At 36.7% G+C, this 72,089-nt stretch overlaps 1 protein-coding gene across 2 annotated transcripts; it reads right to left on the bottom strand.

Annotated features, from left to right (window-relative positions):
• Positions 1–18,578: 18,578 nt before the first annotated feature.
• Positions 18,579–68,148, bottom strand: LOC149260720 (zinc finger CONSTANS-like protein (DUF3537)). 2 transcript variants are annotated; one of them, XM_089420975.1, is made up of 4 exons: positions 67,633–68,148; positions 21,196–21,627; positions 19,662–19,968; positions 18,579–19,312 (listed from the first exon to the last, which is right to left on the bottom strand). In XM_089420975.1, the coding sequence occupies exons 1-4, from the start codon at positions 68,098–68,100 to the stop codon at positions 19,167–19,169; spliced, it is 1,353 nt and encodes a 450-aa protein (XP_089277101.1). In that variant the 5' UTR covers positions 68,101–68,148; the 3' UTR covers positions 18,579–19,166. The 2 variants fall into 2 exon arrangements, with proteins under 2 accessions (XP_089277101.1, XP_089277097.1); XM_089420971.1 differs by lacking the exon at positions 67,633–68,148 and adding an exon at positions 41,556–42,330.
• Between the last annotated feature and the right edge of the window lie 3,941 nt (positions 68,149–72,089).

Raw genomic sequence — 72,089 nt, 5'->3', positions numbered from 1 at the left:
TCAAGGAGTATGGAAGAAATCCACCATAAGGTTTGTCAAGAAATACTAATCACCATTCTCCCTCTATTGTCTTGATTAGGAAGACATCTGTTATATCCTCAAGGAGTATCAAAGAAAGCCACCATAAGGTTTGTCAAAAAATAATGGTATGCCTTAAACTACAAAACATTGACTTCTTTATAGTAAATATTTATTCATTTGACAATCTATTACTAACATTGTTGTGTCTAGCTATATTGAATCATATTGATTCTTGTTCTGGGCGATTCATCAATTGATAAATCTACCCCACTCATATTCTTAAATGATTTTATATAACCCTAGACAGGGTCTCTGGAAAACCCTAACCTAAGGGTATGCTAATATGAATGTCTAAAACCCTAAACTGCTTAGGGTTATTGTGAAATTCTATTTGAAGTTCTTGTTGATGATGTCATGTTTGAGATTTCAGTATTATCATGAAATCTTAACTTGTTAGGGTTGAATGATTTTTGTCTAAGATCTCGAACCTTTGAAATTTTGGAATAGTATGGCTTGCTTTGCTAAGTTATGAAACCCTAGTTCTTTAGGGTTTGATTGAACCTATAAACAAAACCTTTGTTATGTGTTTAAAGTAAGACCCTAGGAATGAAGCCCTAGGTATATATATGTTCATTTGGTCGAAACCCTAGCTTGGTCTAGGTTAGTATATGTCTAATGTTGTCTAACATATGATATGCTTATGCATCATAACGAATTCCTAGATATGTGTGTTGACCTAGTTATTGATGGTCATAAGTCTTAGGATTTGATATAAGTCCTTGTCTGAGATTCTAACATGATGATATTTGGAAATCTAGGGTTTTTCAATTAAGCCCTAGTAGTAGTTAAATTCTCTAGTATGTGTGATACAACAATCTAGATCTCTTTATATAATGATTTTTGAGATTGTGAAAATGAAATTCTAGGGTTTTGAAGTTAAACCTTAGTAGAAGTAAAATATCTGATGTACGATGACAATGTGATAATTTGATATTTGTGTAAGATCGTTGAAATCTGAGTTTTAGTTGTACTTGATGATTGATTTAAAATCTAGTGGTTGGAACGAAACATAGTGGAAGCTGGTCATGTTGGTCACTAAGCTGTGATTGGTTTTGATTGATTTTGTATGAAATCTAGGATTTGTGTGAAACCCTAGTGGGAAGTCTAACATATGAATTATGAAAGTTGTTAGATTCCTTGTAGATCTATATTTGTTTGAATTGTTTCTAGGTTTTCTATATGTTGGAGTGGGGTATGTCATACCTTTGGAATAAACATTGAAACCCTAGATGTAATGAAAGTTGTTATGAAGTAGTCTAGGGTTTATGACGATGTCCCTAGAAAGATGTTGAAAAATGTGTCTCTGGCTTGGGTATTTGATATATATTAGGTTGAAATGATTCTGTAATTATGATATGGCTAACTTCATGCTTCTATAGATTTGGTTGTACTTGCTATCTAAGTTGTGCAGGTACACAATCTTCAATATGGTGAAGATGTTCGTTGATAAGCATGATGTGAATAATAATGACAATGATAACTCTGATGAAATAGTTGGAAGCCGCAAAATATTCTTCGATTTTGAAGTAAAGAAGTTGATCTCCCTGGGTTAAGAGGGAGCCCGAATAAGAAATATCTCCCTGAGATTAAGAGGGAGCGTGGTTAAAAGGGAAGCTCCCTGGTTGAGAGGGAGGGCATAGCATAGTTTTGATTGGAGAATGTTTTTGAAGATATGTTGTTGTATATGAAGTAGGAAAGGAAAGTGTATGATTGAGGAATATTCTATCAAAGATTTGGTTGATATTCCTACTATGTTGAGAAGCAACATCAGTTGTCTGGAAGACCCAGAAGGTTTGTACTTGATTGTGTACATATGAAAATATATTATTAATTGGGGTTGTGTTTGTACAGGTGAATCTCTCGAAGGTTTTCATAGCACGTTGGTTACCAATCAGTTTCATTGGGAGAGATAGGCTATACTTGATTTTTTGGATCAAGGAGTGTTGAGGCTTTGTGAGTGAAGCATTTCCTGGGAGGACATCTGGCCGACACTTTGTGTTGACGTCTAGGTCCTAAAGTTGGAAAAGGCGGTGTTGGTTATAGAGCTATGTTTTTGGATACACACCTGGATCTTTAGGTTGGTGGTTAGCAAGTAAGCCTTATGGTACCTAGAGATGCTGAAATCTTGAGTCCACCTTATTCCCACTTGGATAGATTTCTCTGGTCAGGAATCTAGTCCGTGGCATTGCGGTGCCTAAATTTTTGAGAGACCAATGGATAGATTTCCCTTGTCAAGAATCTAGTCCATGGCATTGCGGTGCCTAAAGTTCTTCATAGTTAATATAGTTGAGATCTTCCTTGTACTTTTATATGATGAATACCTCCCTAGTTAATAGGGAGTGTTGGAAAATGTAACTAGGTTCGGTATTCATTTAATGTATTTGAGTCATCTTGTAATGTACTTGTCAAAAGAATAGAGAAAATTATTATTATTATTATTATTGTGACTTATTAAAGCATGGGTTTCATGCTTGGGTCACCATTTTTTAGGTCAAAGTCCCCATTGAGGACTTCTAGGATTTATTCTGAATCAATATAGTCATTATAATTTTAAAGAGACCCTTCTTGGGCTTTTGAATCATGTAAAAAGGTTAAGTATTGAGTCAAATATGAATTATGTTGTCTCCACACCAAGTTGGCCTTAAGATGATCAAGCAGGCCTCAAGGAGGCTATTCGACCTCACAAAGGACTATAAATAGATCAATTCGAATTCCATTTGAAGCACACTCTCTCACACACAAGTTCGATACCACTTGAAGCCAGAAGAAGTTCGAAGTAGAATAAGGAAGAGAAGGAAGTGTGAGTTTGGTCTAGGAGAAGGAAAAAGGGAAAATCAAACCTTTGGTGAAACTATCTCTCTCTTTCATGCCCTAGTTTGGAAGATCGAAGTTCTCTTGTTGATGTCGTAGACAGTGGCAGTTGTCGTGTGATGTTGCTACTAGTAGAGGTCAAATTTGTTGGTGCTGGAAGTTGCCACCTCAAGAAGTTGTATTCGAACAAGATCGAAGGTTTTGAGTGAAGGTCGAAGTATTTCAGTAAAGATCGAAGTCTCTAAGGCAAGGTCGAAGTTGTTGGGTCAAAGAAAGTGTTGCCACTGTTGCTATTGTTGCTAGGTTAAGAAGGATCATATGTAAGTAAGGAAGAAGGCTGACTTGGTGTGGAGGATAATTTGTGTCAAGGTCAAGAGTCTTGGAATATCTCCGGAAAACTATAGAAGGAAGAATTATTGACTGGGTTTTCCCCTATAGAGGGGTTTTCCCCTGGCTGTGAGCCTACATCTGGTGTCCATTGTTTATGTGCTATTTCTTTGGTAATTGCTTGATGAACCAAAAGAAAGATATAAAAGAAACCTAATAAGAATTCAAGAACATCACAAGTATTATCAAGTATAAGAAAATATTTCTGCCTTTTTGATTTTCTAACAATATGATGGTTAATCTGAAGGACCCAAAGGAAAGGTTGTCACGATTGAGAGAGGATTCCAACATAGAGGAAACACAAGTACCACACCTTAACACAACATGAAACAAATTTGCAAACTATTCGATTACTGTGGAGGGGGTAAGGTACAATGGTGGTTTGCAATCCCAAGTGAAGGCTTCGCTGCCATTGCTAAACCTTGTGCATCAAGTACATGGGAGCTCTTATTGGAAACACAACCTTTAATGCGTTAATGGACCTTAATTTCCTCACCCTGACATAACAGTGGAGGATTCAACAAGATCATGGGGTTCTTCTATGGCAGATTTTCTTCAGAATGGCGCTTATAACGGAGACGAGAGTTTGATTTTTGTAAACACAAAACCATATAAGAGGATTTTAAGGCATAGGCAGATCCAAAAACTAAGGAAAACACCTAAGAAAAAATTTGCAATGATCCTGCCGAAAGTAAACAACATATCTAGCAAGGCCTCTCAAACTAGTGTAGGGAAAAGAGAAGCTATTAAGGGTCTCAAATCAAGTCTGAACAAAACAGAGGGTTTTGTAGCAAACAAAGAAGATAAAAAAGTAGATAAGCATGACAACAAAGGCCTATATAGTCCCACATCAACACCATTAATGTGGTCATTGGGACTATATGTGGAAGAGCTCATGAGCATGAAAAGGAGACTCGAAATTTTAGAAGCGAAAAGGTGGTATGAAGGCAACAAAGTAAATGAAATTGTGAAGTTCAAGGGCAGATTAAAGAGAGAAAATAAAGATTTTAAGGAACAAATCACAAACATGTAGGGTAAAATTGAAAAAGGGAAACAAGAAGTGGCTACTTTGAAACACGAATTAGAGCAGATAAGGGTAACCAACCTTGAGAAGTCAGAATTGGTAAAAGAAGAGGACACAACACAAATAAAGGAGATTCAATTAGCATTGGCCGAACTGGAAACTAAAGAAAATCAACTAAAAGATCGGATAGAAGAGGCTAAATCATGGTCACAAGTTGTAAGTGGGTCATCAAACAATCAAAAAGGAATCATTGAGAAGCAAATCAAAATTCAAATAAAAGAAGAACAAGACAAGCAAGGCAAGGCTACAAATATCATTATCAAAGGGTTGAGGGACTACGGGGAAAATGAAAGGACCGACATCTTAGCAAGGGACTTCCTTAAAGATCAATTGAAGTGGACAGGGTGTATTCATCAAGCAAGTAGGATTAGAAAGAAGGTAGAGGGAGGAAGAGATAGACATGTAAGAGTTATCTTGAGGAGTATAGAGGATAAGAATATGATCCTTAGAAATAGAGGATTGCTTAGAGGCACACACATCTACCTAGATGAGGACTTGACTCTTTCTCAACAAGATCAACAAAGAAAGGAGTGGGAAAAAGTGAAAGCAACAAGAAATGAGGGAAAATGGGCATGGTTGAAGAACGAGAAAGCTCAAATCAGTGACTAGTTCCCAAATAAGAAATAGGAAATAAGGGCCCCACTAGATTGCTTACAGGTAGTAAGTTGGAATTATAGAGGTTATCCATGGAGAAGAGGTTTAGGGTTGGGGCCCATAGCAGAGGGGAAGGATATTATCATTCTTGTAGAAACACATGAGCACGATGGATGCAAGGTTCCATATTTTGAGGGTTACAAGAAGATTTTAGTTTGGAACAAAGGGAATGACACAAGAAAATGACACAAGGGAGTCACAATGCTAATAAATGAAAAATGGGGTGGAATTGTAAAAGTAGAAAAAGAGGATCCAAATAAACAATACATTTGGCTGCAAATAACAAAGAAGGAGGTTAATTTTAGGTTGGCGGCTTGTTACTTTGCCCCAAAAAACTCAAAGATCTATAAAAGAAGAAATTTAGACAACGAAGACATGTATGCCTCATTGAAGAGAGATATATCTTTATTCAACCCTCTTGGGGAAATATTGTTAATAGGTGACTTTAACGCAAGGACAACTAACAACCAATCCCTCCAGTTGAGCAATGAAGAAAGAGGAGAAAACAATCCCCTATGGTTGGAAGAGGGGGGTGGTCAACCTTGGGAAAGGGATTCACAAGATGAAAATGGGGGTGTGACGCACTTTGGGGTAGAATTACTGGGGTCTGTGTTTTGTTTGGCATGGTTATTTGCAATGGAATGAGAAGGTGGCCAACTTCAAGAGGTATCACATGAAAAACTTACAATGGTCAAAGTGTGGTAGATTATGTAATTTTCTCTCAAAGTTTCACCTCTAGACTGTTGAAGTTCGATATTGGGGACTGTCCTATCAAAATGAAATCTGATCATGCCCCTCTATTTGTTAAGCTGGATTTTTCCCATAGTAGTCCACACAATAGGAAAACTCTTGGAATACAAAAGAAAGCTCTCTACAAAGGAAAAATCCTCATAAATCAGGAAAACAAGGAAAGGTTCAGTGCTGCTCTTAAGCAACAATTTCATACTATAGAGCATGGTGTGGCAGATAAGACAACCAATGAGGCGAGTTGTCATGTTCATTGCAATTTGTTGATACCAACAATTCATAGGGCCTTAAGTGCATGCAAAAGGTCCCGCCCCAAGAAGGGAATTGCAAATACTTTTCCAACAAATCCATGGTATGATGAAGAATGCAAGGCAGCCAAGAGATCTCTAAAAGAAAGAAAGTGGAGCAAAGAAAACAAGAAGAAATATGAAAAATTAGTACAAATATATATATATATATATATATGGAAGAAGAAAGGAGTTAATCTCTCTTGGAAAGCACAACCCCAAGGGATTTTGGAAAGAGCTACAACAAAGGAGAAAGCAGACTGAAAACAATATTACAGAGGGCCAATGGTTAGAGTATGTGAGGCTCCTCTATGAGCAAGTGCACAAGAAAGATACTCCCCCCGCAGTGAACACTTCAGTGGAACTATTCACAGAGGATGATATCAAGCAGGAATAATGAATTTAGCAAGCAGTAAAGCAGAGGACATAGACGAGCTTAAAGTCGAATTCCTAAAATTTGGAGCTGAGCTCCTTGCTCCTCATTTAAAAGGAATTTTCAATGGGATCATCCATGACGACTTTCCGAGAGAGTGGACTGCTAGTGTGGTCATTCCTATCTTTAAGAGTGGAGATATCAATAACCCCTCTAACTACCACACTATTATGGTCAACCCCCTCATGAGAAAGCTTTTTGGGAGCATGATAGAGCGAAGAACTAGCAGTTGGGTAGAAGTAATGGAAAAAGGGAAAAAGGACAAGCAACCTTTAGACCTAAACACTCTACCATTAACCATTGTGTCACCCTTAGACATTTGATAGAGAAAGTTTCGGACAAGCAAGGTGAAACGACCTATTGTTGTTTTGTGGACTTCAAGAAAGCCTTTGACACAATGCCTAGAGACAAACTATGGAACATGATGGAAGAGTTGGGTTTCCCGGATGAGTATAGAGAAACAATTCATAGGCTTTGTGAGAAGGTTAGAGCTAAAATCAAAACAAGTGAAGGAATGTTTGAATGTTTTGGTAAAGATATTGGTGTTAAACAAGGATGTCTTTTATCTCCCACTTTTTTCGATTTATATATTGATAATCTAGAAGCTTGGTTAAGCAAAGAGGATGGAGAAGAGGTTCATCTAGAAAGTTGTGGTAAAGTTGCTTCTATACGCAGATGATCTTATCCTAATCTCAAAAACAACGCATGGATTAAGAGAACACTTAAAGGCCTTAGAACACTTTTGTCAGGAGGTTGGGATGCAAGTGAACATTAACAAGACCAAAATCATGATTTTCTCTTTAAGTAGAAAAGACAAACCAAGCACTTTTCTTTTCAAAGGTATTCCTCTAGAGATAGTGAAAGAATACAAATATCTTGGGATTGAATTCCACTAGAAGCTTAGTTGGGAGACTTGTAGGACGAAAAGAATTCAGGGAGGATGGAGAGCCTCATACTTACTCCAAAATAGGTGCAGAAAAGTTGAAATTTGGGATTGGAAAACTAAGAAAACCCTTTTTGGTTTGTTGGTTACGTCGGTTGTTCTCTACGGTTGTGAAGTATGGGGAAGTAGCATGTCAACTTGCAACTGGAGACAGTTAGAAAGAATACAAAAACAACTAATTACTAGCAATCTCAAAGTTAAAACCACAATCCCATACAAAATCCTTTTGGCTGAAGCAAGGACTTTTCCATTCAACGCAACAATGATAATCAAGTTAACAAGCTATTTAAATAAGGCTAGAAACATGGATAACCAACATTGGCCCAAGATAGCTATGGAAGAGGGATTAGACCGTAGGAAGAAAACTTGGATGAAGAAAAAAAAAGTGGTTGAGTAAGTAGAATATCAAGTTGCATGAATGTCCTAGCACCAACGAAGAAATAAAAAAAAATTGTGATGGAAAAATCTAGGACTACCATGTGGACCAATCATAATGGTCGTAAAAAAGCATACTACATTAGAGTTCAACCCTACTTGTGACCATGGGGAGAAAAAATATTTAGGAGAAGTTATTAAAGGAAAAGCAAGGGTGTTAGTGGCATAGTTGAGGACAAGGTCACATCACCTTAGATGTGAGATTAGTAGGTGGAAGATCCCCAAGGAAGTTTGGGAAGAGAGAACTTGCATTTTCTGCGATAAGCATTTGTGGAGACATAATGTCACTTTGTCATTGAGTGTGCAGCATATAAGGATATCTGCATTCAGTATGAAAACAATCTAAAGGTTGACAACATGCACCAACTATTTGACAAAGATAAGATCAATCAAATTGCTAGACTTCTCGTCAAGACTCATATAAGAATATCTGACATCGAAAGGAATATGAAGATGAGTTAAGGTTGTTATTCTCTTGGTCCCTTAGGCTTATCAACCTCGTGGATGCCATTAAAATCATTCATTTCATTTCATAGCCAAGAAAACACTCCACCCTCCACACACTTCCATGTAGGTCTCCATGAACAACAACGCAACTCTCAATCAGGCTCCAATTAAAGAATACTCAATGCTCAAGCCCAAGCCATGCTGATACCATTCATTTGATATAATAGCCATTTAAGAACCCAGGGGAAAAATAATGTTCAAGAAAATTAAGCCTAACACTTAAGGAGAAAATATGTTATAATTAGATTTTTGGTTCAAACCATTTCTTGAGCTTTGTCTACAATATCTCCATGAATCTCTCCATAAATGTTTTAAGCAATTCTCATTCATTTCTCCTAATCTCTAGTTCTTCCCATAGACTTTTATGGCTGGTCTACATGATTATATTTTTCATCAAATAATTTAGATATTAAATATAATTCACAAGTAAGATTTATTGCATCAGGTCATCTAAGAGAATATACACAACCATTTTTGTAATCATGTGATTTCATTTACTATTTTAGGGGCATACTAATATGAATCACAAGCCAAGTTGGATGATTGAATGCTCTTGATTGTACCTTTGTTCCCATGCTTCACCTAGAAGGTCAACATTTTTCCCTAGTCCAGTGTAGCTCCCCTAAGGTCCTTCCTTCAAGAGGGACAATAATAGGAGGTGCTAATTGATACAGCATGTCCAAGATTCTCCATACCACTCTGTATGTTTCCCTTATTATCCACATCCATTCTTTGGGACGATTGTCATTGGTCATTGGGATCTGTATTCTATATCCTCATCTCTTATTCATATCCCAAAATTTTTCCCTAAGAGGTTGATGTAGCTAAAATAAAGATAAAATCATATGAAGTCATGCATAAAGAAAATGAAAAATGCAAAAGATGGTTAGGACATAAATAAGCACATGGGAAAAAACCTAGCATAAGCTTTATCCCCCTTATTAGCCATCACCTAATTCTTCAACATTTCATGCTCTATCTAAATAAAGGAACTCATGAATGTACCAACCTCAATGAGTGATAAACTGCTACAACTTTAAGGGGTATTGGAAAAGCATAAAGCAAGTTGGGTCTCTTTAGCTATGCAAGAAAGAAAATAAATTATTAAAGTAAAAGGCGCACCAAAGGGGTGGAAAAAGCAAGCTAAAAAATGGATAACTCATGCCTCCACGATTGCTTCCTTTTCTCACTATAGTACATAGAGATGTTGGACCTCCTTCAACTAGTACCATGGCTATGGTCATCATCCTTGAAGTCCTACCCATTCCATGTCCACCTATATCACATATATTTATGGATTGATGAATCTACCTATGAAATATCTTTCCCCATGTAAGTTGGAAGCACCTAATAGAGTTAATGGCATGATCATCCCTAACACCAGTGTGGTAACTTACTTACAAATACTGAGCTAGAAAGGCATTTGAAGGCAAGGTTCGTGTGAACTACTTTTGTGCCACTAACATTGAATATGGTTCACGATGATACTTGAATGGTTTTTGTCCTTAATGAAGTTGATCTCACTTGATATTGAGGGTATGTTTTAGGTGGTTTATTACATATGCAACAAAGATCCCTTGAGGGATGGCTTGACTCCTCTTTAGCACCACTAGGAGGACTTCTAACCTAATTCTGAGAGTACATATGACTTTTCAACCCCAACATTTCTCTCCTAAGATGAAATTTGGGACTTAAGGAGCTCCACATGGTTGCATGTTCCTTGCTACACCTCCAGATGTTGAAATGTTGAGCGAATAACCAAAGCATTGGCTTGATTGATGATGTACCTAAATGGACCTAGGGTGGTCCCCAAGCTAGACTTAACCCTTGTTTGATGTGTGTTGCCTTGTTTTAGAGCCCAAATGATGATGGAGAACACTAAGATGGTTTGGGAGGGATATCACACCATGCCTAGATGCCAACTCTTGCTTTTAGGGTTGTCACATCATCCCTACATGCCCTAGAATGGTGACATGATCCTTCTTGATGATGCTGTCATGGTGGAGGAGATGTTACTTGGAGATGTACCATGCACTTTGATGATGAACCTTGGAGTGAGGAGCACTCTTGGACCTATTTTCCACCTGCTTGATGGAGATGTCTATTTTTGGAGGGTGACATCATGTTGGATATTTTTCCTCCCACATGTGTGGAGGATTTATGATGTATTTCTCATGCTTTATCATTTTGTAAATGTATCTTAAGGTCGACTTGTAAGCTTTAGGCTTAGTTGAACGCTCCAATCAAAATTTTAGGAATTTTGTTGTAAATTTGTGAAAAGTGGCTTGGTTTCTGTCATATAAATAGAGGGAAGTCACTTTCACATTATCATCATCACATTTCACTCACTTCTTCTCTCTAAAAAGAGTGCATGATAGTTTTCATGTGCTTTTCTCTTGGATGCAATGGATATTTAGTGGAGTGAATTGTCTTGGGATAAAGTTTTTTTTCATAGAGAGACCCTTTTGGGATTGATAAAGTGATTCTTGATGGAATGGTAAAAGTGTATTGTCATTTTCTTCCATTTTGCATGTTATTTTTCTAAAATTAGGGTTTTTATTGTTCCATATTAAAAGTGCAATATATTTCTTGAAATCTTGATTCTTTATGGTATGCAAAATTTGTCTTTCAAGAATCCATCAAAGGAACTTGGTGCATGCATCCTTTGACCTTAAATCTCCCACATAAAGAAGTTGCTAGGGTTATTAAGAGAAGAATTTTGATCTTCCACCCTCTTCATCCAATGCCCTTTATCATTGACCTTGCCCTAATTGACTCTATTTCCCAATTGAGTAAACGCACTAGTCTAGTAGTGGTGATCATCTTAATTTCATACTTCTTTTCCTAATTTCTTGGTAACTAGGGTTATGCATTTTATGGTAATTTGCATTGATGTCATCCTATTGATAGAAGTTGCATTTAATAAATTAAAAAGGCAAAATCTAGCAATAATTGCGTTCTTATCCCCAAAAGTAGGGCTTATATTTAAATATTTATTGTTGATTTATGCATAGAAAACAATTAAAGGCATTAAATTTTCCTTATCCCTTGGGTCCCTCTTGGTAGCCTTTGATCCTTTGTTGAATCTATCACGTATAGGCTATTTATTGGCTATTATATGCTATTACATGATGTAAATATGCATATTATAAAAACCCTAGTTTGTAACAACATTCTTCTAGTCCAATTGGGTTGGTGGAAAGTGTGCTTGATTATTTGTAATTCTTAGCATGGCTATCAAGGCCTTGTCGATACCTTCCTCTATAACCATTAGGCCTTTGACACCCTTGAGCTCATGTTTATTGAAGATTTTGTTGAGTGATTTTATTCACGTCCCTTAGAAATTCATTTGCCTTACGTAAAAACCCTCTAAGCCTTGTTAGGGAAGCCTCCCTTGTGGGGATAACTTGCACCACTAAATAGTGGGAGAGAGGTCATTGAGGTGACAATGGTGGTTAATCTCATTGTTACCATAAGACATAGGTTCCTAGTGGGAATTTTCACTAGGTCTGCTAGATTTTACGATAACAATGCCTACGAATAATTATAAAAAGAAGTTTTGTGGTTTTCTCCCGAAAGGGTTTTCACATAAAACTTGAGATCCATGTTCTACAATCAATAGATATCATATGTGATTAGTTTCTTATATTTCATGAATGTTTAAATAAGTAAAAATTGTCTTATATTGATTCAACCCCCCTAATAAGTATATGTGTGTGTTCAACGGATACATAGGTCAACTTACATAAAAATATAAACTACAATTGTGATTTGGGTGAGATCCAAAAGGGTTTTTTATAAGTGGGCTCCAACATAGCTTTTCTTCTAGTGTTACAAATTCATATGTCCCACTTGCCAAACTCTTTTAAACATTTATCCACTGGGAAATATTTCGCTACTCCTTCTGTTTGTGCATTTCCTCACAATAGATTCAAAGGATTTGGCTAATACTTGGATGTCACCAAATCATTGTATTCTAATGTTATAACTTCCAACTACTTAAATATGAAGAAGAATCCTTTTCAAAGTTCTAATGCTTGTTGAAAATCATATCCATCCATACCACGCAGATTCCTTCAACATGTCAATGTGTATTAACATCATAAGTGAACAAGAACATGTCCAAATAGAATGAGAATCTTTAAACTTGGTTTGTTGGCACCATTGTTTCAAAGTACTATGGTGACTTATTATTCAAACATTCATGTCATTTAAAACTTGCATGTTGGGAGCCTCCAATTTTTTTATAATGCACAGAGGCACCATCATTGACTACGGTAAGACCTCAAACTGGGTTGAGTATCTACCAGCCTAAAACATAGCTTGTTCTCTATAAATACACGAGATCATCTAAATCATTTATTTGCGTATAAAGTCAATTGATATATTTTTTTATACTTTTACACAATCATTGGCTTCCAAGTGCTAAATAAATCATCCACTTCACCTCATTATCAAACTTCTTATTGACGACCTACACAATGATTTCTAACACACAGAACTTGGCCAATTAAACTCCTTGTCAAATCAAACTTCCTTTTTCCTACACCCAAAGGCTTCCTCATACAACTTTGTTCCAATAACAATCTCTCTAATGATTATGTTGTGTGATTGTGAGGAGAAAATAGGGTTATGTGTAGCCTAGTAAAGGATTCTTGCAAATGATTGCCCAGTCCATAGAAGTGTTCTAGCCCTGCTACTTGTATCATAACCAAGGTAGTTCAACTTCATTATCCAAGTCCATCATAATATTACCCTTGTTTAACAACATGGTGGGTAATAGGACATAAGGTGCAACATTGTTTAACACCAACTTTGTTGTAAATTCCAATAATAGATAAGCTTATGCAAAATTGCATATAAATAAACACAAATCATTGTAATGTTTTAAAATTAAAGATGATCAATATTTTTAGAGTAAAACCTTATAGCACCTTTTTCATAGGGGAATGAATCAAATTTCCACCCAGATATTATGGCCCTTTCCGATTTTGAAAAAAAAAAAAAAAAAAAACCTTTATCACCTCGTGAAGATGCATCCACTTATCCATACTAAACTTTTGAAGAAGGCACTTTCATATTTCAATAATGTCTTGTTAATGTTTGGGTTTCCTTAAAAGATAGAACAAGGAGTGAGCCAAGAATGAAATATATTCAAAGAAATTAATTGAAGAGGCTACAAGGGAATTAATGCCACAAGGCGTATTGAGGTCAATTTGCATGGTAGGAATATACGTCAAGGATATTATAAACCAACAAATACAACTAAAGGAAGGATATACAATTGATTAGGCTAAACCTAGGTATTTTTGTGACATCCCCAAGGTTGTATAGACCATCGTAAGAGGCATAAACTAATCTAAACGTCAATCGCAAGTCTTAATATGTCGAAATTGAATGACGTGGCAATATGTTAGCTAGCAATGGAACAAGGTACTATACAACTAACACATCTATCTTGTGTTAGAAATCCATGCACCCCAGGCCTAGTCTATGTCTTAGCTAGGAAAAATAAACACACTAGTAGGTCATAACTTTAAACAATTTGCACAATAGAATATATCAACAATTGGATCAATGTATAGTACACAAGATATATGCCCAAAACTTGCTTCTTAATTGTCCATCAACAAGAAAAATCATAAGGCTCTCGTACTAGGGATAATGACTCTTTATATCCTAGTACAATGCCAAATACAAAGTTAATTCCTTTTTACCAATACCCTAGGGTTGAGGCTTTGTCCTCTAAGCCTTTTTTGCCCAATACTTAGACACTTACAACACTTAAACCAAACATTTGTAGCAGTACTAGAGCTTAACCAATCCATCTTAAATTGCCAAAACAACATTTTACTCACCTAGTCATAATCCTTTAGCCTACGGTCCTCCATAGTTGACTTGCTATCCCTTGCAACCAGCGCTTTAGCCTTCTTTACAAGTCCTTTGGTCTGTTGTTCCAACCTTTTGCCAACCCCATCTGCCTTGTTGTAGCCTTGTATCAACTCCTTTCCACCTCAGCCTCCCTGTTTTTACCTTACACACGCCAACATATGCCTCCCTAAGCCCAGTGAGCTACTACAGCAGCCCTGCGGCCTCTCGCATCCCTCCTCCTAGCTTACTATCATTAGTTTGTTTAGGTCTACGACCTATTCCTTAGTTGCGACCTCACTTAAAGTTGGCAGTGGTCTACTGAAAACTTTTGTCCAGCCCTTCCCAACTAGCAAAACCTTGAGAAAACATGACCTTGTCCAAAAATCTATCCTTCTTTAGTTGTGGTTCCTTTTGTTGCCTTAGCTAAGTCACTTTTTCCTCACACAAGAAGAAATTGTCCTTAATCTTCTTCTATTTATACTTTTCCAAGGGGTGTGAAACCACAAACGGTGTGCCTCTTGGCCTTGGTGGATGACCTGAGCTAACTTACAATTAAATTAAATATTAAATACTTTTCTTTGGGTGCAAAACCCCAACAAACGAACTAGAAAACCCCGAGGGATTTTCCAATCAGAAATACCTTCCGAGCTACCAAATTTCAACACTCCTTAGTGAGGAAGGTATTTCCACCTGCGTCCAAATTTGATCCACAACCACATCCTTCTAGAAGACCTAGATCTTCGAAGACACCATGCTTCTAGAAACCTCCCGCTTCAAAGCATCTTGCATGGCCATCCAAACCACAACTTTTCTTGTTCCTAGAAATCTCCAACTCCATGACTTTTCCATACATGGCCATGACTTCCTTGCATGGTCTACAACTTTCCTTGCATGCACCACGACTTCCTTGCACGATATGTCACTTTTCTCACATGGCCTAGAAGACTACACTCTTTTGCTTGAACTTGAAGGTTAGACTTCCACTAAGTGGTTGACTCTCCCTCACAGTCTCCCTTCGAAGCCAAACTCCCTCTGAGCCTACATAATCTTCCCTTGGCTCACTCTACTTTCCCTCCCGGAAAGTGTTGCAAGTGAACTTGTGTCCTTTCAAGGTCAATCTTGTGTTGCAATTGAACACTTGGCATAGTCCACTCTAGACCACCACAACTCAACTTTGCAAGTGTCATCATCCTCTTGGGTCAAACAACTCATACGCACATGGATCCACTGTCAGATGTGCAACTCTACAACCCAATGAACACTCCATCTCACAATCAACCTGCCACCCACATGAAGCTACTTCGTCCATGCCAAAGCACTCCCTACCAAGGTACTTTGAGTTGTCACAACTTACTTTAACAAGTCAATGAAAATCCATCAACGATGTCGACAACCTGCCACTCAACATACTATTGTGCACCGAGTTATCCACCAAAACTCCCATCTTGCCACTGCATGCTACAATAATCCACAACTCCTTATATGAACATTTTGCTCCATGTCTAGCCAACTCACTTGGCAATACTACAACTTTCTGCAGCAATCTCACAACTCCCTCAAAGAGTTGCCACTTGTGCACAAATCTAACCCAACTTCTCTTCAAGATAGCTTTGAAACCATGTTACAAATTGGTACACCCCAACTCTGGTCTATGCCTTTACTAGGAAACATAAACACACTAACATTGCCTAACTTGAATATACCATCAATTAGACCAATGTATAGTACACAAGATATATGCCCAAAACTTGTTTCTTATCTGTCCATCAACAAGAAAATCCAGGGCTCTCGTACCAAGGATAATGACCCTTTATATCCTAGTACAATGTCAAATACAAAGTCAATTCCTTTTGACTAATACCCTAGGGATGAGGCATTGTCCTCTAAGCCTTTCTTGCACAATACTTAGACACCTACAACACTTAAATCACATAGTTGTAGCACTACTAGGGCTTAACCAACCCACCTTTAATTAACAAAACAATGGTTTACTCACTTGGTCATAATCCTTTAGCCCACAATCCTCCACAGCTAGCCTATTATCCCTTGCAATCAACGCTTTAGCCTTGTTTACCAATCCTTAGGCTTCTTGTTCCAACCTTTTGCCAACCCTATCTTCCTTGTCGTAGCCTTCTATCATCTCTTTTCTACCTCGACCTCGCTATTTTTACCTTACACAAGCCAACAAATGCCTCCCTTAGCCTAGCACATTGTTATAGTGACCCTGCAACCTCCTACAACAGTCCTACGACCCTCCTCCTTGCTTGATATGGCTGGCCTGTTTAGGGTTGCGGCCTCACTTAAAGTTGCCAATGGTCTACTCAAAACTTTTTTCCAACTCTTCCCAACCAGCAAAACCTTAAGCAAACTCAGCCTTGTCCATAGATCTATCCTTCTTTAGCTGCAACTCTTTTTGTTGCCTTAGCTAAGTCACTTTTCCTCACACAAGAAGAAATTGTCCTTCACCTTCTTGTATTTATAATTTTCCGAGTGTGAAACCCCAAGCAGTCTCTCTTGCCTCACTAGCTGACCTGAGCCAACTTGACCCTTAAGCCGACTTACAATTAAGTTAAATATTAAATACTTTTCTTTGGGTACAAAACCCCAACAAACAAACTACAAATCCCAAGGGCTTTTCCAATCGGAAATACCTTCTGAACTACTAAATTTCAACATCTTGTGGGGAAATTGGTGGCAAAAAATGATAATACGTAAGTTTCCTTTGTCCATTTTTGCTTGCCTCAAACATTCTGTCAAAATTTTGTCATTGTGAATACATACAATTTTGTTCACTTATAATAAAAACTTATTGAACTCACTTAAAGGAAGGAAAGTTGTTATAGATTTGCAATTAGCATACCCACAACATGCCAAGAAACTAAACATTTTGCTTTCTAGAGATAGAGTACACCTTTTCGAGGCCTTTGCTTTGGCATTTAAGAGGCTCATAACAATGGTAATCTTGAAGGCCTGGTTTGAGTATGGTTTCAACCTAAAATTTGGTTTGAGTATGGTTTCAACCTAAAATTTGATGTTACAATAGTTGTACTCAACTCATTCTTGCTGAAGTAGGTCACACGGCACACTAAACATATTGAGATTTGACATACTTGGCACTATTTAAAAAGCAAAAGAAAAAAAAATATTGCAGGAAAATTACTGACGTGTATGACAAATATTCACTTGATATCCTTCACTCTCTCATCTACATAGTCGTGAGTACGGCAAGTATTCACCAGCCAATACTAGGTCAAAGCAAGTTGGTCAAAAGTCAGGCCGAACACTCTTCTTAGGGCAAGTCTCGTGAGTATCGCAACTACAAAAACTTGCATTTGAAATACTCCACTATTAAGTTACTAGATTTTACTTTAGAATCATCATTTGTTATGATTATACTTTCTTAAATAAACTATTCAAAGCAAAGCAGATACGAATATACCACTGATTTGGCAGATCTCATACCTTATCATAGTGACCACAAGAAGTAGACTGGGGATGAGACATGTCATGAACGCAATGGAGACTGTTTAAAAGCTATAATTGTGATCAACCTTGACGAAGAATGCATGAAGGGGATTCACAGTTGAAATCCAATGCATGGTAACTATTGTTCCTTTCTGACTAAAGACCTCCTAAACATCCCACACCTTTACTTAATATGTGTTTTTATAAACCCCACTTTGCATGCCCCAATGAATGGTTATTTTCACCCACCTCACTCCTATCATACTTCTCATGCCAATATCACTTTCATATCTGTTTATGTTATATAGGACCCAGCTCTGTTGGAGAAAGTACCTGTTTTGGAAGACCAGGACCTTGTCAACAGAGTACAATACATCTAGATCTATTCTATGAAGCTTACCTGCACAAACCCTAATATAGGAATATAGAAAATAAAAGACAAAGTCTATGCACGTGGTCTTTACAAAAGCCTGGCAATCACTCTCGCACAGTGCAATTATTTGATTAGCTTACCATCCTATAATTGTTTGTTGTTTAAAATGACTGATATGCCTAGTTCTCTTTTCCAAACAAAGAATTTCATATCACTGATATAAAGCTGACAAAGTTACTGCACAAGTAGAAAGACGATTGCAAAGATTTGATTAACTGTCCATTGGCATGTAACTCATTCCTTTCCATTATGCCAAATTAACGTTTGTGCAACACACCTCATCTTTAGTTAATCAACAGGCCTACTAGGTTGAATTGTACAAGATAGGCTGCTGTACAGTTAATAGGTAACTTGGTAAGTAATAACTCTCACTTTTATTACAATGAAATATAGGTCTGTAATTTGAAACATGCCATAATCAGGCACTCATGGAAACAGGGGAATACAAATGGGCAATATTGGCTTGCAATAAAACATTTACATGATTGATATTACAGAGATCAGTTGTGCAGTTTCTTTTTCAAACTTAAGTATACAGGCTCCAACTGAGAACAAGAGAAAAGCGTTGACAAAATGTTAAAAGTAAAATGAGACATTAAGATATTATCACATTTAACCTGGATTCACTGGGGCCTCTTTTCCACAGCCATTAGGGTTCCACATTCTCTGAATAAGTGGAACCTCAAGACTCCAAAATACTTCACTCAAAATTGATATGGATCTTACTCGCTTTATCCTCTAAAAAAATAGCAGATAACAACATAATTGGTCTTACAATACATCACGCATTACACTATTGCATAAACTACACTTGAATCAAACTTGATTATTCACAAGTACCCCAACTTCCAAGCCAACCTGTATTCCTTGTGAATTTTCTTCTCCGTGATTGATTCCTCAATGACATCCTGTACTCGGCAACAAAAATGCCACTGATGCTTCTCCTATCAGACTATCAATTACCATGAAAAGAGCACACACAGTGGTGTGCTACCATCTCGATATCAGCCATAACAGTGGAATGTCTTTTACTTTGTTGAACTTACAATGATAGTTTTTCCCAAAACCCAAGTTATCAGGGATAGCTCCACAAATAATAATGTAGTCATCAAGCCACGGTCCACTTGCCATCCAAAAATGGAGATTCCAGTGGGGTTGAACTGAAAGTACATCACTGCAAAAGGCCAACAACATAATTAATCATGAGACAGCACAATAAAGATTACAAATGAAAGGTACTTATATACACCTGCAAAAAATTCAAGGAATTCATGCCAATCTTCCAAGCTACAAAGCACAGCAATTGTTGGAGAAAAGGAGTGCACGTTAAGAAGATGTTAATTCCTTGAAACTTTCTTTCATGTTAATTGAAGAATAAAACATGTCTTGTGTTCCAAAAAAGCTTCCCGTATCTCTTGGTCCATAATTCCTCTCTGTTTCTAAGTCACCTTAAACAAAATCTAATGATTTACGTCAATGAGTGCATTATCTAATATCATCAGAGTTGAGCAGATAATTTTTACCAAGGGCTTGTCTCTTGTGGTAAGAAGCCACATGGGAAGCAAACTGAGCTTCATTAGGCAAATTTAAAGCTTCAGACTCTATATCACTCTCATACTCAGCTGCAAATAGAGAATATATCGGAAATACATCTTCGGCAGTGCCAACCCCATTAACCTCATCCTTTGATTCAATCGCATCAGATGAATTGCATGTTGCCCAAGCATGCCATTGACTTGCAGCTGAGGCTATTCCTCGTGCTCTATTGGTAGTTTTTGCTGCTGCACGCAAACAAAGGATAACACCAACCACCTGGACAATGGAGGACACCTGCCAATAATAACACAATTTGTAAGTGTGCTGAACAACAATCTACAAATTTTGATGTATGGCCAATGGCAAGCAGATCTACTGAGAGTCAAGACATCACCATGCATATATATATGATATTAACTTTTTGATTGACCTTAAATGACAAAATAAAATTTGCATTATTTGGTTCAAGAACTAATGAATGAAATTTTCGATGTCAGTGCATGATGTTCATTCTTGACACACATTGCCAATGTGTTGCAAGTGAACATACCACAGTGGAATAGGTTTCTGGATGTGACCATTGCACTTCAGTAAAGACACACAAGCACAGGATTAATCCACCACTACCAGTGAACTAATTACAAGTTAGAGAGATCACTTAACACTGTAGAACCATGAAGTAAAGCTTAATGGCAGTCCCTGTGATACACAGTTTGGAAAAAAACCTACAAATATTTACCATTATAGAACATTTCATTGGGCAATTCAAGTATAGGAACTCATCTGACTTAAAAGGATATAATCGTTCCAACCATAAGCTCTATAACAGAGACTTGTCAAGTCGTCAACTGATTTAATATCTGTTTTGCAGTTTCACAAGAAAGGATGTAAAATCATAATATCTAGATGATGGGACAGCAAAGGCTACTGCGAAAAAATTAACCAAGATTTAATATGATTCCACATTTGACTTAATTCCACTCTATTGAGCAACCCTAGAGTCTCAATGACTCAGTGCCTGTACAAGTAGGACCGGCCTTTTCTTTAGGGTAAACAGAGGCAAACTAGTGGACTTTCTTGTCCACCCCACATTAGGGGGATGGGATTAGGAGAGTATCATGGGTCAGAAGAACCGTTATGACTCATGATGAAACATGGGCAGCTGAACCATAACGATAAAAAATTATAGTTGCTGCAGACCTCCCAAGCCATGGTGAGAAGTTAGAACATGTGTTCCTAATAAGCACAGTGTTAACTTTGAGCTATGAGCTTCACCAGCTAAAAATCCAGATAATATATAACACCTTTTTTCAAAAATACACAACCACAAGTTGAATTTGTTCTACTTGATGATTGTCAAATAGAAGATAAATGAAATAAAAAACCAGATCATTTATGAACGATTCATTGTTACAAGCACCTTTTATGTCTATTATGTCTAATATTCAAACTGTAAACTTTCAAAAGGAGTAATCTCACACAGAAAAAATGTACTGAAAGATGAGTTATTGTCAAAATTACCAGAAAATCACCTGCATTGATAAAGTTGATTGTTCCACTGTAATACGTGGTCTCAAAAAGAGTCATAAACTGGCTTCCAGTCACTACCAAGAAAGCAAGAAGAAGAAATATACGAAATCTATGACTTATTTTATACAATTGGTAGCGAAGCTGCATGTGCTCCTTTAAGAATAGTGAAACATCAGATGTTCCTTCCAAAAGCCTCACATAATCTTCAACATGAACAATTTGCATACTGCATACCAGGTTGAACAGAACACAGCCAAAGAGGAAAATGCCAGTCACATAAAGCCATGATATAATAATGGCTATAAGAATGAGTGTATTTTCCCACCAAGGTCCTTGATGGACATATACAGTCCGCCAAACTTCTCGAGTTATCTTCATCACAAGGCATGGAAAGATAATCCATTTAACTAGCTTAAAGCTTTCCTGCAAAAAAGCAGTCCATAAAAGTTAGTCCAAATTCCAAAAACAAATGAGTTTTGCGGAAATATATAGCAATTGACCATCCATATCCCAATATAAAATCTTCAAAAGCTGTCTTGCATGGCAACACTTATTTTCCCCCATGCAGCTTCTACATATATAATAATTGGAGAGAGATACAAACTAGAAATAAACCTATGCAAAATATTTGTACTCGTTTGTTTGAAAATCATAATTAAGATGCCAATTCACCCAAAAAAATATGAATAGCCTTACATAAAATCTAAGGCGTTGTTAAAGATCTCAATAATGAAATTTGAATATAGTAGAAGATTCTTTCATGTATGAAGGGCAGGAAAAATCCTTCCTCTTTGCAAACATGAACCCGAATTAGAGAACAATATTCTTCATCTTCGTGAACAGGGCTTATAAGTTGTCACCAATAACATAATAACGACAAAGATGTATGGATAGCCCATAGCAAACAACTGGCTTGTTGATGCCATAGTAAAATGTTTTTTGTCTGGTCATCTTGTCATGTCCTACAAGAAAAAATACACATACAAACATGGCCTGGCTCAGTCATCATACATGTTCTTACAATGGTCACTACATCCTCTCCATATCCTGTTTCATCCTCGAAAGTCTGAGGCAACACTAGGATTATCTTTAGAGTTTCCTGCTTGAATTAGAAATTGCCTATTGGGCTGAACAATGCAATCAGCAATCCAATGCCAAACAGCAAGCACTTCATCCAGGATACACAAGTTAAACCATAGGATTCACAGCCCTCCTGTCTTGTGGTACACAATAATAGTCATACAGTCCAACTATCTAAAATATGTGAAGATAAAATAAATTATATCGGTAAAATTATGTGTTGTTTTGATGGAGGAGAATTTTGATAAAGAATGGCCAATTTTTTTATGGGCATCCAAATTTGCATTTTTAAGAGAACTAAAATATATTTTGTTACTTTTAGTGGTTTTATAACACTGTTATTTTTAGGGCTCGTGTAAAAACTAAATTTTGTTACGTAGTCTAGTCCAGGCTAATTATATGAAAATCTGAATATCTATTTTGTCTTCAGTCTCCAAGTTTGTTATTAACCTGTATTACGAAAGTATTTCATTTAGTAATGCAATGACACAGCATTCAAGGTTCAATTCTCCCTCTCTTATTTTGCTGTTAAAGATGTGCTTTATGCCAAGAATCATGTTAGAAATGCTACTCATTTAAATACTTATCTTTACCAAAAAAAGAAGAAAGATTGAAACTACTCCACAATGAAATGGCTATTTGGGTACTCTGCACCAGATATGGCAATTCTAGCTGGCCAAGAAACCTCAAAAAAATCTATTAAGGAAATAAAAGAATAGTCAAGTTGTTGCAAGCCAAAATTACAGCAGATACATTCCATATTGATATAACATAATCAACAAATGATGCATCTGTCACTATGTCTAAAGATTATATTATTATTCCCAACTAAGACGAAATGACAACTTTCATGCTTAAATAAAAAAGAAAATGAGTAAAGGAAACCCCTTTTGAAGTTAAAAGGCCTAGCATATGGTTTAGGAGGAAAAGCAGGCTGTATAGCAGCATGAAAAGTAAAAGAACTTAAAGAGACGTTGAGTAAAAGTTTATTATGTAAAATAATTTGTCCTACATGCAAAAGAAAAATGGGCAAAAGTGGAATTAAAAGCCTTTAAATGGGCTTTTAAGCCTTACAGCAAAGTACCTTTTTGGCATGTTTGTTGTAGCTAATATGTAAAAGAAAGAATCCTTGGCTAAGTGCAGTTTTTCATCTTATGTTATGTCCCCGGCTAATTTAATATCAATAAAAGGTTCTGTTTAAGGATAGTCCACTTATCTTTCAGTTTTGGTCTTCTTTGTTGTCAAGTATTCTAGATATCATTATGAAATTCTGACTTCCATTTCAGAGTAGAGATATTTCAAAATATTTAACTGTATCTATTCTGGCTATAATATATTTCTTGCTCGTTTGTAAACCATGAGGTCTTATAACTGATTCAGACAATAGATTTCCTGCATAACAGCATATCTCAACAGTGTTTATCAATTGTTATCCACTTAGGAACATAATGGTCATAATAATCAATAATCAGAGTCGCTATATTGGCCTAGAGAACAGAAACCAATAATGGCTTCATTCTCACACTCAAGAAGATAATCATTGGAAGTTTGGAATTTCAGTGTTAGTGGAGAAGCCTTAAGAAGTCACTTGAAGGGGTGTTGCCCCTTAGGGGTAATGCTTCCACAGCCACCTTCAGTTGTGTGGTGTTCCATCCTACATGAACTCTCTTGCTCATCTCATCCAGGCTGAGACTTGCTCTTCCAGTTCTTCTTGGGACATATGATGATCTCACCTCACATCAGCTCCCCTCAGTTCTTTCAGACGCCTCACCCATGATATATCAGCTCTTATCTCATACACCTCATATGACACATGCACTGACAGATGGCACACGATATGCTTTCAGACACATAGTGGTATACCCTTTTGGTTTAGCTTGGGATAGAGAGCTCCTCTTTATTGATTGAGTCTTTCTCTCATACAATAAAGAGTTATTATCCTTCTAAACTCCGTGACAGGTCAAACAAATATTATAGTATTGGAGTAGTTAGATCTCTCCTCAATCCATGGTTGACCATGTCACATCATGTGCACAAAAAACTCTTGTTACCTCCTAAGTTCTCACTTGGTGCAAAAGTCCCCGGAGCACAAGTTGTGACACCCCAAGGACATCTTAGGAAAACTACCCATTGTCACCTTAGTAGTCTTACTTTCTCTCTTTAGACTAGTCGAAATCTAGCCTAGGGTGTTGAAATTGTAACTAGGTTCGGTCTTCATAATGTATATTTATCATTAATGTGTTTATTATAATTTGTCAAGCATGTTCTTCATTCTAGAGTCAAAAGGAAAATTATTAGTGTCATGTCCCATTTGGACATTTAAAAGAAAGAGAATTTGAATTTTTATTATGGGTCATAAGTCCACAAGATGACCAAGTTGGACCTCCTTGGACAAGTCGGCCTAACCCTCCAAGTGGCACCTATTCGACCCTCCTGGACAGTTATATATTTGAGACCTATTCGACTTACTTGGAGCTCATTCGTACATCACACAAGAAGCATTTTCTGAACCTAGCGAAGGAGAAAGGAAGCCGAGTTAAGGGAGAGAGAAGACAAGTCAAAAATAAGAAGAATATTCCCTTTGTTGACCAAATCTTTGACTGCTACAGCTCGCACATGTGAAGGACTATCTCTTTGTGGAAGAGGCCAAAATTTTCTAAGGTAATTACAGGCCGAAATTTGGCCCTAATTGCAGGTCAGAAATTCTGAAGTTTAACCAGTTTTCAAGCAAGTTTGACCAGTGTTGACTTTGACTTTTGGAGGTGACTTGGAAGAGGGTTTGACTTGGTATCTTAGTGGCAGTTTGGTATTGGTTCTTGGCTTGGATATCTCTCATTTTGATCTGATTCTATAAGGAAAGGATTGTTGGGTTTTCCCCTTGTGGGTTTTGCCATGGTCATTGACCTAAATTTTGGTGTTTCTTGTCTCATTGCGATCTCTATTTCCTGGAATGATTGAGCAAATGTATAATTGTTTGATGAACAGAACATAAGAAGTAATAAGAAAACATCTAATTTTCACAAGTAATTATCAAGAAAGAGAAATGAAGTGCTTGTTTCTATTACACTTGGTTTCTCAACATAGGGGTGCTTCCCTATGGTTAACTAAGTGTTGTGTGTTGTCGTATAGAGTGAGAAGGAGAGAGAGCTTAGACAACATAAATGATTTTTGGATATTTTATGGGTGGTGGATGAAAGGAAAGATCAATGCCTTACTTTAGTTGGGCTATGGGGTCGAGTGTTATGAAACCAGCTCAAGAAAATATAGAAAAGACAGATCAACGCCTTAGAATTCAGCCTCTTCGAGGGGGCAACCTCCTTTACATTACATAAATGAACAATTCTTGGATGATACAAATGACAAAACCTCCTTTCTATATATAGGAGTCTAAGGAGTCACAATATAATCCAGCCGACCTAACAATAATAATATAAAGCCACAAAAATAACAATAGAGGGATTCTATGGGGCACAAAAATAACAACATGGGGGTAATAGGGCCACAACAATATAAATAAGGGGTATAACTACAATAGTAATGGGGTAATCACTAGTATTATAGGGACCCAACATGCCCCTCTCCTTCAAAAAAGTGTTGTCCTCAACGCTTGAGTAGTTCTGGATACTTCTGCATAAAATTCTCATCCTCCCATGTGGAATCTTCAGCGCATAAGTTCTTCCACTTGATAAGATACTCTGAAATTGATCGATTTCGTAGCTGTCGAGTTCTTGTTTCTGTGACTGCTTCCAGTTCCAATATAATTTTTCCTTCCTCGATAAGTTCTCGCAATATTGTTTGAACTGGGAGCTTGTCGCCTATAACCTTCTTTAAACATGAAACATGGAAAACTGGGTGCAATCGAGAAGCTGCAGGAAGCTCCAATTTGTATGCCATAGTACCAATCTTTTGCAACACCTTGTACGGACCATAATACTTTGGTGATAATTTATTATCCTTCTTTGCTTGCTTTAGGGACATTTGCTTATATGGTTGTAGCCGTAGGAATACCCAATCACCTACATCAAAACTTCTTTCACTGCGATGTTGATTTGCCTGTTGTTTCATTCTATTTTGTGCCAACACGAGGTTATCCTTTAAGAGTTGGAGGACTTGCTGTTGATGTTCAATGTGATGTTCCACTCCCTGAACCTTAGAATTTTCTCTTAAATATGATGTGATGGATGGTGGTTGATACCCATAAAGTGCCATAAATGGGGTCATTTTTGTTGCTGTATGGAAGGAAGTGTTATACCACCATTCAGCCAGAGGCAACCATTTGACCCATTGTGTCTGTTTATTAGATACAAAGCAACGAAGATATCCTTCCAAACATTTGTTTACTATCTCAGTTTGCCCATCAGATTGAGGATGATAAGATGAGCTATGAGCTAACTGAGTACCAAGACAAGAAAATAATTTTGTCCAAAAATTTCCAGTGAAAATGGGATCTCTGTCACTTACAATAATCTTTGGGTTTCCATGTAACTTTTGAATTGTTTCCATAAATGCAGTAGAAACTGTACTGGCTTTAAATGGATGTGATAATGCACAAAAGTGTGCATACTTGGTAAGTCTGTCAACTACCACCATGATGACACTCTTTCCCTCAGACTTGGGTAAACCTGTGATAAAATCAATTGAAACCTCCTCCCAACGTTGGCTTGGAATGGATGAAGGTTGTAATAGACCCGGTGTCTTAATTGTTTCAACTTTATTTTGTTGGCAAACCAAACATTCCGCCACAAACTTTTGAATATCTTATTTAAGGCCATCCCAAAAAAATTCCTTCTTAACCCTGTGGTAAGTTTTTAAAAATCCTGAGTGCCCTCCTAAGGGAGAAGTGTGCAATTCCATAAGAATCTTTTGTTTTAGCTGGGAATTCTTACAGAGGTATAAGCGATCTTTGTACCATAATGAATCATTTTGCCAGCTAAATGTATCAGACGTACTGGAATCTTGTTGTAGCTTTCGAATAAGTGCCCACACTTCTTCATCATTCTTCCATTCCTCCCTTGCTTCGTTTATCCAATCTGGTTGGATAATAGAAATGGCACACAACAATGCTTCCACATCCTCATCCTTTCTTGAGAGTGCATCTGCCACCACATTTTGCTTCCCTTTTTTGTAGATGATTTCAAAGTCATAACCCAACATCTTTGTGACCCACTTTTGTTGCTCTTCAGAGGATAATCTTTGTTCTAAAAAGTATTTAAGGCTATCATGATCCGTTTTTACTTTGAAGTGTCTACCCATTAGGTAGGGTCGCCATTTCTTAAGTGCATGGAGTATTGCCAACATTTCCTTCTCATAAATAGCTTTGCTTAAAAACTTTCCCTTGATTGGACGACTTTCAAAAGCAATGGGTCTTTCATCTTGCATTAGAACAGCACCAATTCCATTTCCTGAAGCATCACATTCCACAATAAAGGTTTTTGTGAAGTCCGGTGTAGCTAAGACCGGTGCTTGGCACACTGCCTCTTTAAGATGTTCAAAGGCCTTTGTTGCTTCCGAAGTCCATGAAAATGCATCTTTCTTCAATAATGTTGTTAGAGGTGCTGCTATTCTCCCATAGTTCTTAACAAACTTGCGATAATACCCTGTCAACCCAAGAAATCTTCGCAGATGCTTTATGGATGTGGGGATTTTCCATTCCTTAATGGCTTTAATTTTGCTAGGGTCTACCTTAACTCCTTCATGAGATACAATATGACCCAAATATTCCGCCTCCTGGACTCCAAAGAAACATTTGGATCTTTTTGCATACAATTGTTTCTCCTCCAATAGTTGTAGCACCTTGTCAACATGTTCAACATGATCCTTCCAAGATTTATTGTAGATTAGTAACACAATACCCCTTAATTCAAATTCCCTGCAAGATTGGTTTCCCTGCAATACCCCTTAATTCAAATTCCTTTCCTTCTGTAGAAAATTTGATGAAAAGTTCTTGAAAATTAAAAGCTATTATACCCAAGGATTGTAGCCATTGGACTCCTAGTACAACATCAGCACCTCCCATTGGAATGGAAAGCATTGGGCTAGTCAATACATATTCTCCCATGGATAGCTTGATATTATGGCACTTTCCAGAGCAATTTATTGTTCCTCCATTTGCAATCATCACTTGACACTCTGGTGCTGGATATAGGAAGCAATTCAATTCTTTTGCTACCCTACAATGAATAAAATTGTGGGTGCTTCCTGAATCAATCAACACTATTACCTTTTTCTTCTTGATTTGTCCTTTTATCTTGATGGTTTGAGGAGTGGTAATTCCGCCAATGCATTACAAGATATGGTTGGATTTATTTGTTCTTCATCTAGGCTTTGTTCCTGGAGTATATCTTCTTCTTTTGACCTTTCTTGCTCCTTTTCTTCTTTCTCTTCACAATCTATGTAGAATAATTTCTTCTCGGCACACTTATGACCTTTAGTGTATTTGCTATCACAACTGTAACAAAGCCCTTTTGCTCTTTTTTCTTCCAATTGTGGTGGTGTCAACCTTATAGGTTGTGAAAGACTAGGGGCAACAACACTTCCGTCTTTATAGTTGTGAGTGGTATGCTTCCTGGTTGCCATAATTTTGCTTTCCATTTTTCTTGCTAACCTGAATGCCTTCTCTAATGAATCAGGTTCCCAAAGGCGAACATCATGTTGGATATTATCCTTTAAAGACCCTATGAACACATCAATCCTATGCTCCTCTGGAATATCTTTTACCCTTATGTTCAATTTTTGGAACTCCTCAATGTGCTCCATTACTGAACCCTTTTGTTTGAGACTTATCAATTGGCTAAAAAAAGTGTTGCTTTTTGTATCTTCATAATGTGCTATCAATTCTCCTGTAAAAATTGCCCAAGTGATAAATTTTTTACGAGAGCAAAGCCATTGATACCATACAAACTGATTTGGTTCCAAATATATAGTTTCCATACGTACCTTTTGTATGTTTTGCACATTATTGAGATCGAAGAACTGCTCCATCTGTAATATCCATGTGGCGGGATCCTTGCCATCAAACTTCCTCATATCGACTTTTGGAATGTGGTGGGTCTTCGATCCAACATTAAAGTCTATGGAATCATGATTAACATTACTTTTGTTCACATCATGAGTTTCCTTTACAACCTTTTCACCATTAGTAAGTATTTCTTGTAGAAAATTTGTCAAATCTGTCTTCAAATCTGCCATGTCTGTCTTCAAATCTATCTTCAAATCTGCCATGTCTCTCTTCAAATCTGTCTTCGAATCATCCATCTTAGCTTCCATGCCCTTTATCTTAGATTCCACGCCATTTATCTTAGATTCCACGCCATTTATCTTAGCTTGTGTTAGCTTTTGTGAGCGTGACATTTGTTGCACTTGTTCTTGTAATTTTGATATATCATGTAGCATTTCTTCCTCTTCTTCATGAGTCATGCTAGAGCTTTCAGGTTCCTTACTAAGTGTTTGCATTTTCTTTCCTCGGGGCATCAGTTACCGATAATAATGCTCTACTATGCCCTTTGAATTCCGTTAAACCAAGCTTACACAAAAATTTAAAAAAAACTACACACCTTTTTTCACTTTATAGAAACCTGATATTGAATCTGATGTATCTCTGTAATTTCAGATCATCCAGTTCTGAAATTGCGACCTGTAGTAGCCTTCTGCGTCCTCTTTCCAATGCCACAAGTCTGACCCAAATTGGATTCTTCAAGGAAGAGTTATGTGAAATCTCCCACAGTGACTTGCTTTTAAACTAGTTCAGTAGAGCAAACTTGTACGACGTGCCACGAGTCACTGTTTCAACCTTTGGATCTGAAACATGCATACAAGAAACTACAGTCTGTCCTCTTTCTGTACCTTCTTACAAAATTTCAATCCAATCTCCAGAGAGAAAGTTATGACGATTTTCCCCAGGTCACCTATTTTGAATGTAATTCAGGAGTCTGCAAAAAGACCAACTTCCTCAAATCATATCTCCGCAAATATCGCGCGAAAAGCTCTGAAATTCAGAGCCAAGGTTCAGCGCGATTTCTTCTCAAATGGGTTTTTTTTGCGACTTCTGAAACGTCACAGAAAAAAGTTATAGCGAAAATGCCACGATGACCTGTTTGGAGCAGCGAAACCCTAGAATCCAAAGCTCTGATACCAAATGTTATGAAACCAGCTCAAGAAAAGATAGAAAAGACAGATCAACGCCTTAGAATTCAGCCTCTTCGAGGGGGCAACCTCCTTTACATTACATAAATGAACAATTCTTGGATGATACAAATGACAAAACCTCCTTTCTATATATAGGAGTCTAAGGAGTCACAATATAATCCAGCCAACCTAACAATAATAATATAAAGCCACAAAAATAACAATAGAGGGATTCTATGGGGCACAGAAATAACAACATGGGGGTAATAGGGTCACAACAATATAAATAAGGGGTATAACTACAATAGTAATGGGGTAATCACTAGTATTATAGGGACCCAACATCGAGATGCAACCTCAATGGGACAATTCTTCAAAAGATCTAAAGAGCAAATTGGGCTGCCAAAACAAGATCCAAAGAGTCATAAATTTAGAAAGCCAAATATCATAGATTTTATGAAGGGAATGGTTTTCAAGAATTGCACCACTTGCAAATCAATTTGAGAGTGTTATTTGTGTAAAGAGATCAAACCATGCTTTTGTTCTCAAGGAATAATCGAGCAAAATCCATTCTCTCTAAAAATAAAAGTAACAAAGGGTTTACCTCCTTCAACATAACAATACCACTCCTCTATGGCACCCAAATCAACTTTGACAATCCAAACCTGCGATAAAAAGCTTACTAATATGCACCAAGAATATTTTTCACATTTCAACAAAGTTGAACATCCATTACATAAAGCTTAGATAAAAGACAGTTTTATTCAAAAGCTTGAGGGCTCTTTCATGCACACCTTACAAATGGAAGAGTAATCCCATATATAGGTTTCAAGTTTCAATTTCTATCTTCCTTTACAATAAACAAGTATTTGTTTTCCTAGATCCATTTATTCTCCAAGGAATAACAATAAAATAACCCTCTCAACAACTTCCTTATTAAAAGTAGCAATGAGTTGTTGAGATCCACGATTTCCTCCAATAGGTTACAATAAAAATATCCAAGAAACCAATACAATAAAGCTTTCAAGTAACTAATTCCAATAGACAAGTCAAACAATAGTAAAATAATAGAGTTAGTTACAACCACCTCCAAGAATAGATCTAGAGAAAAGGGTACCTACTTTGGATGAAGGATGGATCATAACAACCTCCAAAAAAATCTCTCTCCACGTGTGCCCTACAAGAGATATGTTCCAATGTGAACCAAGTTTCAGAAGAGTGGAATGTCCTCAAATGAGTGGTCAAAATGTGGCCAAAATTTTCCCATGACAGATTCTAAAAGCACCATAACTACTTCATTTTTTGTTAGAATTTCTATTATGACCACATTTTTAAGAAATCCACAACCATTCTATATCTAATGGCATTGATTTGGCAAAATTTTAGGTCTTGTTGAAAGCTAACTTCTCCTGAAGTTAGGCCACCTTCAAAATATGTGCAAAAAATCCTCCAAGTGGCATATTTGGCTCCAAAGTGTAACAACTATCCATAGATCAGGGCAAGGGAAGTGTATCCAATAAAAGGATATTGACTAGTATAGAATAGACACAATAAACCAACGCCCAAGTCATCAAAAGACCTCGATATCCTTCACATGTGTGCAACAACATCTATCCAATGGTAAAATCGCCTTGATCCATGAGAAATGCTTCCACGTGTGTGCAGGAATGGGAGCGCTCCATGAGAATGAAGTGTATTTCCATCATAAAATGCAATCTGATCATCAAAATATAACAAAGAAGCCAAGCGCTTTAGCAATGGAGCCTAATTGTGCAACAAGGAGTGGGTTGGCCCATCCAACCATTGAATGCAAGCATGAAGAATCGAGAAAAAGTAGGGAACTCCACAAAATTACTCTCTATCCCATCAAATACCACCATAAGGTTATGATAGACACATCAAACCCTAGGGTGCCCTCACCGAGAAGTACAATGCCATCAATCCTCATCCATAGGCTTAAGTTGCTTAAATCATGTGCCTAAATGTTGGTATCCACTAAATAAAGAGAGATCATCATCCAAGAAATCGATGACAAAGCTCCTGCAACATTCTAGGTATTTTACAATTCCCAGTGCATGTCACAATGCCCCATAGGCAACATCACAACGCCTTAGGCAATGTCACAACTCCCAATGCATGGTTCACAATGCCCTAGGCAAAATCTATCACAATTCTTAAGGCTGCTATCATGATTCACAAGGCTAGTAACTTTTTCAAAATCTACGAAGTGTGTCATAAATCCATCAATAAGAGAGCACTCCTATAAGATCATACTCAAGTGCCAAAACCCTGCCAAGTTAGCCTTAAAACCCTAGGGTGCTCCATGACATCATTAAAACATATGCATTAAATCCAAATGTGCAATATTTTGAGAGCCTCTAAAATTGGTTGTCTAATGCATCAAGCATCATTGTAGAAGCATAAATGACACTCAAGAGTTAGGGTGATCTTCCACAAAAGCTAGACTCATCACATAATATCAATGCCATGACCAAGCCTCCATACTAATATGCAAACACCATGACGACAATGTTGATCATGTGAGAAAAATGTGCAAGCATCAACAAATAAGTTGATCCATGAAGAAAAGGAATGTAGCTACAAAAAGGGCACCAATAGATGGGCCTTCCACCAATATAAAAGCACTAAAGAGCATGTTGTCACTATCCGTATGAGAATCAAGTGCAACCATGAAGAGAGAAATGAACATTGAGATAATCCAACATATAAACCGCCAAACCAATGTGTCTTGTGCATCATGATGAAATATGATGATCCACGCGCCATCAAATAGGTATATGTCACCCACGATAAACCCTATCATGTGATGAAAATCACAAGTTTACCTCTCGTGCAATATGAGGGGTAACACCTCTCAAGGACAACTCAGCCCATCTAAAAGTAGTAGTGAAATAACAATATAATGGTCATGAGAGGGGGGGATACTGCTAAAAATAAGCACCAAACCAAGTCGAATGCTAAGTGTCCACATAGAATGTGCCCACCAAGAATGCATGCATGCAATACATAATAAAATAAGTCTCCACATAGGAGGATGTGCTCCGAGGTCCACAGAGGAGAATCACTAAGTGCGCCCTCCAGGATGAATGAAAGAAATAACAATATAATAATCCTCCTAGGAGAATGTTGAACAACAGCCTCCTCGAAAAATAGAAAGAGGTCCACAAGTTGCATGCAACTAATCCACATGTGTGAATCCCAAGGAAACCAACTCGATGGATGAGTGTGCAATATGCCAAGTAAATCGAGTGCTCCGCAAGAAATAAACTAGTCAAAACCCCAAAGTAGCAAGAGAATCATCTCCACAAGACAAATCCAAGGAGACAAGGCGAATTAGGGTTTTGACCATGCTAGCACTCCATAAAATAATAAAAATATATATCTCCAAGAATAGCAAGAAGTGTCTCCACAAGTGCAACATCTAAGGATATGCTCAAAAATAGTAATAGGAAAAAGTAAATGCATGCAAAATCCACACATGTGGCCATCCATGCATGCCATGCACCCCTCCATAACCACCTCCAATAAAATAATATATAATACCAAGTCAAAGAGATAAGAGCATTCGCCAATGAAGGTCAAATGGTTACAAGTGTAGCTGAAATATCCATGCAATAAAGATATGAAAGAACGTAGGAGAAGTGCACCCTAAAAAAGTGTGCAATTTAACTATCTCAACCACCCACAAATAATAAAATACTCTCCAATGAAATGTGCCCTACAAGAAAGTGCTAAGAATGGTTATACCACAATGATAAAATATTACTCCATATACCATGTCATAAAGATGTCTAACAAACCCAAGACAGTGTGCCCCAAAGAAGTGTGTAAACCCCTCTAAGAAATAATAAAATAAGCATGTTTTAGTAACTATGGCCAAAAGAGCCCACTGAGGCTTTGAATAGATGGTGATTTGTTGTACTGTTAATCCACTCCTTGATGTTAAGATCACTGGTTCAAAACCCACCTGCCTAACCAACAAAAAAAATGTGGCCAAAATGGGTGGGGTTAGAGGGGTGCACACTGCTAGAAAGCCTCAAGCTACTCGAACTAACCCGTGCGTAGTCCCACTTGCCTAACCAACAAAAAAATGTGGCCAAAAAGGATGGGGTTAGGGGGTGTGCACAGTGCTAGAAAGCCTCAACCTACTCGAACTAACACCCTCAAATGTGAAAATGAGGCTAATGAGGTAGGGTGCCTAAGATATTAACCTTTGGATAAATTAGATTGATTTAACCATTGAATAGCTAAACTGACCTCAACATATGCGCACAAAGGTTAATGCTCAGATATAACCATAATCCCAAACCCAATTTACCATCACCAAGTTAAAATGCCCTGAACCTGTGTGCTAATGAGGGGTGCACTTGCCCCCAGGGGTGTAGATTAGTTGGCAATAGAGCGTACTATTAAGGCACTCCTTGCAACATCGTTGGCTCAAACCTCACCTAGCCTGTGTCCTATGCTTAGGAGGTGTACAGTTCACCTAGAGATTATAGTGGTAGTGGTCAAAATCAACCTCATGTCATGCGATAATGAGCTAGGCCTAGTTGTCGATTCCTCTAGACACCAAAAAAAAGGAGGGGTGCACTCATAAATTTTTGTACCATGTAAATAAAGGATGTTTCCCCTAGAAAAACTCCACCATAATAACAACCAAACATAAATTCCAACTTAAGGTGCACCACCACCAAGGGATTATTACATAAAAAAAATCACCATTTGACCTTAGGAAAATATTATATCACCATGAAACAATATGTAATAACCTCCTCACCCCACCACCCTTTCTAACTCAAACTTAAGAAATAGCATGTTGAGGGTACCAACATCATGAAACACATTCCTCCCTAGCTAATGTCTAACAAATGTTAGATCATAAAGTTTAAACACCTAGGAAAATCCTAAGAAGGCAACACGAATCATCCCACCACAACAAAATCATAAGAGAAGGGGGCATAAAGAAATGCTAATACCATCCAATCACCAAATGTGTCCCCCATCACATGAAGACCATGTAGAACACCCCATTGTAGTGGCACCAACATCATACATCAACAAACCATGTCACAAGGAACATCAACAACATCTTGAAACATCTACCTCCTAACATCATCATCCAACCTCTTGGGGGGCTAGAACCATCGTCCATATCGAAGATAAACAAATATACCAAATCACACCATAATGAAACAATATGCTCCACAGCCATAAAAAATTGTAACCAAGGGGGTGATCAACAAGGCAAGGATATGTGAGAAAACAATTCAGCTCCTTCCCAATTCCCTCCTTGGCACAAAAGTCCTAGGAGCTCCCACTTGCTCCTGAGCCTCTACGATCACCTAATCAGCCCATCTCGTCCTCCTTCTCCTTGTGCTAGGAGTCATGGGATGAGAGGGTTGTTCTCACTCCTCCTCATATGTGTCCAACTCAACTTCATGCTGCTTGACTTACCCATGATCCTATTTTACTATTGTCTGAGGAACTAGTTGAGGTTCTTGCTCCTCCTCTTGCATTGAAAACTGCTTACTGTCAAAAGACTTCCTCATAGCCCTTTCCTCTTCAAACTTCATGTCCTTGCAGATGACTATCTTCTTAAGTGTTGGTACTTATATTTTGTATGCTTTAGAAGTCTCATTGTAGCCCACAAAGATGTCATTCTTTGCAGTGGGATCCAATTGTGACCTCTTCTTCGTTAGTATATGACAATACATCAAACTGTCACATATCCTGAAATAAGATACATCTAGTCTTTTGCCTGTGAAGGCCTCCTCTGGTGTGACTCGCCCCAACACTGGATGTGGACTCCAGTTTTGCAAGTAAACTACAGTGTTGCATACTTTTGCCCATAGAAACATGGGTAGCTCCTAATCATACAACATGGCTTTGGCCGCTCCAATTATAGCCCTGTTTTTGAGGTGTAGTGAGCTCCCTCCTAATGCCCTCTTTCGCAAAAAAGTCCTTGAAGACATTAGAGGTGTACTCCCCTCCATTATTTGATCTCAACACCTTGATTTTCTTTCCGGTCTAGTTCTCCACTAAGGCTCTAAACTCCTGGAATTTTGAGAAGGCCTCGTCCCTGTTCTTCATGAAGAATATGAGGTATTTCTCGAAAAATCATCAATAAAGGTGACATAATACTTGTACCCATTGTCAACTGAGGGATACAAAAGATATAGGCCCACACACATCTAAATACATAAGGTCCAAGATGCCCTTGGCCCTATGGTCACTGCTGGGAAATGAGCTTTTGCCATACTTGCCAAGTGTGCACCCCTTTCACATGTCATGATGATCAACACTACATTCTAGCAGCCTCGTTGCTATCTCTTTGAGCACCTTCAACACTCCATCGTGCAAATGCCCCATATGCCTATGCCACCACTCACCTAGCTCTCGCCTTTAGTCACAACCACCTCTGCTCATAGGCGTTATGGTTCTCTCAAACTGCAATCTAAATAGTCTCTTTTGTCTATCCAAATCTTCTTGGCAATTTTTGGAATATTTTTCCCTCTCTAAAGGTTACTTCATACCCCTTATCTTCAAGTGTTGAAACTGAAATAAGGTTTTCTTGAGGCCTGGAACATAAAGAACACCTCTAAGACATAAGGGTTTTCCCGACTCCCTCTTGAATCTGACTATACCAAGCCCTTCGGCTCAATACCTCCCATCATCTACTAGTTCAATGTAAAACTTCATGTCTTTCTCTATCAATTTGCAGAAGAACTCCTTGTTTCCCATCATGTTACAGGATGCTCCACTATCAATGTACCAAACACTAGTACCAATAGAACTCCCCATACAAGCAATGAGGGAAAAGTCCCTCTCAAATTTGGCTAAGAACTCGTCAATCTCTATGGAGGCTATGACATGGTCCTTCTTGAAACCTTTCTTCTAGTTAGGACATTTACTAGCATAATGCCCTAGCTGATGGCATGAGAAACATTTGATTTTACTGAGGTCCTTCTTCTTCTTCTTCTCTCCCTTGGAGCTCAACTCACCACCCTTCTTGCCCTTCAATTTGCCCCCTTTACCAACTAGGGAAAAAATTTCTTCATCTTTGGTCTTGGAATGAAACCCTGGCAAAGACCCTCTCCGGATCTCCTCTTGGACAAAATCACTCCACAATCTCTCCCAATCTGGGAGCTTCTCCCTAGCCACAACCCGTTGACAAAATTCTCCCAGGGTTTGGTGAAGCCCATCAAGGCTAAGCGCACCAACTCAGAGTCTAGGGTAGTCTCTCCCACTCCTGCCAGCGCATCCCTCACTTGGGTAAATTTGGTGAGGCAAGTCACCACGGAATCTGACTTTGGCATCCTGATGCTCCTCAACTTGTCTTTGAGCATCATTATCCTGGTCTCGTTATTGCTCTGGTATAAATCCACAATGGCTGTCCACATTTTCTTGGTTGTCTTCCTGGACAAGTGAGGTATTATGTGGTCTTTGACACCTTCAAGCAGAATCCTCCTTGCCTTAGCATCCTTTTTGTTATGAGCAACTAGTAGTTGAGGGTCAGTGTGTAATGCCAAAACTTTGTCCACAAAGTCCCATACGCCCTGCTCCTCCAAAACTACACCAATTTATTCTCTCCCCAGACAATAGTTTGAGGCACCCTCAAGCCTGTCTTCAAAACGAAGCCCTTGTATTGCCATTTCTTTCTGAAAGCCTAGTTGTCAAGTCGACTTGGTCTTTTATGCTCCCCCTAAATGTTGAACTTGCTTTTGTGAGAAGAAACACTGATATTTTGGCTTCTAAAAAGAAGCTAATGTTCTAATAGCATGTTATTTTTGGAAACTCAGCAATCTGATTTGCAGTGTACTAAACTTTTATACCCAGAAATGCAAAACTGAAATTTAAAACTGTAAACACTAATGAGTTTCTAACCATAGCATGCACAGCAGAAAATTAAAAACTAAAGACAAACTCACAATAAAATTATAGACACCAGAAATACCCAAGAAACCCCAACTCCAGGGAAAACCTGCAAACTTGTGTTCTTATTCGCTTCAGCAAAGTCTGAGATAAAATAACAGTTGGGTAAAACCCCTTTCAACAAATTCTTCTTGTTGTATAGCACCCTCACTCAGTTTGACTTGACCCTGAGAGACTGCGGCTTGTATAACTGAGACTGTACGGCATACGACTGGCTGTGTTGGTCGTATGATACAGCTGAGATGAACTCGGCCTCCCTCTTGCGCCCTTTCAGAGTGACTCGGACTTGCTGATTAGCTCAGATTCAGGCCGTACATCCCTCTTCCTTGCCCTCTTGAACGCTGAAATACTCCAAGTGACTGCTGATTTACTGAATCAACCTCTTCTTGTTGAGCGCTCTGAACACAAGTGGTGTCACTTGATTTGATTTTCAACTTAGCCTTATTTCCTCTTTATAGAGTGACTTTGTCCTTCCAAAAGGATCCAAGGGCTGAGATTTACCCTTGTTCCTTGAAGATCAATGGCCACAATCTAATCTTAAGTTGATTTTGCAGTTTTTAATTTTTACAAAATCTAACATTAGAAAATAATTAAATTTTTAATTAATTCTGGCTAAGTGAACTGATCTGAAATTTCTGCATGCTCTGACACCTGGGCAAGTGCAGAATCACCTCCTACTCTACTCCGTTCAACACCAACACAACGTGTCTGTAGTTCTGAAATACTTCTAGTGGTTCACCTCAAATGCTTATTTGGATTTGCTTTGGCTTCCTCTTAAGAGAAAATAATACCACCTTGATCTTACTTGTGTTCATGTTCATCCCCACTTCATCACAACAGCTTTCTAAAGCTTGCAAGTGGTCTTGTGCACTATAAATTGTTCAAGTTGCTAGAATGGCATCATCTACATATAATAAAAAATTTATGATGATTTATGCTACATTCATTCTGCCTTATTCTTTCTAGTTTATCCACTCCTCGAGTCTGTCAATATAAAGTTCCAACAAAGTTGGGGAGAGCATGCAACCTTGCTTCACCCCAATGTTGCCAAAAAAACTTTGGGAAACCCTCCTTAGTTATGATTTTGGCCTTCATGTATTCATACAAGTTGTGGATCACTACCTTCGCTTGTTTGGGACCCCATGTCTATTAACCTCTCCCAAAGCTTCTTGTGTCAAACACTTTTTTGAAGTCGAAAGAAGCAACACTATAATGCGTCCTCCTTCTTGTCCTATGTTTTCTATATAACGTGCCTTGATGTGAGGCAATGGTCTATGGTAGAGTGCTTTGGCCAAAAGTTAGTCTAGAACTTGGCTCTTTCTTTCTCCTCTTTTGTCCATTTGTTGATATTCCTTTCCACTATCCATCCAATGAAGTTAGCGAATATTGGGTTGATCATGAGGGTCCTATAGTTTCCAGCCCCTTGGGCCATTCCTTCTACACCCTTTGAAGATGGGCAAAGAGAGAGAAGTTTGGGTGAATTCAACCATAGAAATGACACAATCATTAAGAGGAGAAAGGTTGCAACATTATAATAGTTTAAGATAATTGCACACTTCATTCACAAAACTATCAAAATTGCTGACAGGAGCAACAGTTGACAAAAAAATTGTAATCAAAAGACTTAAATAAGTCCCAGAAGAAGCACCAATTGTTGGACATGAGCCTGTGGTATACCGGTGAAGTGGAGAATTTCTTCAACATCAACACATTTGTAATAGCCAAAAACAGGGTTGGCTATTATTTTTGATTTCACGTTTTGGAGGATGATAGTGATTATTTAGGCTAGTGGCTGTTGGGATTCTTATACTTGGACAATAGTGATTATCTACGTTAGCTACTATTGTGATTCTTCTAGCTAGGGGCCTTTTATTAATTACTACATCGTAAGTATGGATGACTGATTATTTAGGTTTGCTAATATTGGGCTGCCATATTGAGATTCTTGTACCTGAAGGGATGAAATAGACTATCAAGTACTGGCATAGCACTAGGTGTTTCCAACCCCATGTGATAACTAAAAATAAAAATAAAACCATTTGCTATAAGACAACTCACACAACCACACAACTGGAGTTGCATTAATTATATGGCCTACTTGTAAATAACAGATCCCTGAGCTGCATTAATTATAGGGTCTACTTATAATTGAGAGATTCATACGTAGCTGTACATTGACCCTTTCATCTGTAAGGTCTAAGGCAACCTCTTACAATGGTCAATAGTAATGACTTGCAAGCTAGGACTGTTAGAACCTCTTCCCATGACTTGCAAGCACAAAATATATCAATTTTAAGTTTGCATAAAAAATAAATATACTTAAAGCTACAAGACGCAACTCACGTAACCCAAGTTGCAGTGATTATAAGCACTACCTGTAGATGAGAGATCCATACCTAGCTGTGCATTGGCAATGAAAACCTTTCATCACCTCTTACATTGATCAGTTACTTGCAGTTGCAAGCTAGGAAGAAAGGATTGTGATGACTAACCAACCATTGAAACTTAGAGAGATTAATACTCTGTAGGCTCCGAGATCAATGGGGCAAATAGAGAAATCAAACACGAAAGGAAGCGTTAGCCCAATAATTGCCGCTTGGCAACCCACCATAACAGCAATAGTGACCTTTGCCATCAATCTTGGGCAGGGAATAAAACTGGACAACCATTGAGCCCATGTCTTTTAGCCTTTTTGGGTTCCTCAGGTTGAGATTTATACTGCAAGTCGGAGTGCTTGCAGCAATGATGACTCAGGTTCAAATCTTGGCAGACTTGCCCTCTGTGATGTTATGGTTAATTAAAGTCTTTTGTGACGTGGGTTGAAGGTGGGAACATTAAATGCAGAGGAACAGTTCTTAATGCAGGCTTTCATAGAGATGGAAACAAATACAAGGTTTGTGTAACTTTGATGGAAGAAATACTCTCCAATTTACAATTGTACAAGTTTTAAGTCATATTGATGTAAGAGATACTCCTCAATCGTACAAGTTTAAGTAATTTTGATGGAATAGATACACCTCAATCCTACTATTATAAGCCAGATCATTTTACCTTCGGAATCAAAAGGAGCTTAATTAGCCGTATGCAAACACTGTAATTCAATTTGCCCATCTCAGTTAAAAGCATTACCTAACACTCTCAAAGCTAAAGCAACTTCAAACAACAGCAAAATATTACGGAAAAGGGATAAATACCTGGAGCTGACTCGGGAAGTCGAGGCGAAACCGCACTTGAGGATGGCCAGTTTGGTCCAGGAAAAGCAACCTGCGGAGCCCATATTTCCTAATATTGTAAGCCATGCACAGCATAGAAACTGCAGCTAAACCGGAGTCGGAGATCTGTATCATCACTTCAAACTTAAGCACCTGAACTTTATGACAGTCTGTGCAGCTGGTTGCCCACAGGGTGACCGCAGGCACCACTGCTCCCAGCCCCACGAAGGCAAGCCAAGCCAACAACGTATTGAGCAAGGCCGAGTGATCGAGTCCCAGCAACACCAGAACGGTTTGCAGGCGTGCGAGCGTGGGATCAAAATCGGCCTGGTCGGATTCCGGTGCGTCTGGGATGCTGTTCGAGAGAAGCGGTTTCTGGAGTTCGGGTACCGAAGCAGTCTCGGAATTGATCTCCAGATCCCGACCTGTGTCCGCCATGGAATTAGCCATGCAAATAGGTATTCAAAAAAGACAGTTGCTGCGACAGAATCAGTGTGTGAAACATCGGACAGCAGGCGCACCTGACGCCATTATTTATTATGAGCGGAACCTCGATTTTCCATTTGTTTAAACAGAAAGCCCGCAATTTCGGTCCTGCCCCGGATCGAAAGTCGTGTGCCGATAACTTTCGGGATTGCATCTCCTACATTAAAAATTTCCCAATTTGAAAGCGAATTTTGGGCAGCGAAATTCAAAGCTTGTGACAACTTAGACGTGGATGCGAATAATTTGACCCCGATCTTGCTGATGAAATTCTTACAAATGAGTTGGGTTGTGATTGTCATTCAAGTTCAGTGAGTGTATTAATTAATTATTTTTCTAAAAAATTTAACACCGAGGATGGTTATCTTAATCAAGGTGATCTAGGATCAAATTTTACAGAGGGGTTGAGGAGACAGGTTAAAAAATTTAGTTTGTTAAGGGTTGGTGTGGTCAAGGATAAAAAAGTCTAATCACCTAAAGACAAATGTGGCGGGTGTGGCCCACACTAAGTACATCTGGGTGTGGTGTGGCCTATACTAGATATAATCCCCATATGACTAGTGACTTAAATGCCCTTAAGTCGCTACAACTTAAATACACTATAACAACTACTCAACTCTAAAAAAATCACACAAAATAAAATATTATTTTAAATTATTTTAAAATGAATTAAAAATTGTTATTTTAAAATAAATTAAAAATTTTAAGAGAAAATATTGTTTTAAATAATTAAAATTTAAAATGAATTAAAAAATTTAAGAAAAAAAAAGGTATGATCAAAATTTTCCATGCCCTAATATATTATAATTTTAACCAAAAAAAACCCTTATTAAATTTAATTAAACAAATTTTATCATTTATCTTTTAACATTTTATAAAACATTTTCTCTAATCAATCAATATTGTTATTCTAACCAAAATTATTTTGACAATATGATTGTTAGTACTGGTTGCCATTTGTTTAATTAACTTTTACTATATAATGGATAAAAACACTTAAAATACCTCCGGATGCAGGTGTCTAGCGCTGCTTTCATTACGATGGGACTGGAGTGGGCGCAGCCGAGACGCCACTTGTCAGCCTTGTACAGCGGACTGGAAGCCATGTGGAGGGAGGATCATACGCAGGTGGGTTTAATAGGGTGTAAGGGAATGTTTGATGTTAAAATTAAATTGTCGTCCATCTTCGCACGCGCTGGCTGGTATCGGCTCTCGACTCCCATGAATGCCATAGTTATGGCGAGAGGGTCTCGAGGCAGGGGAAAATGCTTATTCACCAGTTTCCGCCATGGTTACACTCTGTTGTTCCTTGTGTTGTGTTGGATAGGCGTGGGCGCTGCTAGCTCGAAGCCTCCGTGTTGGTTGGGCTCTTGCTCCACTCTACTGTCTCCCGCTACGGCTTTGGGCTCCCGTCCGTTGGCTTGTGTGTTTGGACTGCGATATACCTCTCCGGTGGTTTGTTCTGTAATCCATTACGGTGTTGTCATGCCTCGGCTCCGCCAAAGAATGCTCAATCGCAGAGGCATCGCGCGAGGCGCTCCTTCTCGCCCTTCCTCCAGTGATGCCACCTCGAGTCAGCACCCACGCTCTCGCAGCGGAAGAGGGAACATTCTGAGGCCCAACCAATTTCTCGAACCCAGCTCCCCAGGCTCCTCGTCTTCGCCCTCCTTCGCTTCAGCAATCTTCACTTTCAACTGTTCCCTTAATCGCCCTCGGATCACTGCCCATGTTTCAGTCCTCTTTCTAGAGGAAGCATAAGAAGAGGGCGAATCCAGTGTTCCGATGCCAATTGCAGGCTCACCGCGAGATATGGAACCATCGGCTAGCATTGTCAACGACACTACAATGGCGCATGTGCCTCCGGTTTCGAACGAGAATGAGGAGACCCAAGCCCAGGACCTAGCTGACGGAGGATGGTGCAGAATCGTGGAGGAGATTCCGGAAGTTTAATCAAGCTTTGCAGCTTCTTAACAGGTTTTGCAGCCCAGTAGCGAGGGCATTTTGTCAAATCTGTCGGTCTTAGTATCTGCTATTGTGTCGAGGTCAATCTTTTGTTTCTGTTGTTTGTTTTTGTTGTTTGTGTTCCTCTGGATCCCCTGCGCGGGACTGCAAAACATGGTCTTGTCCAACATCTGTGCTCTGGACGCTCGTTGTTTCATGCGCCCTTCCTTTCTGGCCAACTAGTTCATTTTGCTCACTATATTGTAATTTTACTCTTTTAATGTGAATAGTAATAGTCTTATTTAGAAAAAAAAACACTTAGAAATACAACTTCCTCATTAAGTATCTGTTATATACTTTAAAGGATTTTAAATATATACTTTATAAATTGGGCTTGATTGGGGGTGGTATTTATATAATATAACAATTACTTTGTTATCATGATTATTATAGGGTATAAAGGAAATTTCTTTGACCTAGTTGGCAAAAATATTTAATTATAGTGTTATGATGACACATGATGAGATATTGTTGAAGTAAGATGCAATTCAATATTAATAATGATAATGTGGACAAGTGTCTCCTAACCCTATTGGCATAGATCATCTCACCTAGCCACCTTACACCACACTTTTACCAATAATTACAATAAAATTTGGACAAATATTTCATAATCCCATTACTTTCTAATGAAAAGATGTAGAAAGTGCATCATCATCCCCACTCAACTACTAGTCAAACTTAGAGCTATTCTAACCACCATGAGGCACCACAAATAAATAACGTCTACGCAAATGGGTATTGTAATTAAATTTCCAGCCTTCACATTCCCTAGCTAATGTTTTCAACTTGTCTATTTATGCTTTCGCTATCTCGAATGATGAGTATAAGTGATTTGTACATTTTCTATGATTATATTTAAGCTTTTCGGTATCTAAAAGGACATCCCAGATATATATAATTAGTTGATCAAATTAAAAACAGTTAATTATATTTATTTTAGATGGTCGGAAGAATCATTATTATTTTCTTCACCTAAATTTCATTTTGCTTAATTAAATTTGTATGGAGCATATTAATATAAAAACTTTTATTATATTTAAGTATTGTTATAATAACCGAAAACTTACCAAAAAAATTTAGTGTTTACTATTATTGTATTTTAGGAGGAAGATTTTGATTATATAATATTATTAATATATTTGGCTTTAATTTAAAGTTGATTCTAAATTATTTTATTTAAAATGGTTATTGAATTTTTAATATTAATATTTTATTTTATTTTAATACATATAAATCACATATTTTTTTTATTTTTAATCTCATACATATATTAATTAAAGTCACATATCACTTATGTAAATATTTAGATAATATGGTTGGAGGACTTAATAAAGTTAATAATGAAAGATGTAATCGAGCATATTTCTAGCTATTGGGGTTTACTCTAGTCGTCATTTGTTATTTACTCATTGCAAAGTATTTGTTACATTCTTGAGCTCGTGCAGGTCGATTTTGCACTATTTTTTTCTTACTTGTTGCACTTGAGCTCGTGTAGGTCGATTATGCATTGTTCATTACTTACTCATTACACAAATATTGAGTTGGAAACTAAGGGCACATGGATATGCTAAGTCATTTGCTTACCATCTTCTTTAGGCACCGAGCATCCAACCATGGGAGACACATAGACATTTAGTACCCTAGTTCAATCTTTGACTTCAGAAAAGTGAAGTCAACCTCAACCATAGAGATTTCCCAAAAGATTCAAAGAGAACCTTCTCCTAGATCTTCCCTCTCCAACTTTGGTTCAAAAATTTATAGGTCTTTGGCTAAATCCAAAAATCATGAAACCATCGATGATAGAGAATACGTTTTCCAAGCTAAAAGGGTACGTAATCTCGCCCACCTCGAGTTGTGGTTATTATGTCTTTCTTTCTTTAAACATCGAAGAGAGATGTGATTTTCAAGTCTAGAGCATACTTCGTGGGTTATGGGGGAATGCATCTCTCTCTATGGATCCTCAATTTTAACTATGAACATGATAACAATTTAGCTCACGTGTGAGTTATATTACCCCATCTCCCACTATTTTCTTGGGATGATGACTCCCAAAAAGAGATTGGAAACATGTTTGGTCACTAGACAGAGCATAACCCAAAGGGAATTTATTCTCTTATGCAAGAATATGTGTGGAGGTGGATTTGGAGAAGGGACTCCCATAAGCTCTGCAAATCAACCTAGACGGGTGGAGTTATCGTGTTAGACCATAAGTAAATTCCATTCAAGTGCATGCGTTGTCATGCTCATGGAAATTTTCCAAAATATGTGCAAAAAAACAAAAAGAGCAATCTCCTCTAAAGACGTAGCCAATGAAGGACTTTGAGTTGAAGACAATCCCAAGCAAGCGAAGAAATTTTCAGTGAAAGGCGCCTTGTCAACCATATCCATTGCAAGTGGGCCCACCTTCATCAATCAACAACAAATTTGAAGTTCCTGGAAACTTCAAGGAAACGATAAATCCAAAAAAAATGGGAAAAAAAAGTGTGAAGGGGAACATGTGGGACCAAATCAACCTAGCGACGATCCAAACTCACTCCCTAGTGATCCAAAGGCTATTGTCAAAGAAGAAGAGAAGGGAGTAGGAGCAGAAAAGGAAGATGACAAAAATGTAGAGTAATCAAAGGCAAAAGAAGAGGAAGTACAAGAACCAAAGGAGAAGTAGATCATGAGAAATATGAAGTGGACCCTGAAGTGCATGTTTACTCAAAGTCCAATGAATCTCTCTATTTTGTCGAAACCCTAAAAAAATGCATAAATCCTTCCCCTTTATTACAAAGTGAAGGAAAAATAATCGGGATTTGAATTCTTATAAAGAAAAAATGAATGTTTGATTATGACATTAAGCAACTATTGGTTGTCCCCCAATTAAAAGACAAGTTAGAAAAAGCATGAGATAAAAATGTTATTGTTTTGTATTTATCCTTGAAATCAATTTCTTAGAATTTATCCATGTACTCGATAAATTGGCATAAGCAACCCTTGCAAGAAAATTCATCTTATCTCTCCAATATCTTATGAATGGGGGAAGGAATATTGCAAAATACCTAAGTTTGTTGAAATCTCTTATATCTTGTTACCAAACCTCGACGATGGCCTTTTTTCATTATAATAGAAATTTTATTTTGGTTTGAAAAAAAACACTTATAACTTGCACGTTGAATATAGAATTACACATCTCCTTTGTTATTAATATTTTATTTCGTTTCAGGGGTGGTAGGTGCCAAGGGGGTTCTCTTTGACTCGAAAGAACAAATAGAACTAGAATACTCATGGAGCCTAGACATAGCCTCTAATAACCATGATGAAATGTATGCTCTTTTCTAAGGTATTGTATTGACTTGATCTTTACCAATTAGATCTCTAGTTATATTAAGTAACTCTAATAACTCCATTTGTCATCTTGCTTTGGGAACCTTTCCTTTGAACTCCACACTTCGCCATATTTACACAAGAATTTTGAGATCACTCACTCAATTTCCTCACATTCATGTCAAACATGTTTTAAGAGACCTAAATGGGGTAGTAGACAAGTTGGACAATCAATCCTTGTTACTCCCTCTAGAACATTGAGGGTCAAAAGAACCCTACAATAAGCAATGCTACATTAAAACTATGACGATGAACTTCAATTTAAAAAAAAATCAATTATAAGATTGTTTGCATGCCATGAACATGGTACTTCAAAGGCACAAAGGATGCATGTGGAGGTCGTTATAACAAACATTCTCTCTACACAATGGCTACAAATAAAAAAATATGAGTATTGACATACAGTGTCTTCATCTTAGGTGCAACAACTCCAAGTAGTGCAACAAGGAGACACTCAAGGCAGCAAGCACAAAATCTCTTCTGCAAACTCGACCCAATCTAGTTAAACTACTCGATCTTAATCAAGTAGTTGTTGATGAAAATATGATCATTATATATGACTAGGAGTGAGTCCTTGTGATGTTTTGATGCCAACTAAGTGTTACTATGTTAAGATCATTTAACCAGCAAGTAGATAACTTGGCTAATGAAGCAAGTAGGATTGAACATAGTTCCTTTAGAGACAAAATTGGACAAGCATGGTTCCCCATTCTCTAATCGTGTGATTAAGTGCAAATCAAAATTAAAAAATGAGAATTTTGAACAAATTGCAGTCAACGTGGATGTTTAATTAAACACCTTTAATCATAATCTTCAACATAGGTGAGATTATGACTAGGATTTACAATGAATTGGATTTTTCATGCCAAAGAGTTAGTTCTTCTATTGCAAATCAGGGATTTTCTTTTCTTGTAAATTCCTCATATAATTTTGAATTCCTCAGAGTCTTGGTTAACTTATTTTTTATTTTTATTTTGGGAGATTACGTTGTCAGTAGTGGTCATTGTGTTAGTTACATCATCATAGAACTTCGCCTTCTAAACCAAGCCTTCTTGGGCATTATCGACAGACATGATGGTAACCATGTAGTATTGCTCCTCTAAATAGGTGGGTATAAATACTCTCAAGTGCTTAGTTTGTGGACATGTTGACTTTGGGTATGTGTGTAATTATATGTTTTAAGTTTTAGTGCAATTAGTGTGATATGTTGGGGAATGGTAGGAGATCAATTGGTTTCGCTACATGACTTAAAATTGGAGTTGTTAATGGCTCACATGCATGTGGGTCATTACCCCCATTTGTGAGCTCCTTAGAAGCCAACATGTCAGTATTCTACGGAACAAACTTGGGAGGTTAACAAGTATGGTGAAATTGCCCTACTGAAGGAAATTGTGTCATAACAAACTATCAAATTGCATGCTAAGTGTGCCACTACTAAGCATAATGGTTTTTGGTATAGTCAATTGTCACAATATGACATTCTTAATGGCTCATCTATATGTAGGTTCTTGGGCAACAAGTGGGGGTAACAACTCGGCACGACTTGACATATATGGAAATATAAATAACTCACCGTGTTCTACTTAAAACCTACATTACCAATAACCTAAAGTTGAGACACTGTATTAGGAAGAAACTAGTAAGAAACTTGTATGTAGTGTTTGTTACCCATTTCTTGATAAGTCATGAATTTTTGTATTCATGCTTCTGTGATCCATAATGAATAAAGCAAAGTCTTTCGGTGGAAATCACATAAGAGAAATTTTTGGCCTACGCGTTTCGAACCAACAAGTGTGGTTCATCATCAGGACTAGATGAAGAGACAGACCATGGCAAAGGCTTAAATAGAGAGCAATGTAGAGACCATAATTCAAGTAATGACTATATTTGAACAATAATATATATATATATATAAAATAAAAATAAAAATAAAATAAAATAAAAAAAGTCTTTAAGTAGAAATCACATAAGAGAAATTTTTGGCCGACGCGTTTCGAACCAACAAGTGTGGTTCATCATCAGGACCAGATGAAGAGACATACCATGGCAAAGGCTTAAATAGAGAGCAATGTAGAGACCATAATTTCAAGCAATGGCTATATTTGAACAATAATATTTTAAAAAAGTCTCTCGATAGAAATCACATAAGAGAAATTTTTGGCCGACGCGTTTCGAACTAATAAGTGTGGTTCATCATCAGGACCAGATGAAGAGACAGACCATGACAAAGGCTTAAATAGAGATCAATGTAGAGGCCATAATTTCAAGTAATGGCTATATTTGAACAATAATATTTAAATTATGATATTAATTTATTAATATATTAAAAATAAATATTATTAAGTAACGGTTATATTAAACAGCTATTTTTTGAAAAATAATATTTAAATTATGATATTAGCTTATTAATTTATTAAAAACAAATATTAATAAGTAACAGATATATTAAACGGCTAGTTTTTGAAAAATAATATTAAAATAAATAAATAAATAAAATAAAAAATAACAAGAATAAAAAAATCAAAATCAAACTCCAAACAAAAAGAGAAGTCAAAAATTATAAAATGAGTCTAAACCCTAATCCAAACAAAATTATTTAATAAATAAAAATAATTAATGGAAATAGAATAAACTAAATTAAAAATAATTAATGGAAAAATAAATAAAATAAAACAAAAATATACACAGGTCGTGATTTTTTTTTAAAAACCTTTTTGTTACTCATTAAAGCTATTTATTTATTTATAAAAAATATATAATAAAAATGAAAAATTTATTAATTAATAAAATAAAAGATAAAAATATTAATTTAAATTTGCAATCTAAATCTAAATCTAAATGTTAAAAAAATTATAAAACTATAAAAATAATTTTGTATTACAAAGTTTTTAAAAAAATTCAAATAATTAACTCACTCATTGTTTAAGAGAAAATGGAGAAGTTTGAAGTCCCTTAATAAACACACCCATATAAATAACCAAGACTTAATAATATAACTAAATTGTTTGTACCTTTAATTTTAAATTAAAAATTATTAATCATACCTACTCCAAAATTTCCATATCTCTCACCAAATTCATTATTGATTATAAATAAGTATAGTAAGTATAATTACTTTATAATTTTTGCACTTTCATATTAGTTAAGTCCAGGGTGGGACAACTGAGGGGAGAAAAAGATCTAAAGAGTGGTTGGCTAAAGAGTGGTTGGCTTATCATGATTGTATGGAATTAAAATTTCAAAACAAATTTACTCATCAAATTTGATAGTTTTCACACCTCACCAAATCATCTTCATAGTATCAAATAAAAATCTTAACAGTTTTATAAATTTTTAAAAACTATATTTAATTAACAAATCACCAAAAAAAAATTGCCAATCAAATTCTATCACCAAAAAAAATTGCCAATCACTATCCCTTATTACCCGATTACATATGACCGATCTCATTCATTTATTTTGAAACGTGTAAGCATGGACATGAGAGAGCATGTACCATTCAAAGGGATTGACTTTTATTATTCAAGATTCGGCCAGCGGGTTGCCACAATTACATGGCAATGCAATTTATGGAAGGCTTGTCTTTTTGGCTTTGGCGATAGTGATTGACAAAAGGCTACCGTTCTGGTTACTTTACTTATAGAGATATCCTACGTGATAGATAAGTAGTAGCGAAATCGATAGGTCAATAAATGTGTTTTCGTTGTTGAATTCTTTTGGGGGCAAAAAGTTAAAATATAAAATTAAGATAAAAAGGAAATATGGTTTTTTAATTTTTTTTAATTGAATTTATTATAATTTAGTTGTTTAATTGTAGATTTATAAATAAATATTTGTTAATTTTATATTTTAATTTTTATATTGATAGGTGCGTTTATATTTTAATTTTTATATTGATAGGTGTGTTTATAGGACCAAAATTCTTTATGAATGCAAGAAGTCGAAGTTACATGAAGAACAAGTATCTTGATGAACAATTTGTTGTTGACTTATAAAGAAATGGACTAGATGATGTGTTACTTTTGAACAAAGATGTCTTAATGGATGGAAAGTGTTCTTGGTCTAGGTAATAAGGGTCTTGGTCATCTCAACTTGATTTGAATATGATATTGGAAGAGTTTGACTAGGTTTTGCCCTCCCTAGGGGTTTTGCCCTAGTTGAGTGCCTACATAATGTGTTCTTTTATTGTCTTTGAAGTTTTGGCAATTGTCTTGATAATAAACATATAATAAAAAATAAGAAGTAAGAATTAATCACAAGAAATTGTCAAGTGAAAGAGAAATCATTTAAAGAAGAATCCCTAACTATGCTGCCAAGATTGCTCAACACATTGTTCCTTTTCGCAACTGCCTCCACCATTGTTTCCTTTGCCATAACAACCCCACGCTCGCTCTTTCACCATCACGCCACAATCCCGACGTCACAGTCATTGTTCTGCCCAACTATAGTGTTCCTCATTGACAATTCTATTCCCCAACATAGCCAAATGACACACCTCATCCATGTCTAAATGTATTGTTCTAGATTTCCCACCACCCTTATCGATTTCCCCATATGCGTCCTGTTCTAGATCCCTTGCTGTTGTCACTTCCCCATGTTGTTACCTTTCCGCCAACAGTTTTAATCCTGACAATCATCTCTTCCAACCCGACATACCCCCGACAAGTGTTTCGTCCTGTCGCGCCCCCCCCCCCCCCAATCGATTTGTAACATTTGGTATTGTTAATTAATCATTAAATATTAATTATAATTATTATATAGTATTTATTTAGTTATTAATTATTACATAATTATATAATTAACTAGCAATTAATTATAATTATTATATAGTTATTAATTAATAATTAATTATATATATTAAATCAATAATTTAAATTATAAAAAAGAAGAAGAAGAGGAGAAGTGAGTCAAGTTGGAACGTCATACACCACCATTCATTCGGACAAGATGATAAGTGAATTTAGTAAAAAAAAAATGGAAGACTTCAAGAAGAGGCTTACCGAGAGCCAACAACAATGCCACCGCTAAACATTAGGACACAACCAATCAATGACAAGAGTGCTCGAATACATCAAACCCATCAAGCCCACATCATACTCCCGAATCTCCACATTCGCCTACCATACCAAAGCCACAAAACAATATATCTAATTTCTAAAAAATGTTGATTTTGAACCAAATTCCTGTAATCAATTCACCAGTGGTCACACACCAATGAAGATCAAAACTTGAGTTGTCAAAATTTGACGATAATGAGAAACATGGTGTAGCATGGTTCAATAAGGTGTAGGAGTATTTCAAGGTTTACAATATTGACTATGATGATGAAAAAATCAAGCATGCGCCCATGAAACTTGAAGGCGAAGCATATAATTGGTATATGTGGTGGAAAAAATCAACATATATGACCAATTAGAGTAAATTCAAAGATGCTTCCTTTGAATGCTTCCAAGGTGTCAAGGAAGAAGAGTTCTTCACAGAACTCACCAGACTAAAATATAAAGGAAATGTGGATGAGTTTACTAGAGAATGGGAAACACTAGCCACTCGAGTACCCAGATTATCAGAAAAATATCTTATTCAATCATACCTCATTGGCCTTAAACCCTATCTCCAAAATGAACTTAAGCTTCATGACATTAGATCTATAGAAGAAGCAAGACAAAAAGCCAAATGAGAAGAACTTTGAAACAATACCATTGCCAAAGGTTGAAAAAATATATCCAAGATGAACGTTTCTCCAATATTATCACATGGAGAATACAAAGCATGTCCCATCACATCTAAGTGGAGGAGGAAAATCTAATATGGATGTGCAAAGATTAAAGGAGAGTAAATGAAGACATTATGGTGAAAAATGGGATCCCAGACACAAATATTTTAAGGGAAAAAATACCAACAATTTATATAAGTGTGAAGCAACTCAAGTTTTGGACACTGAAGAATCAAATACATAAGAAGATGAGGATTCTCAAAAAAATTCCCCAGAATCAAAAAGCGAAAATGTTCTGCAAGTATCACTATCGGCCATGACAGGAATAGCCCTGCCCCATACCTTGAAGTTAAAAGGGCATATAAAAAAGAACAATGTAATGGTTCTAATTGATACAGGAAGCACTCACAATTTTTTGGATTCAAATCTTGCAAAAAGGCTCAACATTTTCACATATCCAATGCCTAACATGAAAGTAATGGTAGCAAATGGAAAGAAAATCGAAGGAGTGGGAAAATGCCATAAGGTTAAATTGCAAATTCAAGATTACAATTTAGAATCATCGTTTTACACTGTACCACTTGGAGGAGTGGATGTGGTTCTAGGTGTCCAATGGCTACAAACCCTAGTCACTTACTTTTCCAACCATAAAAAATAATTTATAAAGTTCAGATGGTAAGGGCAGAAGTATAAGCTATATGGTTTTCAACCACCCAAAAATTAGATTGTGTCATCCCATCAAAAGGTGAAAATGATCCAAAAATGAGCTCCGACATATATGGTACAATGTTAACAGATGGAAATGATGACTTCAAAATTAACAAAAGAAGAACACCTTGATATTCTAGTGTTAATTAGAAAACACCAGAAGGTATTTCAAGATATTCCACTGCAAAATCGAAGTTAAGTTAGGATCAAACCCTGACAACATCAAGCCATAAAGATATCCACTGTGGAACCACTGTGTTGCATGCTACTAGGGCGAAGGTGAAGCTTCTCAATTCCCTTAAGCGTGTGTGTGTGTGTGCTATCAGATAGTTGGAGGGTGGAGGCAAAAAGCCTCTAGGTTCCCTGTGCATTAGTGGACTGCTGAGTGGATGGTGGGAGGAGGTAGGAGGGCCTCTAGAGTTCTTGTGTCAGCTAGAAGTTGGTGTTTATTCCCTGAGCAAGACCACCTCAATCCCTGTAATCTAGCTCAGTGGTGACAACCACTAATAGCATGGTTGCAACTTGTCTATGGTTGGGTGGAGAGTTGCAGTCTTGATCTTAGTTCCTTATCTTAAATACAAGTCGAATGTTAGTTCTTATTATGCATAACCTTGTATGGATTTCATGTTAAGGTGTGAATGAACGATATGTTGATTGTTTGCATGACAAGTCTTGGTTCACTTATGTATGGATGTTGAATAACTGGTTATAATCCATAATGAGGATGTATTGATGAGCATGAATGTTTCGTGGGATTAATGGCCTTATGTTAACATCTCGTTGCAAAGAATTATTTACCATGATAGTGCTGGTGTTGTACTAGTGAAATTATTGCACAATGGGGTCTATGGTCACTGTGGAATGTTTTTCATCTTGAGATGATGGAATGTTGAAAGGTTTAGCAAGTCTTATCATGGGTTGTTGTATACCAGTTGTTGATAACTCATATGGTTGCACCCTTTTTACTTGAATATGAGTATTTTCAAGTGATGTTAAATCCTTGTCCATTTATTATTCAGTTGGTAAGGCTAATAGAATCAAGAAAAGTAAGTTTCCTATTTGTTGGAGTTGTTCTACTCCTTGTGTCCTTAGTAAGAATTGCTTATTGTAGTGATTTTATTTTGGTGGAAATACTCGAGGGAATGTTTATCGAATTGTTCTAAGATTTTCTATGGAGTTCATGGGCCATTGAGTGTCGGTATCGACGCTTGGAAAGACCTGATAAATCCCAGAAATATAAAGAAGGAAATTGGCCTCTAAAACTCTAATAAAATGCTGAAAATGGCTGAAACCTGATTTTTCTAAACCCCACAGGTCGGAGGTCAGCCACGTGGGAAAAACCTTAGCGGATATCTACCCTAAACTACAGCAAGCTGACTCCTTCGTTGGTGGGAGTTGAAAACTTAGGCAAAGTTGGGAGTTTATGCAAGTCGAGGGTTGGTCTTAGAAATGAAAATGAAAAGGCATGTGCTAATGGAAGGGGCCAACTCCGACTAGTTGTTAGCCCACTCACCACGTGGCCTATCCACGGTGGTAGTGGCGCCTCCAATCACCTGCCATGTTGGCACTAGGTTGTTTTTACCTGGAGGGTAAGGTGACATGGAAAGGTGAGCAAGGTCTATCTTTAAGAAGGCATAACTCTCAATCTATAAATCAAATTGGGGAAATGTTTATATTGTTGGAATCATCTTAATGAGACAAACATAACAATGGTGTCTAATTGAAGTTTAATGAAGGTTGTGAAAATTCAAAATTCTGTCTTGTTCCCATAATTCTATCTTGGGAGTTGGATCTGCATAGTAACTGCCTCCTTATAACTCTGGTTGGGTTTTGGGATTAGAGGAAGTGTCACAATTATCATGTGACAACTATAACTCGCAATGGATCTCCTCTCTCTTGCGATCTGCACACCAACTCACAAGCTCTATGGTTCCTGCTTCATGTGACCTCGGGTATTGTCTAACAACAATGACTACCGCACTCTGTCATGGTTCAATTTGGCCACTTCTTCCCTTGCCTGCTGCCCTCACACTCTGCAACTAGAGAACTTCTCTAACTTAGCTTTGTCCATGCTTGCTCCATCATGGTCCGACCACCCAACCTGTTGTGTGGATGATCATTCGACCAATGGATACTATTGTAGTAGTAATGACTTGACATATGCAACGATGGTTGTTGTTGCTGCACTCTATCACATCCTCCTCCCAACGAACCCTACATGACCTATTCTCTACTATATCCAATGCCCAAATTCACGTTTGTCAACCAGTGTGTTGAGACAATGGAAATAAGTTATGTGTGTGTCTTTCTATCTTGACTCATTAATGCACTCTCAACCGTCTTGTCCACCTCCTAACCACTACAACCTACTATGTCTCAGTATCTTGTTCTCCCACCAATGCACATTTCGTCTGCTTGTACACACCTTCTGTTGGCTCGTTGTCTCCTTGAACCACACCACCTTTGTGCTTGTTTCACTTTCCTATGGCAACTCCTCGAAGGCTACTCTATTGTTATGTCCCTAAGCTTGTTTCTCCACCACAACCCTTGCCCTAGCGATTTTCGTTCGCTTGCCACTTCATCGACAACTACAACTATTGGCTTACTGCCATTAGCTCGACTTATGTGGAGTCCCCACACTTCAACTTATCTGCATCTTGACGCCTCCATTCCATATCAACCACCCTTGACTAGAGCACTCTCTATTTCTCATCCTCGCTTTTGGTCGACAAAATAGAATGATGTTTGGTCTCCTCTATGCACGCCTAATCAGTTTCCACCACCTCTAACTAGCTTGTGTCATTAGATCTTGCTTCTGCAACCCATTCCATTTCGACAATTGATGCTCCTAGTGGTTAGGCGAGTCGTCGGGCTTTTTGGCCACCCAATCAACCCCTAGTAACCCTTTTTTTTATAAATCTAAAAAAATGGCCCTTAAGTTACAAATTTGTGCAACCATTTTTTTTTTTTGAAATTAACACTAATTGATTTCTTTGGCCCTAAAAAAACATTATGCATTTGCACGATCGTGGGAAAACCATACCCAATGATCATATACAAACCTTGGCTTCTGTGATTCCAAGATTGACTTTATTCAAAGTTTTTTCTCTTATACCATGTTAGATTTCTTGTAAACCTAGCACCTTACATTTAAATTCTTATCAGAAAATTGATCTGTTAATTTAAATGCACAGCTGAGTTCCTAACACTAAAAATTCAACATAAGCAAATATGTTGATCTCAACAACAATGACACAAATACATTTCACCCAATCAATCAGTTCATCATTAACAATGATTCAGAACCTAATTGGGCTCTCGTCCCAAGATAATGGCACAACTGAGAAAATACAAATGCCTTGGATATGATCCAATATATTTTCCCTTGATCGATGCCCGATTTCCTTGGCAGATCTAGATCTTTAGGCTCCCTCCTATACTTCCTCAGACCTGACACTTTAGAGTATCACACACCTCCTTTCAAGGCTAGTGTTGTTGTATTGTGCGTCTTTTCCCTCTCCCTAACCTTGCTTTTATACCTTCACATTGAGCTAAATCCCTAACCATAATCTCCAAAGTGACTGACGACTGAGATTAGATCTCACTTCACTTGAGATTAATGGTTGAGATTAAAAAAAAAAATCACTAAAGTAAATTAATTTACTTTTCCTCAGTTTACTTTAGCTCAATGAGCCAACATAATACCTATGTTCTTTTCCGAAGTTACAGAGAAACTTGTTCAACCTAGAGCAAGTATCCTATGGATATCTCATGTGCGACTTCTACACACCTAGACACTTAGGTTTGTGCAAAAGTACTTTCCCAAGCTACAAACATCAACATTATAAACACTTACATCTAAATTTAAGGAAAATTTATGGTGCAATAAATAATTATAGGATAAGAGAAAATTGAGATACCATAAGGGGTCATTAGTAGAAGATCAAAAGTATCTTTTCATTTTAACTAGCATAAAGAAGAAAATCAATATTTCTAAATAAAAATGAACTCTCACAAGCTCCATAGTGAAACCACTAGGCCTCCATGCAGTGAACATGTGACACATACGTTCATGAGATTTAAAGAATATTTCTAATTTCACTAGATATTGATAAACACGTCCCAAAATTGTTTTGTTGAACCCCCCTCCCAATACATTTTTCCAATAAAACAAACCCATATTTTTACTATATATCCCTTATTTTGACCAGATACCACTTTTTATACACCCCTCCTCCCCCGCAAGACCTGTAAACCACCCCATAGCCAACATCTCCCCACAATACTTATAATATGTTGAGTTTACATTTCACAATTTTAAAACTTCATTTATGAATGAATGTGATAACATAATGGTCAACAAGGTGAAGTCCCATGAGTGAAATTAGGTGTTGGACAATTCCTAAATGACATTGAATGAAAAAATATACCATCTTCGTGATACTAAGAAGGTGGAGGATGAATGGCACTCTCTTAAAATGCTTTACATATCCTCACATCGAATCTCAATTTCAATGTATTTGTAATAATACTGGCACTCCTAACCTTTTAACTCATCAAATCTATGGATATTTAGGAAAGCTTCTCTCAATCTTTTTTGAGTATGGAAATAAAATTTTAAAGCAATCCAAGTAACTTTTTTTTTTAGTTTGGACAAACTAAAATAATCTTAAAACCACCATAAACTATTAGATATTATCATGAACGCACCTTTCTAGTAATGAAATAAATTCACTTTAAAAGGGGAAAGGACTAATCACTCTAGGACATAAATTAGGTTGTGCGAGTCATGTTAGCATGGAAGACACAACTAAACTAGTATTGGATATTGATATCATCACTTTAAGCTATAGTCACCAAAACCTTATGACAGTTTGTGCATTCAATTTCTGACGAGGTGACTATAGGAGCCATGATTCCTATCCCCATTAAAACAAGCCAAGCAAACAACATATTAAGCCCAATCAACATTGAGCCCCAATAACACTAACATAGTTTCTAGGTTTGCAAACATGGATTGAGACTGGTTTGATCAAATTTCAATTCGTCTCAATTGTTTTTGTTCCATAAAAGTAATTATGGAGTTGGGAATTGAATAAGACTCAACATTAATCTCTAGGTGAAAGCTTCTACTTACAATGGAAATAGATATGGATGTGGGTAATCAAAAGAAGTAGATTCAAAGTCATAAAACCGATGTGCAAAAATATTAGACAATAATTGGAGCACATGATGTGCTTATTGGAGAAGCTCATTTTTTTTCTATTAAGACAAAAACTATCAATTTTAGGTCAAGTGGGATTGAAACTAATGCCATATTTTTGTATTGCATTTGGGTTTTCAGATGTTATTTATGCAATATTACACATGTGATCTTAATATACTCATCTATGCTTATGTTGTTAATTTGTTTCACATTAATACTTTTCCCTTTTTTTTAAGTTAATTGATAGAGGCATTCATAAAGACAATGGTTTAGTGGCTCTCCTAATAATATAATGTTTGATTGGTTTGAGAATGAATATATGTGCTTTCTTAACCCTCCTACTTCATGTATGTGTATATGTCTATGGAAATATACAAGATGGTAAATAGTGAGATATTCCATGCATGGCATGTTGAAACTGAGTTTTTACATCTAGATAAAATTCCACACTTTTCCTCTATATGGTAAAAATGGATATGTATGAATTTTATTCATTTTACATGAGATACACATGGAGTTGATGAAAGTGGGGTGTATATATATATATATATATATATATATATATAGACACGCACGCACGCACACTATTTTTGTGATATCTCATTGTGTATATAATCTAATATTTCGATTTTGATTTTTGGAATGTATTGGATCACAATAGTATAAATTATAAATGTTTAGTCAAAATTATGAGAACCAAATCATATGAATTTAAAGAAATGACTTTGTTTTTAAATGTGATATATACGCTTCTATGGTTTTATAGTGTTGAGATCAAGGCTATTGCACGACTCGTAAATGGCTAACATGTAGGCACTATAAATATACCTCTATGGACTATGTGGTAGGCTTATCACGGTGAAATCAAAGCTATGTAACATTTATGTTGGAATATAATCTACAATGGTCCAATATGGATGTGTGGGGTGTGAGAGGGGCTATGATTCTACTTGAGGTGAAGAGAAAATGGTGTCACGTAGGGGGAAGTAATCCTCTATTTCCAAGTGTTCTAGTGTAAGATATCGTCTCTTTTCCATCATGTGCCTTAAATGAATCCATCCACATCAAATGACTTAGATCAAACATTGAATGCATATATAGGTTGGTAACTTTGGTCATGTGATTATCAAAGCATGGGAAAAGTACAATAATTATGGGCAAATGTAAACATATTTTGTTCTCCTATCCCATCCCCCATCCATTCCCTCCACTTCTCATGCCAAGTTCTCCATTTTAGACATTAACCAATATATGTAAATGAACATATCAATACCATGAATAGGACATTGTAGACCTTTACAAAAAGATGGGCAGGTTGTAGATGAGCATAAAGATTGAAAAAATTAGGAAGCCTTCACCCATTAGTTGTTGCTACTCTTTCGCTACTTGAGAGCTAAGTTTTATCCTCCCAAGTTATTTCTAGAACGCATTCAGCAAATTAAGCTTTGTTTGTGGCTTGCATTGAAGAGAGACAAAAAGGAAGAATATCCTCAAGGTATTATTAAGTATAGAAGGAAATATATTTATTGTGTTGTATATAGTAGTGAAAGAAAGTGTCATGGTTATTTGAAAACTAGATGAGATGCTCAAAGTTCCATGTAGTGAGTAGATTACAGATCCAAGAGAGAATTGGGTTGGGTTGAGTGAGTTGTGAGCATATAGGTTGGACTTCTTCTCTCTCATGGCCTCGTAGATCAACTTGGAGGTGGCATTTACATTGGATGTTTATAGTTGGATGGAAAATTTCTTGTGCATATCCTAGTTTTTTGGGCTATCTTTTGTTAAAAGTGGTTCTATATTTGTTGTAAATCGACAATTCAATTATACTTTTTGTTGTGGAAATTGTATGTTTTTTCCACAAGGAAAAAAATTGTAATTTCCATTATATTAATATTGAAAATTACATATTGTATCAGCTGCATAAAGTATTATGCATGAACCAGAGATGGACCGAGCCATCTATCCCAGTATATCAGTTCATTGTTCATAAATATTTAACAAAAATGACAAATATATATACATGTATGAGCAGTGTATAGTAACTGTCTGAAGCAAAATTAACAGCAAAAAGTGTCTAATTAAATCTGCAGTGATCATGGAGATTGATCGGTCGGCACTGCTTCCCTAGTGTGCTCGATGAAAGGCCTGTGGTAATACTGGTAGCTTTCATGTTCCATTTGTTCCAGTATTAACCATTGGTTGTTGGGCTGCTGCACGACTTCCTAGGAAAGACTGTCACAAATCTGGTTCCTTTCCCTGTAAATGTGGGAGCAAACAATAAAATCAAATTGTGACTTTAAAGTTGTAATTTCTTCCAATAAACCTCTGAGCGTGTGCACGTGACAATGAGTAAGTGAGTTGAACTAATCGATGACAATTTTTGAGTCTCCAAAGATTTGAATCTGGTTACAGTTCTTCTCAAGTGCAAAGATGAGGAGTAATCTGAGGTTGTTAAGTTCTGCATAATTGTTTGTGCCACAACCAAACCCCATCTTTAGTTTGTAATAATGATTGTCAGAGAGATATAATATAGCTCCTCCCCCACAACCAATTTCTTGAGCAGATCCGTCGAAGTATGCCCATGGGAAGGTTTTGTCAATGACTTCAAGCACTATGTTTTGGGTCCGGTTCTTGGGTTCCTCTTCAGGGATCAGATGGAAAAGGGCCTCTATATTGGTGCATATGTTGTTCCAAAGGATGAGGGTATCCTGGAAGACAATTTTGTTCCTAGCTAGCCATATGCCCCAACAAACTAAAAGAGGGAGGTTGTGGATTTTCTGTGACTGTGTAGAGCGCCACAAAGATTACCATGCAGATATGAAATTCCCCCCCACCATCTGCTAGTAATGTCAAGGGAAATGTAAAGTTGTTGCCAAACCAGCTGGGTCATAGGACACAACAGGAATAGGTGGCCTATGAATTCATATTGTTCCTTACAGAGGCAGCAACGAGAAAGGCCATGGATATATATGTTATGTAGGTTATCATTATTAGGTGCTTTATTGGTTAATAGGCACCACATAAACATCTTGATTTGGGAGGTGCCTTTAATTTCCAAAGGGGTCACCACCACCACTCGACAATCTCAGGTTCATGCTCAAAAACTATGAAAGAGTATCCTTCCTTGGGGGTGTATTGACCACGGGGAGAAGCAACCAATATCAATTCGTCCTCACGTTCTGTAATTCTAACATGGGATTCTTCGAGAGCACCAATATATCTGTTCCAACCATTTGTCCAATTGTCTGGGATCATGAGATCGTGTGCCTATTTCCAAGCTTGTGAAAGCCATGTTATATTTCCTTCATCTACAATATGGGATAGATATCTTATGCCAGCTGAATCAAGGAACTTTTTGAGGTCGAGCGAAAGGACGTGGTTGTTCCCACAACCCGACCAAGCATCTTGGCCAATACATACTTGTTCACCTGATCCGATTCGCCAGGCCGATCCTTTTTTTATAACTGATATGGATTATGTGATTTTTTTTCCAAATGGTGGAGACTCCAAGTCTATTCCTTATCGGGCTACGAATCCATTCAAGTATCGATTGGGGATAAATGTATTTGTGATATACCACCTCTTTCCATAAATTGGTGGTTGAGAGTATCTACCAACCCATTTTTGTCGTAAGTGCTTTTGCAAAATAGTTTAGATCCTTTAATCCTCAACCACCCCATTTTTGGTTTTTGCTATACGATCCCATTTGACTCAAGCAAAAGTCTTGCCATCATGATTTCCCCTCCATAAGAATCTACGGCATATTTGTTGTATTATGTAGGTGATACCTTTAAGGATTCAAGCTAGTGCCATCCAGTATACTGGTATAGCTTCTAACACTGATTTAATGAGGACTAATCTGCTTGCTCGTGATAGCCATCATTGTTGCCATATGTTAATACGATGCTCGATTTTTTCTATTAGCCAAGTCCCATCCACAATACGGTAATTGTTTGGCTTTAATCTGTAACCCAAATACTTTATTCCCTCCTCCAAGTCCAGATGTTTGTATTGAAATTGGTGCAATGCATATATTCGTTCATTGAGAGAGCAATTTATAGTCATTGTGGAAGACTTGCTACGATTCGAAGTCATTCTAGTATATTTGCAGAAAAGGGATAGAATTTGCATGAACTTTGTGGAATCGTTGTGGATCCATCAAGAAAAATTAGGACATTGTCAACAAATAATAGATGCAAAAGAAAAATAACAATAGTCATTTTAACCCCATGTAAATCTCTGGACGATCTACCAGTGGAAATGAGCCTACTAAAACCTTCCATGATCAGAAGGAATAGTAGGGGAGATAAAGGGCAACCTTGTCTGAGTCCCCTCTCAGCATGAAAGAAATTGGAAGCAACCCCATTGATGAGAATGTTGTAGGAAGCAGATGTAATACAACACATGATCCAGTTAATGAATGAGTGAGGGAAGCCAATGTGGGTTAGGATTAGGTGGAGGTAGGTCCAGCTGGCCCGATCAAAAGCTTTGGACAGGTCAATTTTGAGAACGATGCTTTTGAGGCTCTATGGAAATTGTATGTTATGCATGTGCGTGTGATTATTTTGAATTATGTATATGAACATTTGCTATAGAAATTCTTGTTACTCCATGCTTGTATATTCTACTACATTCTATTATTTTACAACCATGTATGATTTTAATTAATTATGGGCCTTCATTGAAGACCATCTATGTTATGATCACAGTGAAATGGGCTCTGGGAGTGTTTGGCAGGAAATGCCATATTGTCGTATTATAGATATATGTTAAAATGCCAATGATGGCCCAATTCTCCCCTTTTGAAATGACATGATTTGTAATTGGTAAACCATCATTTGACAATCTTAAGACTTTTGGGAAGCCATAGGATAAATTTGGGCAATATTAGGCATACTCAAGTTTATATAATTGTAAATGCAATCCTAGAGGCATCTAAGACAAAATTAGGGCAATCCATGGGTTTAATTTTAACAATGGACAAGGAGATTCATCCTATTATTTGTCTCCTTTGGGAACGAGAATTCATGTATTACATATGATTGGGTTGAACCTATTGTAGCTAATAGAGCTCATGATATGACTGAGAGCTATTGAGTTAACACATGTGGAAATGGAATATGTGGGGTAGGTCTAAGTTGGATTAGGAAGGTACTTGTTGAAAGGGTCAAAACCCTACATATTATCCAAGTTGAGTGTGGTTATAAAAAGGAGGTCAATGAGGAAGGTGATATGTGGCATTATGCAATCAACATGGTGTTAGGTCATGGAGCTGACCTAAGGCATTATGCAATCAACATGGTGTTGGAAGATGAATCTTGCTTAACAATCCTCTCCAACCTCCACAAATTCCATAACCAATAGTTCACAAGTTGATTGGCACACTAATATTATGTAGTGGAAAATACATGGTTAGCTATGCCCACCCACAATGATCTCATCCTTTAGATTGTCAACAAATCAATAATGTGTATCTTTTTCCCCGTGAAAAAGCAACATGGGAGTTAACTAAAGGTCCTTGACTGAGGTACATTGTTAAGGGTCCATTTGTGAATGTTTAATTGACACAATCTTGAAAGGTGCAACACACCGAAAGCCTCCTCTCAATCTTGAAAATTTACTAACTACGAAATCTTGAATTAATATGGTGATTATCTACCTAACAAAGGTGGGGGCAAGTTAACCAAGGACCATCACCACCTTGCTAACCAATCAATATTTGCCACGTGGAAGGGCTCGTGAGAACAATAAGGCTCAAGGCCTAGAAAAAGGTAAAAGAGAGGGCCTTAATGGTTATGGGGAAAAGACTATTAAAACTCATGGTGACTAACATGTAAGAAAAGTTTGAAAAACATGTAAGAGAAGTTTGAAAAAAAGACTATTAAAAACTCAATGTAAAACTCTACACTTTTAAAATGGGTAAATAAAAAAAAAAAAATTATCCAATTGCAATAAATACAATACCATTTAGAAAAAAAATTACAATATTTTATAATCATTTTAAACAATAATAAAACCGTAAAAAAATTACACATTATAATTAATTAAAACAATTAAAAAATTACACACTTTATTCACAAAACTAACTATTAACATTACTCATAATTGATTAAAAATTTATAATAAAAAAACTTACATAAATCCAAAAAAACTATTGTTAGATTGTTCTGCACAAGCATCTGGTCAATAACCAATTTTGACAATGGATTCAATTTCCTATGATATCGATTTCCTAAACTAGTTGCCATTAAGATTCCAATACTTAGACAACAACGATCTTCTAAATTTTCGACTATTGTGATTATTGCAGTTAGAGGCCTATTATTAATTCCTCCATTGTAAGTGTCAAAGGTAGTAATTATTTAGGTCGCTATTCTTTGGTCGAGATTCTTTTACCCGAAGGGGCTGCAATAAATTATCAAAGAGTGGGATAGCACCTAGTGGTTACAATTCCCGAATGGGATACAATAAACAATCAACTAATGTTGTTGCACACGGTGGTTTCAACTTTCAATTTCTAAGTCCTATTAAATTTAATGTAAAGACAATGGGATTTTCATTGATAATCGGAGTTTTTAGGAAAAAAAATTGGTGTAAATTACATGATAATATATTTGTTTTTTCGAACCAATGAGTGTAGTTCAAGTTGTTGGTTCGATACGATGAACCATACTAGCTGGTTCGAAACGCTTCGACAAATGTATTATCATGTGATTTAGGTCGAATTTTTTTTCTCATAAACTTGATATGGATCACAAAATCCTCAATTCAACAATTGGAGTTTTATTAATAATGGGAGTTACATTATTAATGATTTTTTATTTTTATTTTAAAAAGAGTTTTTTGGTAGAAATTATATAACAGAAAATTTCGCTGATGTTTTTAGAGCTAGCGAATTAGCTAGTATGGTTCATCATTGGACTAAAATGAAGATGCAGATCATGGTACATACTTAAATAGAAGGCAATTAAGAAATATATAGTTTAAATGTTTATTTAAAATATTAAATTTATTTTCTCAAAAAATAAATATTATAATATTTTTAAAAGTTATACCACTTAATTTTGATAAAAAAATATCAATAAATTATTATTAAAATAAAATATATTTATAAATAAAAGATCTATGAAATATAGGTTTTAAAGTATGTTTTAAAACTATTTTTGTTGGGTTAAGAGTTCGTCTTTTTCCGATCTAAAGAAACAAGTGAGGAACTCCTGGCAGTGGTGAAAATCTACCCTTTATAAACCACCAACAAATAATTACAAATGACTTGATTTTCCTTGAATAATAAAAAATAATAGCTGTTCTTGATCACTAAATTATAATAAATATACCAGCTGTTAAAAAATATATATGAAATATATTAATTATAAAAAACCAATCAAAATTGAAACTTTTTCATACACCAATGTACACTGAAAATGGCACCCTCTGATATATGAGGTCTAAGGCATCCTCTTCCAAGGATAACAGCAATAGCAATGAATTGCAACCTAGAATTGGTAAGAACCTCTGCCAGTGACTTGCAAGCATAAAACTAAATGAATTTGAAGTTTGAATAAAAAATAAAATAACTAATCTTTATAATAGACAACTCACATTAGCCAAGCTGCATTGATTATAAACAGTGCTGGTAAATGAGAGATCCATGCCTAGCTGGGTATTGGCAATGGCAACCTTTCATCACTTCCTACATTGATCAACTACAGTGAATTGCAGGACAGGAAGAGAGGAATCATGATGACTAAGAAATCACTGAATCTTAATGAGAATAAGGCTCTGCAGGCTTCCAGATCAATGGAGCATACAGAGCAATCAAACACGAAGGGAAGCGTTGGCCCAATAATTGTGCCTTGGGCAGGGAATAAAATTTGATTATCATTGAGCCCAATAGCCTTATTGGGGTTTCTCAGATTGTGATTAAGCTTCTAAGTTGGAGTAATTACAGCAAAAATGATCTGAGTTTAAATCATATTAATTGTAGATTCTGTGTAACGAATATGGGTAAAGCAAAGTTAACTATTCATTCCATGTTTAAATCTATAATCTGTATAATGTTAAGAAGCTTAAATCTAGACAGATTTGATCCAAATTTTTTAAAATATAAACTGAAAATAATGACATCAAATGTAGAAGTTCAGCATTTATTTTTATAGATCTGAAACGAATTAGGAACAAATATATTTTAATAGATTAAGTTTTTGGAAATTTTTGAGAGAATCAATATTTTTTCTCCTGAATTCAAGCTTCTGTGATCCATAAAAAATTTTTAATAAAAATTGCACTGAAAATTTTTACTGAACTTTTTCAAACCATCCAATATGATTCATAATCAAAACAAGAAAAATAAATGGTATCAAAAAAACAGATCTTATTATTTCACACTGCAATTCAAAACATCTGTAATTCAATTTATCCATCTCAGTTAAAAGCATTAACATCTGTAATTCTCAGTTAAAAACATTAACTACTGTTATTCAATTTATCCATCTCAGTTAAAAGCATTAACTAACACATTAAAACTAAAGCAACTTCAAATGACAGCAAAAATATTCAAGAAAAGGGATCAATACCCGGAACTGGCTCTGGAAGTCGAGGGGAAACCGCACGAGAGGATGGCGAGTTTGGTCCAGGAACAGCAACCTCCGGAGCCCATATTTCCTTATATTGTAAGCCATACACAGCATGGAAACTGCAGCTAAACCGGTGTCAGAGATCTGTATCATCAATTCAAATTTGATCACCTGAACTTTATGACAGTCCGTGCAGCTGGTTGCCCACAGGGTGACCGCAGGCACTGCGGCTCCCAGGCACAGGAAGACGAGCCAAGCCAATAACGTCTTGAACACGGTCGACTGATTGAGTCCCAGCAACACCAGAACGGTTTCCAGGCGTGCGAGCGCGGAATCGAGCTCGGTCTGGTCGGATTTCGGGGCATCTAGGGTGCTGTTCGAGAGAAGCGATTTGTGAAGTTCGGGCGCCGAAGCAGTCTCGGCATTGATCTCCAGATCCCGGCCTGTGTCCGCCATGGAATTAGACATGGTACTGGGCAGTAGAGAAAAACAGAGTTGAAGCGACAGAGCCGGTGTGTTAACATCAAACAACAGGCGCACCTGGCGCCATTATTTATCATGAGCGGAACCTCGATTTTTCATTTTTTTAAATGGAATCTCCGCTTTTACTGTTCTGCCCGGGATCGAACCTTGTGGATCGGTAACTTCTCGGATTGCATTTTCTAGATTCAAAAATTACCAATTTGAAGGCGAATTTTAAGCTGCCAGATGCCAAGATTTTGACACCTTACACATCCAACGTGGATGCGAAGCATTTTTTTTACAGGTTTTGGTAATGAAATTCTCACAGGTGAGTTGTCAGTTGGGATTATTATTGCAAATTTAGTAAGTGCATTAATTTCATTTTTATGAATGATCCTTTGGAAAGTAAATTTATAAATTTATGTATTTATTTTTTTTAATTTAATAATTTAAAGTTATTATAGTAATTTTTTTTAAATTATAATTTTTATTTTTTATTAAATTTAACTAAAAATTAATAAGTATTTTTCCAAATTTAAAAATATGTATTTTTTATAGATATTATTTTGAGAATGTAATTGTTATTATATTTAATTTAATTGTTTTATTGTTATTTTTGTGATTTATTTGTGGAAGGTGATTGATAAAAAAGAATTGAAATACAATTATGGTTGACGATTTTAATGCACATTTTGAAAATTGTATCTGATGAGGATATTGTTTAAGTATTTTAAATTTTGGAGTTTGTGGTAAGAATGTGGGAAATTAATTTTTGTTAAATTTAATTAAAAAATATGTTCAAATTTTTTTAAAAAGTGGAATATTAGAATATGATTTTGACTTATAATTGGTATTTATATAATATTAGAATAATTATATATGTTTTTGTAGATTTAGAAGTCATATTGTTGGGTGGAGGTGGGTTCCTTGTTCTATAAACAAGAGGGTTTTATACACTAATCTGGTGGCTGGTTTGGCTATGACTTTAAAATTAGATAATAATGATAATAATAATAATAAATTAAATGGTCCTTAAATACCAATGGACATTAATCCATAAGCATCAAAACAATTACCTTATCATACATCTCACATTGCCTAGATTTTAAAAAACCATAAAACTAACTAAACCACAATGTTATTTTAAATTATTATTATTAATATAAAAGAAAAAGTTTTATAAGTTAAACATATATACATTAAAAATATATATATAACCAGAAAAATATAATAAAACAATGATGATTAATAAGAAATAAGAGTTGAATAAAATGTCTATATATTAGAGTGTATATATATTAGAGGCCTTGTTAGTTTGGCGAGTGGGTGATCCTTTTCCCGTGAATGAGTATCCATGAACTACATTAAAAAACATGTATACATATTATAATTTTTAAAAATAAATTGAAAAAGGAAAAAAGCATAATTATTTTTGAGATAAATCTCAAGACTCTATTCTCACTTTTATTAAAAATATCTATAAAAATTAAATTCCTACTATTAATTTAACAATTATTAATAAATATTATGTAATTTGTGAGATTTAAAATTCAAATCTCTATAAATATTTACCAAAAACCTCATATTTATATATAACTTTATTATTATACTTATTATTTTAAAATATATTTATAACTATATATTTTATTTTATTTTATTTATGAAATATATATAAAACAATTTCCCATTCACTATAATATTTTATTCGTAATATTATGATAGTATTTGTGAAGTTAGATCGAATTGTATATTATTAAAAATAAAATCTGAAGAAATGTGTCCGACATCTAGAACACTCTCAATGACCCACACTTTTACCAATAAATAAAATAAAATTTAGCAAATATCTCGGAATTCCACTAGCATAAATCACTCTCATTTGTGGATCCCAGTAAATGGTGATGAGAAAAGTGGGGTATGAGCATCACCATCCCCACTCACTTACTAGTTAGCTTAGATCTATTCCCGACGTAATAATTAACTATTTTCTATGCACATGGAGAGGGTGGTATAAATATTCTATATATTTTTAATATCTGTATATATAATTTTATTCAAAATTTAAATAGAAATTATATATATATATATTGGGTGTAAGGTTAATTTTATTGTTTTAAAAGGAATAATTTATATTAAAAGAGTTTTTATAATTTGTTTAGGTTTTTATTTTATGAAGATTGGTTATGCCCAAAATTGGTTTTATGAAGGGTTAGAAGAGACAATATATTATTGCATAATTAACGTTAAACAATTTTGTATTCCAGTGTTGATTTATCATATCACAAGCATAAACAGTAACAAAAATAAAGTTAAAGACAAGATTTATTAGATAATCAAGATATTGGCTTAAAATTTGAGCCTGCAATAGGAGTTGGGATTGCTGGGTCAACTGGAGGTCTAAGCATCATTGGGGGGATTCCCAAGTGATGCTTAATATGTGATGCTTAAGATGACCATGTATATGGTCCAAAGTCTGCAACACATCCCTCCTTGAATCCTGAGTGTCCATTAGTACTTCAAAAAGAAATTTCATTGTCAGTAAGATTAATGGTATGCATGTATTGATTCACCTTGCTCCTCATTTTCCCGGTGTTTAGGATCCATCCTTCCCATTCAGCTCTCACTGCAACATCCAAAAGTGAGGACCCTTGAGACACGACTTCCCTTTCTCCCCGATTCAACACCTCTTGAGCGTGCATGGGGATCTGGTCTTGATATCATGTTACAGATCTTACAACCCTGCTCTATTGTTGAGTGTTCCCTCGACGGGTATGTTCTTCAAAATAATGTTTCTTTTAATGACCAGAGCTGGGAAAGGTGAGCTTTTTTGAGAAACCCAACTTACTCTAGTAGAGCAAGCAAAAAAAGGTGGCCCACAGCAAGAGTAACTACTTCCCTATTCTCACACTCCAACTCCAATAACCGGGCTCCGACTCCAATATTATCACACATGCGAGATCTCCCATCACCTTCATCGTATCATTTGGTTTATCATCTAATTTGAAATGTGAGTTGATGAACCTCATCATATATTGCCAAATGCAAGGGGCAAAAAAGTCCCCTACCCCTATGTGCACACTTTAGATATAAAGATTTTAGGGCTGGTGGGACAACCCCCTCCCACAAGGAGGAGGCCGGGAGAGAAAACCTGGTTGCCCCCTGAGGACCACTCGTTTTTAGGAGGACCGGTGGCACCCTGAGACATCAGGCAAGGCGGCCTTGCTCCCTAACCTCACCCCCAAAACTTCCAGTCATGGTGTTCCTGGGTTTGACGCCATCTCAGGAATGAAATCGGTTATACTCGTACGTGGCTCACTCAATGCAGCTACAATGTTGAGCGTTAAGCAATAATGAGCGCTTAAGTCATTAGGGTGCAAATAATAGTACGCCACACCTTTGAAAAGGGCCTAAACACCCCTATGCCTAGAATCACTTAAGATATGTGATGCTAGCAATCACTTAATATATGGGATGCTAGCCGGGACACCCCAACAATGGGCTAGTAGTCATGTCAGCCCCATCAGGCCCACTCGTTGTATCATCAGGACAGGTGGTAACCTAGAGGAAAGATGCAAGGCTGTCTTGGTTCCCTAACCTAAAATGAGGGACACCCCAGCAATGGGCTGCGAGTCATGTTAGTCCCCTCTGGCCCACTCGGGAGGACACCGGTGGTAACCATAACCAAGGAGGCAAGGTTGTCTTGGTTCCCTAACCTCATCCGTTAAGAGATGTGACACTAGCAAGGTCTGAAAAATAGAGATGTGACGCTAGCAAGGTCCAAAAATATATGTGACGCTAGCAAGGTCCGAAAAATAGAGATGTGACGCTAGCAAGGTCTGAAAATATATGTGACGCTAGCAAGGTCCGAAAATATATGTGACGCTAGCAAGGTCCGAAAATATATGTGACGCTAGGCGTTGAATCACTTTTTATATGGGATGCTAGGCCTTGAATCACTATGGTCCAATTTATGAGGGGACCCTTTGCCTAAAAGG

The sequence above is a fragment of the Pinus tabuliformis genome, chromosome 6, assembly GCF_031772625.1.
Source record: "Pinus tabuliformis cultivar Carrire ecotype Pingquan chromosome 6, CPIR1, whole genome shotgun sequence".
Taxonomy (NCBI): domain Eukaryota; kingdom Viridiplantae; phylum Streptophyta; class Pinopsida; order Pinales; family Pinaceae; genus Pinus; species Pinus tabuliformis.
The sequence above is the reverse complement of the archived record's forward strand: the minus strand, read 5'-3'. Positions and strand labels throughout refer to the sequence as shown.

Coding starts and splice junctions, on each gene's coding strand:
- LOC149260720 (XM_089420975.1), bottom strand. CDS start 68,100: ATGTCTAATTCCATGGCGGACACAGGCCGGGATCTGGAGATCAATGCC. Junction 21,628..67,632: donor ACTTCCAGAGCCAGTTCCGG/GTATTGATCCCT, acceptor GCTTTTTTGCAG/GAAAGCTTTAAGCTAGTTAA. Junction 19,313..19,661: donor CCACAAGAGACAAGCCCTTG/GTAAAAATTATC, acceptor GGCCTTTTGCAG/TGATGTACTTTCAGTTCAAC.